This window comes from Symphalangus syndactylus, chromosome 18 (assembly GCF_028878055.3).
Source record: "Symphalangus syndactylus isolate Jambi chromosome 18, NHGRI_mSymSyn1-v2.1_pri, whole genome shotgun sequence".
Classification (NCBI taxonomy): domain Eukaryota; kingdom Metazoa; phylum Chordata; class Mammalia; order Primates; family Hylobatidae; genus Symphalangus; species Symphalangus syndactylus.
In genome coordinates this window covers 109,327,346-109,399,434 of record NC_072440.2, presented here as the reverse complement: position 1 = coordinate 109,399,434, position 72,089 = coordinate 109,327,346, and the positions used below count along the sequence as shown (strand labels likewise).

The following is a 72,089-nucleotide window of genomic DNA, read 5'->3' as shown; positions in this document are numbered from 1 at the left end:
TAGGAAACCCAGGACTTCTAAGGACTTCTGTCCATCCTAATTCATTTAGGGGCCCATCAGTAAATGTTCCACTGAGAACTTATTAAAACGTGCAGATGGTCTGTTCAAAGAGCATGACAGGTACTCCTCATGGAGCAATCTTTGTTACAGGAAGGGATTGGAATGAGAGGGGAGAGAATAATCGAAATGGAGATTGGAGGGCCCCGGAGTGGTGACTCTGAGGTCCGGGCTCTATCTTGCTGGCCGGTCCCCCCTCGCTATGGTCACTCAAGGCTCATAAATCACTCCTGGGAGCTCAGCGTCCCTCATGGCGACTCTCCTGGGACTGAACGGCCTTCATGTGCTCAAAGGCTACTTTTGTCAACTCCCAGCTGGCTTGTTGCACTTTCCACCTCCATTCCTAGTTCCACTCATCTGGGCTCCGCGGGAAAATGCTGTTCCTTCTTTGACCCAGCAGCACCGGGGATACGTGGAGACACCTCACACTTCGCCCTGTGAGCCAGTCTCACCCACCTCATTCTCAGGATGGGGCAGACCTAGTTCCGCTCTCCCCTTGGGGCTTGGTGCCGGGGACCTGCGGGAAGGTCTGGGTGCTTGGGACTGTTCTGCTCACCTCTCAGGCACAAGAGAGCCCGGAAAAGTGTTACTGGTGGCTGGACCCAGAGCTCGGATGAGTGTCCCCCACGCTGGAGGTGGCCTCCAGGGATAAAATGTAGGCGTTATTGAGGAAAAAGACAACCCCAGATGTGGGATGTTATGACAAGAGGAGATTCCTGATCTGCACACAGAGTATGGAGTCTTCTCATGGGGACCAACCTTGGGACATCTTTGCTTCCGTCTCAGCCAACTCAGGACTCATCCTGCGATGTTTCTGAGAAGGGACTAGTTAGTTGTGAGGCAGCATCTCCATGGGTGGCCATCTTTATTTTTAGAAGGTTATATTTAATATGCAGCTGAAATCTGCTTGAAATCTGAGCATTCCAGGGGAGCCTCTCCAGGCCTGGGGGCCACCCCAGCAAAGCCTCGCTTCAGTGGTTGCTGCTAATGTTAGGAGCTGCCCCAGGACCAGAGGCATCAGACCAGACCCATCTGCATGTCTGCAGGGTCCCATGGAGGCTCAGTGTATGGGAGCTGCAGTGTGTGGGAGCTGCAGTGTATGGGAGCAGGGACAGAGGACAACGCGGCACGTGTGCTGGGCGTCTCCTCATGCGCGGCCTGGGAGGCACTCTTTGCTGCTTATTTTACAGAAGATGTCATCTGTATTATCAGGCTGCCTCTGTGCCATGCAACAACCTGAGTCTGTAATAATCTGAAGACTGGAGCCTGGGTAGGGTTTTTTTTTTTTTTTTTACAACTCCATTTGCTTTTTAATTAGTGGAGATTCCTCCAAGGTTTTCGCATTAATTGCTCATCACTCTCAGTTTTCGGTGCTGTGGATGTCTGTCTCCGTGAATGTGAGAGTGGGGAGAGGGTGTGGGAGCTGTACATGCCCCCCACACAGGCCACCGTGGGCCAGGTACCATTTTACATCTTCCCATTGATCACCAGGTCCCCAGGACATAGGTTCGTCCGCTGATTTTGCATGTTAGGGACAGAAACTCACTGATTTCAAAGTCTGAACCTTCCCCACTACCTGGCATGCTAAGTCTCAGAACCATTCAGAAAAGAGTGGAACAACCACGAGTGGCATGAGATTGGTCTCCCTGGAGGTGGGGTCTGGGCCAGGGCCATGGCATGCCTGATAGTGCTTGGACTCAATGGCGCCCCAGCCCCACCCCTCAGGTGCCACTGCCTGTGTTCCTGGCAGGTGAATCCCAGGCTCTTCCACTTGTGTCTCCCCAGCTGCTCAGAGGCCAGAGGCGGAGCAGCAGGGCAAGGAGGCGGGCTGAACCGCTTCCTGCTTTCAGTCATTTTCAAGCCAATATTTATTTTAAGCAAAGAAACACAGACACATAGTTTAGAAAGTAAGCTGTATGCGTTGGGGGAAACAGTACTTCTCCACTTCTGTCACTACCTGTGGGGGCATCTGGGGCCTTTCCCAGGCTTGGGCCATGCTAGTCTGCTCCTCTCCGAAGGGAGGATAGATTATCTTAATGATGAGATGAGGCTGGGGTCGATGTGCCTCCGCCCTGCCCTCCTTTTCCCCCCTGGGAGCCAGTCTGCTACAGGAAGAACGCATTCTGGTTGGTGTCCCTGTGCCGTGAGTCCTGCAGGTGCTGGTGAGGGGAGGCCTGGGGGACTGCCTCGTGTCTGGGTCTGGGGCTCAGCCTCAGAGGCCCTTCGCTGCTGCTGCCCCGTCCTCTCCCCCAGCCTGCTGCGTGTCTGCCTGGCTCCCCGTTGGTTCTGGAGCTCCCGCAGAAGGAGAGGCGCTGATTTTCAGGATTCCTAAAGCGGCCTCTGCCCGTGCCAGGGGATTCCCATGCCCTGTGCCACGTGTCCCAGCCTCTGGTGCCATGCTTCACGATCAACCACTTGCAACTCTTTTAGGCTTTTTTCTTCGTATTTATCTTTATGTTTCTAATAATATGCTGTTGTAATTAGCCCTTATCAGTGAGATATGATCTCTGGACTCACCACACGCAGCTCAGGCTTCGCTCTTCACAGTCTTCCTTGCTCTCTTCGCCCTAGCGATGCAGCCATACGCAGTTAAGTGAAAACATTGCCAAGTGTCCGTGGCTGCCCCTGCCTCGTGGTGACTGCTGTTCCCTTGTGAGCAGCGGAGCTCTCGGGGCGCGGTCCCCTCCTGCACGGCGCCCTACGGGGCTGGGCTGCGGATGGGTTGACTTTACTGGAGGTGGGTCTGCTGGTGAGCTGGTGGTCTTGGGGGACACTTGAGAACATCTGAATTGTCCAGAATGGACCCCTCCTGCCCTCGGCTGGTGGAGTGGAGCCCCCATTTCTGGTTAGCCGTGGGAGGAGCCCGCAGGGGTTGCAGGACAGAAGGATGCTCAGCGTGCACTTGGACCCGTTCCTGTGTTTTCCCGCCCGAGCCTCACACCAGCCATCCACTCTGTGTTTCAGAGGCCAGACCTCCTCCACCCCAGTTTCTTCAGAGTCTGCTGAAGCCTGCCTCTGAGCGTGCGGTGCTGGCCGAGGGAGGTGTGAGGGGAGAAGCGGTTTTCAGGTTGAGCTGGAAGGACTGGAGGGGTCAAGGTTCCTGTTCTGTCCTCACTATTTCTACTTCCTTATCTCATGTTCTTCTCTCAATCCAACTCCTTAGGGCTTCTGGCTGCCGCTCTCCACCGAGGCTGATACTGTCACAGCCCTGTGTGCCTCCATGCTGTCAGTCTCAGTGCCCATCACTTCGCTCTGACCTGACAGTTCTACACCATCCCCATTCATAAAACACACACACTCACACGCATGGACACATGCACACGCACACACACACATGCACACACACATGCACACACGTACACAGGTGCACACAGGCAGACACACATGCACACAGATGCAGACACAGACATGCATGCAGATGCAGATACAGACATGCACTCCCATGCATACACACATGCATGCACACAAGGCACACACATACACAGACACACACACACTTTTAGTTGAACACTGTTATGGGCTGAATTGTATTTCCCCCAACTTCATATGTTGAGGTCATAACCGCAGTGTGACTGTATTTGAAGGAAGGTCTTTTAAGGAGGTGACTAAGGTTAAGTGAGGCCATAAGGGTGGGCCCTGATCCCATAGGACTGTTGTCCTCACAAGAAGAGGAGGAGATGCCAGGAGCGTGTGTTCAGGGAGGAAAGGCCATGTGAGGACACCGAAGAACCATCTGCAAGTCAGGAAAAGAGGCCTCGTCGCCAACCAGCTGACACCTCGATCTCAGACTCCCAGCCTGCAGAACTGTGAGGAAATTAATTTCTGCTGTGTAAGTTACCCAGTCTATGGTGTTTTGTTACAAGCAGCCTGGAAGACGAGCACAGATTTTGGCACTGCAAGTGGGGTGCTACTGTAGCAAACACCTAAAAATGTACAAGTGGCCTTGGGACTGCATATAGGCTGGAAGAGTTTCACCTGCAGCTGGAAGAAACTAGATTGCCTTAAGGGACTGTTGGTAGAAGTATGGATGTTAAAGGTAATTCTAGGGAAGCCTTTGAAAGGAGTCAGTAGAGCTGTAGAGAAATGTTCTGTTGTCTTAGAGGATATAGAAATACAAACAGGATGTTGACAGAAACATGAATGTGAAAGGAGCTTCTGGTAAGGTCTCAGAAGGAAATACGGAGCAGGTTATTGGACAAAGGCTATCCTTATTATAAAGTGCCAGAGAACTTGGCTGGATTGTGCTCTAGTGTCTTGTGGAAGGAAGAAATTGGGAGTTACAACCTTGGATATTTAGCAGAGAAGATTTCTAATCAAAATGTTGAAGATATGGCCTGATTTTTTACTGCTTATTGTTAAATGTGAGAGGAGAGAGATACATTGAAGGAATTGTTGAGCAAAAAAGAAACCATAGGCTGGATAAAGAAAATGTGGTCCATATACACCATGGGATACTATGCAGTCATGAAAAAGAATGAGATCATGTCTTTTGCAGGGACCTGGATGGAGCTGGAGGCCATTATCCTTAGCAAAACTAACACAAGAACAGAGAACCAAATACCACATATTCTCACTTAAAAGTGGGAGCTAAATATCAAGAACACATGGACCCAAAGAGGGGGACAACAGACACTGGGGGGCTACTTGAGGGTGGAGGGTGGGAGGAAGTAGAGGATGAGAAAAAATACCTGTTGGATACGATGTTCAGTGTTTGCATGATGAAATAATCTGTAAATTAAACCCCTGTGACATGAGTTTACCTGTGTAACAAACCTGTACATGTATCCCTGAACCTAAAACAAAAGTTAAAAGAAAAAAAACCCTAAAACTTAAAGATTTGGGAAAGTCTCAGCCTATCCATATTACAAAAAAAATGAGAAAACATGTTCTAAAGAGAACAATGAGTATGGCTGGACAGTCACTCTGTATCAAGATTACTCATGGGTTTAGTCAGCCATCTCAGCAGAATCCAGGAACAGAGATGGGGTTGTGCTAGCAGAAACACTGTTCATTTGAACTAAAGAGAACAGAGAAGGTGGGATAGGATGAAAGAAGGCTGTCTGACTTCTGGGATGAGACAGTAGAACTCTTTAGCTTCAATCAAGCCTTATCCTTCAAGAAAAGAGAAGAATGACCTCAAAGACAATTCAGAGATCATTGGGGTGCTCCTCCCATCATGAGTGTGGGGTTAAGGCTGTTTCCTCCTCAGCTTCCATGACCAGGATTTCATTTCCCTAAGGGTAAGGCTCCTGCAGAGCCATGGGGTGGGGCCCTCACAGATACAAGGGGGTGAGTCCACCATCTAGGGTGATGGGGTGATGCCTCCAAGGGGCCCAGAGAGCCAAAGAGGATTGTTCTGAGGCTTGAGAGCTGATGAAGTTTGCCTTGCAGGTTTTGGGCTTGCTTAAGATCCAGCACCAGTTTTTCCTTTCCTATTTCTCCCTTTTGGAATGAGCCTTTCTATCCTATGCCTTCCCATCATTGTATTTTGGAAGCACATCACTTACCTGGTTTCCCAGGTTCACAGCTGGAGAGGATTTTTGCCTCAGAATGAATTGTGTCTTGAGTCTCACTCATACATAATTTAAATGATCTTTATATACTTTTTAAAAATTTTCATTTTTTTATGATAAGAACACTTAACATGAAATATACCCACCTGACAATTTTTTAAGTGTACAGCAGATTATTGTTCACTGCAGGTACACTGTTTTATAGCAGACCTCAAGGGGAGACTCAGTTTGCTTGACTGAATCCTTGTGCCTGTTGATTTTTTACTCTCCATTTTCCCCTTCATTTTCTCCAGTCCCTGACAACCACCATTTCTCTCTTTGCGTCTATGAAATTGACTGTTTTAGATAGCCCATTTCAGTGGAACCATACAGTGTTTGTCTTTCTGTAACTGTCTTATTTCACTTAACATAATCTCCTCAAAGTTTATCCATGTTGTCACATATTGCAGAATTTCCTTCTTTTAAGACTGAATAGTATTCAATTGCATGTATTTACCATATTTCTTTATCCATTCATCTGTCAATTGACATTTTAGTTGCTTCTACATCTCAGCTTTTGTGAATAGTATTATAATGAATATAGAAGTGCTAATATATTTTTGAGATCCTGATTTCAATTCTTTTGGATGAATACTGAGAAATAGAATTGCTGAGTCATATACTAGTCCTATTTTTAGTTTTTTGAGGAATGTCCATGCTGATTTCCATAGTGGCTGCACCATTTTGCATTCCTCCCAATAGTGTGCAAGGGTTCTCTTTTCTCCATGTGCTTACTGACACTTGTTACTTTTTAAAAATAATAACCATCCAGATAGGTATAGGGTGATATCTGGTTGTGGTTTTGATTTGCATTTCCGTGATTATTAGTGATGTTGAGCACTTTTTCATATACTTGTTGGTTATTTGCATATCTTATTGGAGATATGTCTATTCACACCCTTAGCCAATTTTTATTTCAGGTTATTAGATTTAAAAAATTATTGAATTGTAGGAGTTACATAAATATTTTTGAGAATAACCTATTACCAAATGTATGGTTTGCAAACATGTTCTTTTCATAAGCTGACTTTTCACTCTATTAGTGATTTACTTTGTTGTGCAGAAGCTTTTTAATTTGAAGCTGTCCCGTGTATTTCTTTTTTTGTTGTGTTATATACATTTAATAATATGTAAGACCATTGTCATGAAGCCTTTCCCTATGTTTTCTCCTTGAAAACATATGTAAGACTTAAACAAATGGAGTTTTACAGTTTTAAGTCTCACATTTAAGTATTTAAACCATTTTGAGTTTACTACTGTGTACGGTGTAAGATAAGGGTCTAATTTTATTTCTTTGAACATAGATACTCATTTTTTTCCGAGACCATTTGTTGAAGAGACTGACCTTTCCCCATTGTATGCTCTTGATACTCTTGTCAAAGGTCTGTTGACCATATATGTGCACATTTATTTCTAAGCTCTCTATCCAGTTCGATTTCTGCATGTCTGTTTTTATGTCAACACCATACTGTTTTGACTAGTGTAGCTTTGTAGTAGATTCTAAAACCAGGAAGTATGATGTCTTCAACTTTGTTCTTTATCAAGATCGTTTTTACTGTGTGTGTTCTTTTTTTCTATTTTTGAAAAAAATTGCCATTGGGATTTTGATAGGGATTTCATTAACTCTGTAAATCACTTTCAGTAGTATGGAAATTTTGACAATATTAAGTTTTCTAATCATGAACACAGAAATTTTCCACTTATTTGTGTCCTGCTGGGTTTCCTTCATCAATGTTTTATAGTTTTCAGTAGACAAGTCTTTTGCCTCCTGAAGTTATGTTTTTATATAAGTATTTCATTTTTATGATGCTTTTGTAAATACAATATTTTCCTAATTTTCTACTCAGATATTTTGTTGTTAGTGTATAGTGATTTTTGTGTGTTGATTTTGTATCCTGCAACTTTATTGACTTGGTTTCTTAGTTCTAACAGAGTGTTTAGGTGTTTCTGTCTGTGGAATCACATTTTCTGCAAACAGGGACAATTTTATTTCATTCTGATTTGGATACCTTTTATTTATTTATTTATTTATTTATTTAATTTTTAATTATCTGGTAAAACTTTCATATTATGTTGAATTGAAGTGATGAAAGTGAATACTATTGCCTTGTTTCTCATCTTTGAGGAAAAACTTTCACTTTTTACTACTGAGGATGAGGTTAGCTGTGGGATTTTTATATATAGCCTTTATTATGTTGAGATAATTTTCTTCCATTTCTAGTTTGTTGAGAGTTTTTATCATAAAAGAGTATTGAATTTTTACTTTTCTGCATCTGTTGAGATGATTATGTAATTTTTATCCTTTAATTAATGTGATGTAGCTCAATAATTGATTTTCATATGGTTAACAATTTTTGCATCTCAAAGATCAATCCCACCTGCTCACCGTCTGTAGTCTTTAGTGTGCACTCAGATTCAGTTTGCTAGCATTTTCTGAGAATTTTTTTCATCTATCTTCATCAGGGATATTGGCTTGTAGTTGTTTCTTCTTCCTCTTCTTCTTCTTCCTCTTCTTCTTCTCCTTCCTCCTCCTTCCCTTCCCTTTCCTTCCCTTCCCTTCCCTTTCCTTTCCTTTCCTTTCCTTTCCTTTCCTTTCCTTTCCTTTCCTTTCCTTTCCTTTCTTTTCCTTTCCTTTCCTTTCCTTTCCTTTCCTTCCTTCCTTCCTTCCTTCCTTCCTTCCTTCCTTCCTCCATTCTTCTTCCTCCTTCCTTCTTCTTTCCTTTTTCTGTTTTTTTTTTAATTGAAACAGGGTCTCACTCCATCACCCAGTCTGGAATGAAATGGTGTGATCATAGCTCACTGCAATCTCAAACTCTTGGACTCAAGGAATCCACCTCTGGGTGCTATGTTGCCCAGACTGGTCTTGAACTTCTGGCCTCAAGTGATCCTCCTGCCTTGGCCTCCTGAAGTGTTGGGATTATAGGTGTTAGCCAGGGTACTGGGCCTGCAGTTTTCTCATCTGTGGTATCTTTGGCTTCATAAAATGGGTTTGGAAGTATTTCCTTCCTTGACTTTTTTTTTTGTAAGAGTTTGGGAAAGATTCGCTTTAATTCTGTAAATGTTTGGTGGAATTCACCAGAGAATCCATCTGGTCCTGGGTTTTTCTTGTTGGAAGGTTTTTGATTATTTATTCAGTCTCTATACTAGTTATAGATCTGATTTTCTATTTCTTCATGATTTAGTCTTCGTAAGTTGCATGTTTCTAGGAATTTATCAATTTCTTCTAGATTATCCAGTTTGTTGTTGTATAATTATTCATAGTAGTCTCATATGATACTTTTTAATTCTGTGGTATCAGTTGTAATGTCTCTTTCTGCTTTTATTTATCTGAGTCCTCCCTCTTTTTTCTGTAATCTAGCTAAAGGTTTGTTGATTTTATTTTTTTAAAAAACCTTTCTTAGTTTTATCTATTTTTTAATTGTTGTTTTACTATTTCAATTATTATTCTAATTTTTGTTATTTTTTTCCTTCTGTGAACTTTGGGGTCACTTTGTTCTTTTTCTGATGTTTTGAGGTGTAAAAGTGAATTATTTATTTGAGATCTTTGTTCTTTCTCAATGCAGTTACTTATCACTATTAACTTCTCTCTTAGTACTGCTTTTGCTGCATTCCTTAAGTTTTGATATGTTGTGTTTTCATTTTCATTTGTCTCAATATATTATGATTTGCCTTTGATTTTTTTAACTCAATGGTCATTCACAAATGTGTTGTTTAATTTCTACACATTTGTAAGTTTTCAAAGTTTTCTTCTGCTACTGATTTCTAGTTTCAGTCCATTGTAGATAAAAATATTTGGCATGGTTACAACCTTCTTAAATTTGTTAAGACTTGTTTTGTGACCTAACCTGTAATCTATCCTGGAGAAAGGTCCATGTACAGTTGAGAGGAATGTGCACTCTGCTGCTGTTGGATGGAAGGTTCTGCCAAAGTTTGATAGTTCCTTTTGGTCTATAGTGTTATTCAAGTCCTCTATTGCTTTATTGATCTTCTGTCTGAATGTTCAGTCCATTCTTGAAAGTAGGTCATAAAAGTCTCAGTATTATTGTATTTTTGTGCATTTCTCCCTTCAGTTTTGTTAAGTTTTGCTTTATATATCTAGGTGTTCTGATGTTGGGTGCATACATATTTGTGATTGTTCTATGTTTCTGGTGGATTGACCCTTTTATTATACAATGTCATTCTTTGTCTCTTGTGACAATTTTTGATGTAAAGTTGATTTTGTCTGATATACATATAGCCATCTGTGCTCTCTTTTGGTTAGCATTTGAATGAAACATATTTTTCCATTCCTTCACTTTCATTTTCTGTGTGTCCTTAAATCTAAAGTGAGTTTGTTGTAAATAGCATATAGTTGGTTCTTCTTTTTTAAAAAATTATTCAGCCACTCTTTTTTATTGTCTTTTAAAAATCCATTCAGCCATTGTATGTTTAATCCATTGTAATTTAAAGTAATTATTGATAGGAAAGGATTTATAATTGCCCCTCTGATATTTGTTTTCTGTTAGCCTTATAGTTATTTTGTCTGTCTTTTCTTCTTTTGGAGTCTTCCTATATATTTTGTTGATTTTTGTATTATGTGCTTTGATTTCTTTCTCTTTCTCTTTTGGGTATCTTCTATAGGTATTTTTTTTTTTTTTTTTGGTATGGTCAACTTGGAGCTTACATAAAATATCCTATAATTATAGAAGTCCATTTAAGCTGATAATAACTTAAGTTCAGTTGTACACAAAATCTCTCCATTTTAACTTCTTCCCACCTCCACACTTTCTGTTAGTATCATAATTTACATCTATTGTTTCTTTTAACATATTTTAAAGTTATAATTATTTTTAATACACTTGTCTTTTAACTTTTATATTAGAATTAACGGTGATTTACTCACCACCATTACAGAAGTATACTGCTGTGTGTGTGTGTGTGTACATGTATGTATACCTTTATTAATGAGTTTCATACTTTATTACGTTATCATGTTACTGTTTAGCATCCTTTTGTTCCAGTGAATAATTCCCTTTAAGTCAGATCTAATGGTGATTAATTCCCTCAGCTTTTGTTTGTCTGAGAAATCTATAGCACTAAATGCCCACAAGAGAAAGCAGGAAAGACCTAAAATTGACACCCTAACATCACAATTAAAAGAACTAGAGAAGCAAGAGCAAACACATTCAAAAGCTAGCAGAAGCCGGGAAATAGAACTAAGATCAGAGCAGAACTGAAGGAGATAGAGAAACAAAAAAACACTTCAAAAAATCAATGAATCCAGGAGCTGGTTTTTTGAAAAGATCAACAAAATTGATAGACTGCTAGCAAGACTAATAAAGAAAAGAGAGAAGAATCAAATAGACATAATAAAAAATTATAAAGGGGATATCACCACCGATTCCACAGAAATACGAGCTACCAGCAGAGAATGCTATAAACACCTCTACGCAAATAAACTAGAAAATCTAGAAGAAACTGATAAATTCCTGGACACATACACCCTCCCAAGACTAAACCAGGAAGAAGTTGAATCCCTGAATAGACCAATAACAGGCTCTGAAATTGAGGCAATAATTAGTAGCCTACCAACCAAAAAAAGTCCAGGACCAGACTGATTCACAGCTGAATTCTACCAGAGGTACAAGGAGGAGCCAGTACCATTCCTTCTGAAACTATTCCAATCAATAGAAAAAGATGGAATCCTCCCTAACTCATTTTATGAGGCCAGCATCATCCTGATACCAAAGCCTGGCAGAGACACAACAAAAAAAGAGAATTTTAGACCAATATCCCTGATGAACATCAATGCAGAAATCCTCAATAAAATACTGGCAAACCGAATCCAGCAGCACATCAAAAATCTTATCTACCATGATCAAGTGGACTTCATCTCTGGGGTGCAAGGCTGGTTCAACATATGCAAATCAATAAACGTAATCCATCATATAAACAGAACCAAAGACAAAAACCACATGATTATCTCAATAGATGCAGAAAGGCCTTTGACAAAATTCGACAGCCCTTCATGCTAAAAACTCTCAATAAATTAGGTATTGATGGGACGTATCTCAAAATAATAAGAGCTATCTATGACAAACCCACAGCCAATATCACACTGAGCATTCCCTTTGAAAACTGGCACAAGACAGGGATGCCCTCTCTCACCACTCCTATTCAACATAGTGCTGGAAGTTCTGGCCAGGGCAATCAGGCAGGAGAAAGAAATAAAGGGTATTCAATTAGGAAAAGAGGAAGTCAAATTGTCCCTGTTTGCAGATGACATGATTGTATATCTAGAAAACCCCATTGTCTCAGCCCCAAATCTCCTTAAGCTGATAAGTAACTTCAGCAAAGTCTCAGGATACAAAATCAATGTACAAAAATCACAAGCATTCTTGTACACCAATCACAGACAAACAGAGAACCAAATCATGAGTGAACTCCCATTCACAATTGCTTCAAAGAGAATAAAATACCTAGGAATCCAACTTACAAGGGATGTGAAGGACCTCTTCAAGGAGAACTACCAACCACTGCTCAATGAAATAAAAGAGGACACAAACAAATGGAAGAACATTCCATGCTCATGGGTTGGAAGAATCAATATTGTGAAAATGGCCATACTGCCCAAGGTAATTTATAGATTCAATGCCATCCCCATCAAGCTACCAATGACTTTCTTCACAGAATTGGAAAAAACTATGTTAAAGTTATATGGAAACAAAAAAGAGCCCACATAGCCAAGACAATCTTAAGCCAAAAGAACGAAGCTGGAGATATCACACCACCTGACTTCAAACTATACTACAAGGCTACAGTAACCAAAACAGCATGGTACTGGTACCACAACAGAGACATAGATCAATGGAACAGAACAGAGCCCTCAGAAATAATGCTACATATCTACAACTATCTGATCTTTGACAAACCTGACAAAAACAAGCAATGGGGAAAGGATTCCCTATTTAATAAATGGTGCTGGGAAAACTGGCTAGCCATATGTAGAAAGCTGAAACTGGATCCCTTCCTTATACCTTATACAAAAATTAATTCAAGATGGATTAAAGACTTAAATGTTAGATCTAAAACCATAAAAACCCTAGAAGAAAACCTAGGCAATACCATTCAGGACATAGGCATGGGCAAGGACTTCATGTCTAAAACACCAAAAGCAATAGCAACAAAAGCCAAAATTGACAAATGGGATCTAATTAAACTAAAGAGCTGCTGAACAGCAAAAGAAATTACCATCAGAGTGAACAGGCAACCTACAGAATGGGAGAAAATTTTTGCAATCTACTCATCTGACAAACGGCTAATCACCAGAATCTACAAAGAACTCAAATTTAGAAAAAAGAAAACAAACAACCCCATCAAAAAGTGGGCAAAGGATATGAACAGACATTTCTCAAAAGTAGACATTTATGCAGCCAACAAACACATGAAAAAATGCTCATCATAACTGGCCATCAGAGAAATGCAAATCAAAACCACAATGAGGTACCATCTCACACCAGTTAGAATGGCCATCATTAAAAAGTCAGGAAACAACAGGTGCTGGAGAGGATGTGGAGAAATAGGAACACTTTTACACTGTTGGTGGGACTATAAACTGGTTCAACCATTGTGGAAGACAGTGTGGTGATTCCTCAAGGATCTAGAACTAGAAATACCATTTGACCCAGCCATCCCATTACTGGATATATACCCAAAGGATTATAAGTCATGCTGCTATAAAGACACATGCACATGTATGTTTACTGCAGCACTATTCACAATAGCAAAGACTTGGAACCAACCCAAATGTCCATCAATGACAGCTGGATTAAGAAAATGTGGCACATATACACCATGGAATACTATGTAGCCATAAAAAATGATGAGTTCGTGTCCTTTGTAGGGACATGGATGAAGCTGGAAACCATCATTCTCAGCAAACTATCGCAAAGACAAAAAACCAAATACCGCATGTTCTCACTCATAGGTGGGAATTGAACAATGAGAACACATGGACACAGGAAGGGGAACATCACATGCCAGGGCCTGTCATGGGGTAGGGGGAAGGGGGAGGGATATTATTAGGAGATATACCTAATGTAAATGACGAGTTAATGGGTGCAGCACACCAACATGGCACATGTATACATATGTAACAAACCTGCATGTTGTGCACATGTACCCTAGAACTTAAAGTATAATAAAAAAAAAAAAGTCATTATCCTGCATTTTTAAAGAAGAGTTTTGCATATACAGTATTCTAGATTACCAGTTTTTTCTTTCAGCACTTTCCCTATGTCATCCCACCCCTTCTGGCCTATAAAATTTCTACTGAAAAATCCTCTGATGCTCTTGTGGAGCTTCCTTTGTATGTGACAAGGTGGTTTTCTTTTGCTGCTTTCAAATTTCTCTCTTTGTCTTTTGACATTTTGGTAATAGTATGTCTCAACGTGTATTTCATTGGATTTATCTAATTTGGTTTTTTTGGAGGGGGCTGGTGGGAGCTTCTTGGATCTGGATATCCATTTCCTTCTCCAGATTTGAAAAGTCATCAGTTATTATTTCTTTGAATAAGCTTTTTGGCTCTCCCCTCCTTGTGGAGCTTCCATAATGCACATACGGATCCCCTTCATGATATTCCGTACGTTCCTTAGGTTTTCTTCACTCTATTTTTTTTCTTTTTTACACTTCTGACAGACATGACCCCCCTCGTAGGACCCTGCCTCACCCCCCAGAGACTAAGAATGACAGTGACTCATGGCATCCCCCTGTGAAGGTAGAACAAGGGTCCCCTCAGTGAGAGGCATTGCTCTGTACCTCAGAGCAGGACCAAGGGTGAGGGAGAGGGACCCTTCCTGCTGTGGGTGGTGGGAGCCGCAAAGTGGAGTTCTAGAGGCACAGCCAGTCTGGTGTCCAGCTGATTGTGGCAGGAATTCTACTCAACCAGGCCTGGGCATGATTGGCAGTATCATTCTGGGTTTTGTTGCTTCTGAATCTTTATTTTTCTTTTTCAACACTTATTTTAAGTTCAGAGGGCACATACGCTTGAGGCCTCCAGGTAATAATTAGCTACCATTATCCTTTCAGTGAATACTTTGTCAGATTGCAGTAGCTGGAGTTGTCTGAGGTTGTTTGCCACGGGGAACCCTGAGTGATCCTGGTGCTTCTGTTTGCACTCTTAGCCCTAACACTCCATTCTTAGATGACAGTCAAAGGGATTTGTCCAGAACATACTGAGAATTCATCATCACCATTTTCCTCTCCCATTTAGAGTAAACTTTAGCCTACTTACTTTGGCTTACAGCCCTGCATGGCCTGGTCTCACCCACAGCACTGAAGCCACACTTGCCTCCTTGAACACTCTTGAAAGTTATTTCTGGCCGGCGTGGTGGCTCATGCCTGTAATCCCAGCACTTTGGGAGGCCGAGGTGGGTGGATCACGAGGTCAGGAGATTGAGACCATCCTGGCTAACATGGTGAAACCCCGTCTCTACTAAAAATACAAAAAATTAGCCGGGTGCAGTGGCGGGTGCCTGTAGTCCCAGCTAGTCGGGAGGCTGAGGCAGGAGAATGGCATGAATCCAGGAGGCGGAGCTTGCAGTGAGCCGAGAATGCACCACTGCACTCTAGCCTGGGGGACAGAGTGAGACTCTATCTCAAAAAAAAAGGAAAGTTATTTCTTCACTTTAACAAAAATATGTTGAGATCCTAGTGGGTGCTGGGCCCTGCATCAGGCCCCTCGAATACACTGAGCACATCCTCACTTTTGGGTCTTTGCTTTATAAGTACCAGCTCCCTGCATTGTTATTCTCCCTGACTTCCACACAGCTGGCTTCTTCCTTCCAGCAGATGCCAGCCTAAACATCACCTCTTCCAAGAAAGCTTTCTTTACCACTGACCTAACAAGCACTTCGAGCATCAAGGTGCTCTCATTAAGACCTGAGGCCCAGTCCTGCTCGGCCTCTAAACCTCTAGTTTCCACTCAAAGCCCAGTCTTTAAATTGTTTACTCAGCACTTTAGCACAATCTATGATTTTCCTAGTCTTAGTTCTGTATTTATTTCCTTGTTTGTTATCTAATTTTCCACCTTGGATATAAGTGTGGTGATCATAGGGAAGTTTCTGTGTTCGCCCTGGCATCATCGTCAGTTGAGAGAACATCTCCTGGAGGAGAGCAGATGTGGCTTCCGCAGCAATCCCTCCACTTTCAGCCTGTGCCTCATGCCTGCTGTGTTTGCACCTCGTGCCTCAAAGAGCTCAACCCCCGTGGCCTTCCTGGGGGCAGAGAGGCATGTGACTCACTTTGCATGTCTACCTGTCTAGAGATGCTCAATGTTCTATCTCCTAATCCTCCTCCACTTGTCTGTATCTTCCAGAAATTCCTTGAAATCTCTCATCCACTGATGTGTCTCTCTTCCTTCCTTACCTTTGTGTTATAGTTTTCTACTTTTTAAAAACTATCTTGATGGGTTCAGTGGGGGTATGAGAAAGAGAGGAGATAAAAGCTCATGGCCCTATTTCTTGTCGAACCAGAATCCTAACCATTTTGTTTCATGCAGCAGAAAACAGAAGTTTAGAGGCATAAAGTGAAGACCCCAAAGTCACATGGCCAGAGCAGGATGGGTCTCAGGTCCCTAATCCCAGACTTATCCCTGAGCACTGTGCTGTGCTCCAACTATACGGGCAGATCCTGTTCTAGAGACTCCTGTGCCACACACACTGCTGGAGGCTGTGGACATCATGGGATTCATTGCCAGTACAGCCAGTAATGCCTGCCTCCAAGGGAAGCTGTTATCCTCAGTGGCCGTGTAGCGATGTGGTGGACCCTAGGAGGGTGGGAGGGCAGCCCATGGGGCATCCAGCAGCAGCCCTTCCCATGCCCCTTCTCACACTCTCAAGTCATGGCTCTCCCACTCACTCACTTTGTGAAAGTGAGCACTGAGGTCAGATGTGCTTAGAAGATATTGAAGCATCATTGTTACAATTCAACTATAAACTGTGCATGCAGGCTTTAGGGAAGTATTGGAAGAGAGAGTTTTCACTCACAAAGACTCTGTTTTGGAAATCTAGTATCAGTCTGTGTATTACCCCGATTGTCCAGAAATGTAGTGGGGTGCACTGGCATTGGGGACATGGGCCAGCCGGCCAACCAATTGCTGGGTGACTCTTCCAATGCTCCCCAGTTGCCTTGCTTTAGAATCTGGAGTATTGGGAGGCTTTGCCCGGGACTCTTGAGGAGGATCTCTCTCCCATTCTCTACTCACTGATGCAGCTGGCTCTCAGTTCTGTCTTAGAGAGGGCCCACACCTTTGTTCTTCATGTTCTTTCCAAGCAGGCTGCTCACAGGAGGGAAGCAGCACAGCCAGCACGTTGCTTCCGAAGGCCCCCAGGAAGATCACAGGTGCAGCAGGAGCGAGGCCAGCCCGGTGAGAGTGCGGCATTGCTACTGCCCTCCACGGAGCTCTGTGCATGCTCGTCTCCCACCTTGACATAGGGTTGTGCTTGGACCAGGAATCTACATCAAATGGAACTTTGCTGACAGCTAACATGAAAAGGATCGAGAAGGCACTTTGCCACCATGTGGAACTCTGCGTGGTGAGTGATCTTGCTCCTATAGTGTGGGAAGGTGTCAATCCATTTAGGTCTCCTGAGTACCCCTCACTTGGCTTAGAACTTAGTTCTGAAGTTGGCTCAATTCTTACTTGGATGGAAAAGAGAAGGACATTTGTTTTCAAGGTTAATCATATGATCGTAGATGAAATATCAAGTCTCCTTAGGTATAAAATTCAATGCACAATTGAAATTGAATGTAACAAAAGGACATTTGAAGACCTGGGACAGGTAAATTTCACTATTCTGTGAAAGCAGCAGTATCCAAATCTTCCATTAGACCAAGATGGTTCAGTTAGTTGAGCTGAAGAATTAACTAAAACAGACTTCAGTTCTTCATTGGGGTGTGCAGCTCCATTTCTGATGTTTACATTAGTCAAAGCATTGGAAAGAAAGATGTTTCATGTGAAGATTAGACACACCCTGAGGTCCTGGATGTAGCCTTTCTCGAAGACCACCCGAGGAAGGGAGCACGGCTCTTTGGCATCTTCCAGGGGATGGCTGAGGCCAGTGGGGGTGCATGGGGAGGCTGGTGGCCCAGTAGGAAGGACAATTTAGCTTCCAGCGCTGCCGGCAGGAGTGGGCAGTCCCTGGGGTATGTGGCTGGGAGTTGAAGGCTGCCCTTCAAGCCACTGCAGAAGCAGCGAATTTCGGCAGGGACGTTTGGCCAGGCATTTTCCAGCATCCCTTGTAACCTTGAAATGTGTACAGACAGAACCCCTTGAGATTCTGCTCTAAATCAAATGCATGGTATCCCTAGTTCCCTTGGTTATCTCTGAGGGCAGGGTCAAGAGAATATAGTCTCTCCATCCGCATTTTTTCAAAGGTTAAGTAGTTAATAACATTGTTTAGGTCTCTCATCCTCAAATTTATCAAAACCATTGAAAACAAGTTTATCTTATTTTTTTTTAATTTTTGGGCCGTTTAATCTCCTGAGAGTGTTGCGTGCTGAAATGGGAATATGAGGTGAGCTGGGATTTATTGATCATTTCTAGGTCTTAGAGACCATGTAACATCTTTGTCATTCTGATCATTTTGAGATCTTGGAGGACAGAGATAGTGTATGTCTGTCTTTATATCCCCAACTTCGAATAGAGGATCTGTCATTAGGGGTTATCAGTAAATATTTCTTCAATATTAGCTGAAGCAATTATTACTATGACTGAGGTTCTGCATCTTACAGATGTTTTTAAAAGCTCAGAGAATTTGAATAAACACTTTTCACAGGGCCACAATGCCTGTGTATGAAAGAACTTGGATCTGAACCCAGAAATGTTTAATCCTAGGTTATATTTTCACTACATTGTGCTGTTCTAGGTATAATTGGAACCTGGTTTTGTTTGTCCTCAGTCTCTTTTGGGTTTCCAAGACACTTTGGCATTCCTGTGTCTCTATGGTCCTGGTGGTTTAGTCAACTTGAACACATTCCCTCTCACTCTATCTGCAGAGTCATCTTGAAACCCTCACGTAAGAAATGGATTCCATCTATTTAATTCTGTTCACTTTAGCAATTGAGCACTGTGTGGACAGGGACCCAGCACGGCCCAGCTGTGTTCTCTGGATCAGGGTCCCATGGGCTGCAGTCAGGGTACAGCCATCTCAGGGACCCTCTAGAGGAAGGATCCTCCCTCAGGCTCACCGTGGACGCTCAGCTGGCCCCAGGTCCCAGCTGGCTGCTGGTGGGAGTCCTGAGCCCCTCACCGTGTGACCCTCTCTGCAAGGTTGCTCTCAGGACCACAGTGGCTTCCCCAGAGCACAGGCTCTGAGAGACGTCAATGCACAGGAAATGCCAAAGTCCTTGCCTTTTTGTGGCTTAATCTCAGAAGTGCCATGCAGTCGCTTTTGTTGTGTTCCATGTGTTAGAGAGGAGTCCCGAGGCCCAGGCTGCAGTCCAGGCGAGGGGATTCCGCAGGATGTGAATGCCAGGAATGTGCAGCAGCCCCAAGCCCCTGCTCCATGCCAGACCCTGTGTTGGCAGCCACAGCTGCAAAGATGAGCAGAGCTTGTGTCCAGCCTCAAGGAATTTAGTGATATTTATTATGAGGAGCAGACAGAGGAACACATAAATTTGTGTACAGTATTTATTATAACTTCAATACTAAAGATATTTTAAAAGTCTCATATTAGCTAGGAGAAAGATTGACTCAACTCTGTTGCCAAAGAGTGGGAAAGAAAGCCGGGGAAGCTTGCTGGAGGAGGTGGAATGTGAACTGACATTTGAAAAATTAGTAACCTAGTCCCAGTCCTGGAAAGAGGCTGCTGGCATCAAACTGTGCACAGAATCAATGCGGCTGACAGCTCCAGAGTTTGTGGTCTCCTTTCCTTCCAGGAAATGTCTGCATTTCTCATCAAAACGCCCCAGAGAAATGGCTGGGGATCGGCTGGGGATGGATTGTCTGGGGATGGACATGCCGAGTGCCGCGGCTCTGCCCCAGTAGTGATATTCATGTGAAAAATAAACAAGAGCATCATGTCAGCACCACACCCCAGTCAGCCCGCGTTATCCTCCTGCCAAAATAGCCTGGAAATATCAAATTTTGAAAAAGCAAAGGAAATTATGTTAATCATATTCCTAAGAGCACTCAAGCAAAAGGGCTGTTTATTGAAAATATTGACATGAGGAAAGAAAAAAAGCCACTAGAGTGATCATTCCTCCGGGATTTTCTGGGGTGTCACTGAGGGAGTTTGAAGAGTCTCCCATTTGACATTGGGGTGTGTTGATAGATTGAGGACTCCTGCAGCATCTGGCGGGGACAGGAGGTGGAGGGCATGCAGTGAGGCCTTGATTCACAGCCTCTGGGAGGAAAACGTCCTCACAAGGCTGGTTAGCATCCCCGTGGGCTGGTGGGTGTTTCCCTGGACCCAGGGTGTGGGTGAGCAGTGGCACAAATTGTGAAGGAAGGGGCGACTCAGTTACCTGGTGGTGGGCTTCCAGGAGGGTGGGCTTCAAGGGTTCACAGGATAAGTTGGGGGGCACTTCAACCTCCACCCTTTGTCCCCTGGACTTCCCACCTCCAGCCCCCACTCCCAGCGCCTTACATGGCAAGTGCGTACAGCCATGGCCACCTCCCAGGCCTGCTCTCTGGGGCACAGTTTGCCCAATTTTATCTCTAATTATCTGAGTTTAGAAGGGTGCCTGGCACAGAGTTGTTCCTCTGAAACTTTTGGTTGGGCGGAGAATCTGCAACCTTTCCAACTCTAGAAAAGGGAGAACAATGGGAATAGTTCAGAATGAAGGCATCTTCCCATACCCTCCCTCTGTGGGATCACTGCTGTATCAGCAGTTGAGGGCACAGCTTTGAGGACTGGCTCTGGGATAAGATGGTTGGAGTTTGAATCCCAAACCAGACACTTTCCAGATTTTTGATCCTGGGCAAGTGTCTTCATTGAGCTTGAACTTGGGTTTCTCATGTGTGGAGAAATGGAGAAAACAGAACACTTACAACATTGCTGTCAGGGTTCCTGGTGCTGCACGCAGAGCTCAGATGAGTGGTGAGCAGAGAAGTTTTCAATGATGGTCAGCTGGCATCACAGAGCTGGACATACTGCCCAGGGCATAAATTAACCTTCCCTCGGCTCGGAATAATCTTAAGAAAAGCCAACTCTAGTTGATGTCAGTGTGAATGAGGTTCCCCGGGGGCAGCAAATACTGGGCTGGACCTGGAATGGCTCCAGGAGGCCTGGGCCTGGCCTCCCAGCTGCACTGCCCTCAAGTCCTGCCTCCTTTGGTGCCTGCCTGGTCCCTCCCGGGAGCCTAGCTCTCTCTGGTGCTCTGCGTGCATGGCAGGAGAAGGCTTCCCCCCACCCCGAAGGCTCTAGGACCCTGTAAAAGCCACGTTAGAGACAGAGAGTCTGATGTGGTCCCTCTTAGGTCAGTTGCATCCTGCTCAGGTCCAGAGAGCAGGGCTGGAGCCATGAGTCCCCAGAACAGAAATCCATGGAGAGGCGTCCCTCCACAAGGGGAAAAGCAGCTCTTGTGAACAGGTCACCTTGTGAGCCAGGTCCACACCCCACGCAAAGTGCGCTAATGACATTCACTGTGACTCCAACCACAGCCCTCATCACCTACACTATTCCCATGTTGAGTGAGGGAAACTGGGACTCAGAAAAGCGTATTCTTATTTTGAGATGTTGATGTCATGGGTGATTTGTGCTTTCTTCTTCATACTTTTTTCTTCATTTCCTGACTTTTCTGCCATGAGAAATGTGGCTTTTGTAAAAGTAGGACTTTATCAAGGCACTTCTGCGGATCTAGCTTCCTTCTGTGAAACTCCTTGAGGAGTTTCAGGAGCTGATGCTTCGGAGACACCAGCACCAGACCCGTAACCTTCACAGGTCCTGTGGGAGGTAGCGGGGGGCGGCCCGGCCGTGTGCGGAGGGGTGGGGGCCTGTTGCCACCATCAGGCTCCATCTCGGCTGCAGCACCCAGCTGAGGCATCTGTACGGGGAAGGCATTAGGACTTGTTTAAAAATACTCTATTCCAACCCATGAAATGACCGGCATTCACATTTGGTTAAAAATAGCTTCTTTATTAAAAAAGAACTTCAAAAGATCTCTGAAAGTTTTAAGAAATATGTGAAAGGAGGACACTTGCAGAAGCGGTTAATTATATGCTTCCGCAAAGCTGTCGGGACATGTTTTATTATTTTGTTTTTGGAATTAGATGTTAAATTATTGATTGAGAACCATGGCACTTAACAAAACCATCAGGAAAGAAGTCAGCGCAAATTGAGAGAGAAGAACTTTTTTAAAAGAGAGGATTGTGCAGAAGGGAGAGGCGACAATACCCCTGGGGTCCTGGGACTGGGTCTGGGCAAGTGTTGTTAGAGGGTTTCTGGGACAGGATGTAACTTGATCGTGGGATATCACTGTTGTCTGTGGCCTTGATGTGTCTGGCTCCAGCCTCATCTCTTGGATAGGAACTCTGTTCCATACAAAATTTTCCCTGTGCATTTTATTTTATTTTTATTTTTGGAGTTCCCAGGAGTGTCTCAGCTGAGATAAAAGGTCTTCCAGGAAACACATGTTGGCAACTCTCTCCTTCCCCACCTCCTCTGACCCTGCGTTGTCAGCCCTGCACTCAGGAGCACCCTCCAATTATCCTGGTTACTCCCAGACATCTGCATCTTTCCTGGCCACACCTGCTCCTTCTCCTTGATTCTACTGGACCCGCCAGGCACCTGCCTACTGAGTGCTGCCGCAGGGCTGGTTGGTGCCTGCTGATGCTAGGGGCTCTGTGCTACGAGAACTGGGGTGCTTAGGGGCAGGGGTTTTCATCTAGATCTTACAGAGATGTTAGCAGCATCACGTTTTGTAATTGTTGCTGATATTTTCTCTTCCCACCATAGGACTCTTATTCTGATATTTTGGTTGGTGAGCCTCTGTCCCTGGAGGTCAGTTTAAGCAACAGCATCATATAAGGTGTCTGCCTGAGCGCCCTCTTCCCTTAGCATGAATTTTCATTCTCCCCCAGGAGGCTGCTCACCCTTCATGCAGTTAGAGTTAGGCAGGCCCACCCTGCCTGGTCACTAAACATACCCAGGTGTGTCTAAATCCCAGGGGCCAAAGTGACTTCCACGCACCCTGGCACTGCATCGTCTGCCTGTGGTCTCTGACCATGGGGTCAACATGAGTCCGGGCGTGGCCTGCCCTCCTGCGAGCCACATGTCGCATTCAAACCCAAGGTCGACTAGAGCTTCATGGAGCAACGGCTCTGTGGTTTCCTCATGTTTATATCTTCTATCTCAACCTGATTCTCACGAGAGCGTCTATATTTTTTTATCTTGGGGGAAACAGGATTCTGAGTGATTAATAAGTCATCACATTTATAGACCGAGGAGCAAATCCCATGACATGGACAGATCATAAGTCTTGGAGGCCAACACGCCCGGTGCACCATTGGCACAGCATCATCTCAGCCAGAGGCCCTGCCGGATAACCAGCTTCCGCAACCGAAGGTGCGGCATCCCCCTTGGTTCCACGCCTACCCCATCAAGGCTTCAGCAGAGCCCACTGTGGCCCCACCTCCAGATTCCTTGAGTCCACCCAACTCCTTTCTGCTTCCAGTTTCAGCCTCATCCACTCTGGATCAGTCCTTGCCCCAGCCGCTGCTGTAGCCTTAGAAGTCTTTCTGCTTCTATGTGTCAGAGTGATCCTTTAATACCATAAAGGAGATCGTGTCCCTCCTGTCCCTAAAATTAAAAAATGATGAGATTAAAGAAAGGATGCAGGGCTGGCAGAGTCTGGATCCTACCCACCAGTGCCCTGCATATGTTCGCCAGGACACACAGTCATCTGTATCTTTCCCTTGTGTGTGTGTGGGACTCTCCGCTGCTCTGGACCACGAATGAGCTCTTACCCCTGCATTGTCTGCCCCCGCCCCCGACTCAAGACTGTTTCACCCCCACCAGCCTGTTTGCTTCACTTCCTCAAGGTGCCAAGCTGTTTCCCAAGTGTCCCCAGCTTTCTCTCAGCTTTCACCTTTGCCTCCTGTTTGCTCCTCCTCCTCAGGGTGCCAAGCTGTTTCCCAAGTGTCCCCAGCTTTCTCTCAGCTTTCACCTTTGCCTCTGTTGCTCCTTCCCGGGATTTTCTTCTACCAGTTAGTTGCAGAACTATTTCATTATTTATTATCTTTATGTGCCAGCATCCGTGTCACTCCCCAGAGATGTCACCTCCCCGAGCCCACATCACCCCCGTGGCCTTCCCTGACCATGTTATGCTCAACTATCTCAGCTGCCTGCCCTTCCCCTCTCCCCGTTCCCCTCTGTCTTGCAAATTACAAGCTCACAACTTGACGTAGCTTGAGAAAAACGGGGATTCACTTGCTGCCATGAGTGGGGAGTCAGAGTGGACTGTACCAAAGATGGCCGGGTACTGAGACTGAAGTGTGGCCCTAGGAAGCTCCCTTCCCCATGTCCCCTTGCACTGGCATATATTTCCTTCTCCTTGGGCTTCCCTAGTCCCTGAGACCCAGCAATATTGAACTCAGGTGCATTATAACCCTATAATGGCCTCTAGGTGTTCAAGTGTAAGGAAGAGTTTCACATTTCTCACTTTGAATCAGAAACTAGAAATGATCGAGCTTAGTGAGGAAGGTATGTCAAAAGCTGAGATAGGCTGAAAGCCAGGCCTCTTATACCGAAGAGTTAATCAGCTTGTGAATGCAAAGGAAAAGCTCTTGAAGGAATTAAAAGTGCTAGTCCAGTGAATACACAAATGATAAAACAGTGAAACAGCCTTATTGCTGTTATTGAGAAAGTTTGAGTGGTCTGGATAGAAGGTCAAAACAGCCACAATATTCCTTTAAGCTAAAACCTAACCCAGAGCAAGGCCTCTAATTCTTTTCAATTCTATGAAGGCTGAGAGAGGTGAGGAAGCTGCATAAGAAAAGTATGAAACTTAGCAGAGGTTTGTTCATGAGGTTTAAGGAAAGAAACCATCTCTATAACATAGAAGTTCAAGTTGAAGCAGCAAGTGGTGATAAGAAGCTGCAGCAACTTATCCAGAAGATCCACCTATGATAATTGATTAAGGTGGCTACACTAAACAACAGATTTTCCATGTGGATGAAACAGCCTTCTATTGGAAGAAGATGCCATCTAGGAATTTCAGAGCTAGAGAGAAAAGTCAATGCCTGGCTTCAAAGCATCAAAGGACAGGCTGACCCTCTTGTTAAAGGCTAAGGCAGCTGGTGACTTTAAGTCAAAACCAGTGCTCATTAACCATTAGGAAAATCATAGGAGCCTTAAGAATTATGCAAATTCTACTCTACCTGTTCACTATAAATAGAACAACAATTCCTGGATGTCAGCATGTCTGTTTACAGCATGGTTTAAGCCCACTGTTGAGACCTACTGCTCAGAAAACAAAAGATTCTCTTCAAAATATTACTGCTCATTGACAATACATCTAGTCACTCAAGAGCTCTGATGGGGATATACAAAGAGATGAATATTGCTTTCATGGATCAAGGAGTATTTTTGACTTTCAAGTCTTATTTAAGAAATATATTTCATAAGACATTAGTTGCCACAGATACTGATTCCTCTGATGGATCTGGGCAAAGTCAATTGAAAACCTTCTGAAAAAAAATGTATCATTTGTGATGGCATTAAGAACATTTGTGATTCATTGAAGGAAGGAAGGAGGGAAGGAAGAAGGAAGGAGGGAAGGAAGAAGGAAGGAAGGAAGGAAGGAAGGAAGGAAGGAAGGAAGGAAGGAAGGAGGTTAAAATATCAACATGAGCAAGAGTTTGGAAGAAGTTGATTCCAACCCTCCTGGATGACTTTGAAGAGTTCAGAATTTCAGTGGAGGAAATCACTGCAGTTGTGGTAGGGATACAAAGAGAACTAGATTAGAAGCAAAGCCTGAAGATGGGACTGAGTTGCTGCAGTCTCATGATAAAACCTGAATGGATGAGAATTTGCTTCTTATGAATGAGCAAAGCAAGTGGCTTCTTGAGATGGAAACTACTGCTGTTAAAGATGCTGTGAACATTGTTAAATTGCAACAAAGGATTTAGAATATTCCATAAACTTAGTTGATAAAACTGTGGCAGGGTTTGAGAGTATTGACTCCAATTTTGAAAGAAATTCTGTGGGTAAAATGCTATCAAACAGCATCACTGTTATAGATAAATCTCTTGTGAAAGGAAGACTCAGTCGATGTAACAAACTTAATTGTCTTATTTTCAGACATTGCTACAGCCACCCCATCCTTCAGCAGCCACCACCCTGATCCATCAGCAGTCATAAGCATTGAGGTAAAACCCTCCACCAGCGAAAAGATGATGACTTGTTGAAGGCTCAGATGATTGTTAGTATTTTTTTTAGCAATGACATATTTTCTACTTATGTACATTTTTTAGACATAATGCTATTGCACACTTAATAGACTCCAATGTAGTGTAAACATAACTTTTATATGCACTGGGAAATCAAAATCTTTGTGACTCACTTCATATTGATATGCGGGATTGACTGAACCTGCAGTGCCTCTGAGGTCTGCCTGTGCCGGCATTCACGTGCACTTGGGCTTGCTGTTGGGCTGCCAGCCAATGTCACCCAAGCTCTACTCCACTTCCAGTTGGTTCTCTCTGTCCTTATCATGTAGAATGGTGCTAAACACAAAAGATGCTAGTCCTTATTTAAATGAGTAAGGAAATGAATTAAATCTGGAGCTTTTCTTTTTTATTATTATTATTATTATACTTTAGGTTTTAGGGTACATGTGCAAAATGTGCAGATTTGTTACATATGTATCCATGTGCCGTGTTGGTTTGCTGTACCCATTAACTCGCCATTTAGCATTAGGTATATCTCCTAATGCTATCCCTCCCCGCTCCCCCCACCCCACAGCAGTCCCTGGAGTGTGATGTTCCCCTTCCTGTGTCCACGAGTTCTCATTGTTCAATTCCCACCTATGAGTGAGAACATGCGGTGTTTGGTTTTTTGTCCTTGCGATAGTTTACTGAGAATGATGTTTTCCAGTTTCATCCATGTCCCTACAAAGGACGTGAACTCATCATTTTTTATGGCTGCATAGTATTCCATGGTATATATGTGCCACATTTTCTTAATCCAGTCTATCATTGTTGGACATTTGGGTTGCTTCCAAGTCTTTGCTATTGTGAATAGTGCCGCAATAAACATACGTGTGCATATGTCTGTATAGCAGCATGATTTATAGTCCTTTGGGTATATACCCAGTAATGGGATGGCTGGGTCAAATGGTATTTCTAGTTCTAGATCCCTGAGGAATTGCCACACTGACTTCCACAATGGTTGAACTAGTTTACAGTCCCACCAACAGTGTAAAAGTGTTCCTATTTCTCCACATCCTCTCCAGCACCTGTTGTTTCCTAGCTTTTTAATGATGGCCATTCTAACTGGTGTGAGATGGTATCTCATTGTGGTTTTGATTTGCATTTCTCTGATGGCCAGTGATGATGAGCATTTTTCATGTGTTTTTTGGCTGCATAAATGTCTTCTTTTGAGAAGTGTCTGTTCATGTCCTTCGCCCACTTTTTGATGGGGTTGTTTGTTTTTTTCTTGTAAATTTGTTTGAATTCATTGTAGATTCTGGATATTAGCCCTTTGTCAGATGAGTAGATTGCAAAAATTTTCTCCCATTCTGTAGGTTGCCTGTTCACTCTGATGGTAGTTTCTTTTGCTGTGCAGTAGCTCCTTAGTTTAATTAGATCCCATTTGTCAATTTTGGCTTTTGTTGCCATTCCTTTTGGTGTTTTAGACACCAAAGGCATTTGCCCACGCCTATGTCCTGAATGGTATTGCCTAGGCTTTCTTCTAGGGTTTTTATGGTTTTAGGTCTAACATGTAAGTCTTTAATCCATCTTGAATTAATTTTTGTATAAGGTGTAAGGAAGGGACCCAGTTTCAGCTTTCTACATATGGCTAGCCAATTTTCCCAGCACCATTTATTAAATAGGGAATCCTTTCCCCATTGCTTGTTTTTGTCAGGTTTGTCAAAGATCAGATAGTTGTAGATATGCGGCATTATTTCTGAGGGCTCTGTTCTGTTCCACTGATCTATGTCTCTGTTGTGGTACCAGTACCATGCTGTTATGGTTACTGTAGCCTTGTAGTATAGTTTGAAGTCAGGTAGCATGATGCCTCCAGCTTTGTTCTTTTGGCTTAGGATTGACTTGGCGATGTGGGCTCTTTTTTGGTTCCATATGAACTTTAAAGTAGTTTTTTCCAATTCTGTGGAGAAAGTCATTGGTAGCTTGATGGGGATGGCATTGAATCTATAAATTACCTTGGGCAGTATGGCCATTTTCACGCTATTGATTCTTCCAACCCATGAGCATGGAATGTTCTTCCATTTGTTTGTATCCTCTTTTATTTCGTTGAGCAGTGGTTTGTAGTTCTCCTTGAAGAGGTCCTTCACATCCCTTGTAAGTTGGATTCCTAGGTATTTTATTCTCTTTGAAGCAATTGTGAATGGGAGTTCACTCATGATTTGGCTCTCTGTTTGTCTGTGATTGGTGTACAAGAATGCTTGTGATTTTTGTACATTGATTTTGTATCCTGAGACTTTGCTGAAGTTGCTAATCAGCTTAAGGAGATTTTGGGCTGAGACAGTGGGGTTTCCTAGATATACAATCATGTCATCTGCAAATAGGGACAATTTGACTTCCTCTTTTCCTAATTGAATACCCTTTATTTCCTTCTCCTGCCTGATTGCCCTGGCCAGAACTTCCAGCACTATGTTGAATAGGAGTGGTGAGAGAGGGCATCCCTGTCTTTTGCCAGTTTTCAAAGGGAATGCTTCCAGTTTTTGCCCATTCAGTATGATATTGGCTGTGGGTTTGTCATAGATAGCTCTTATTATTTTGAGATACGTCCCATCAATACCTAATTTATTGAGAGTTTTTAGCATGAAGGGTTGTTGAATTTTGTCAAAGGCCTTTCTGCATCTATTGAGATAATCATGTGGTTTTTGTCTTTGGTTCTGTTTATATGCTGGATTACAGTTATTGATTTGCGTATGTTGATCCAGCCTTGCATCCCAGGGATGAAGCCCACTTGATCATGCTGTGTAAGCTTTTTGATGTGCTGCTGGATTTGGTTTGCCGGTATTTTATTGAGGATTTTTGCATCAATGTTCTTCAAGGATATTGGTCTGAAATTCTCTTTTTTTGTTGTGTCTCTGCCAGGCTTTGGTATCAGGACGATGCTGGCCTCATAAAATGAGTTAGGGAGGATTCCCTTTTTCTATGGATTGGAATAGTTTCAGAAGGAATGGTACCAGTTCCTCCTTGTACCTCTGGCAGAATTTGGCTGTGAATCCATCAGGTCCTGGACTCTTTTTGGTTGGTAAGCTATTGATTATTGCCACAATTTCAGAACCTGTTATTGATCTACTCAGAGATTCAACTTCTTCCTGGTTTAGTCTTGGGAGGGTGCATTTGTCGAGGAATTTATCCATTTCTTCTAGATTTTCTAGTTTATTTGCGTAGAGGTGTTTGTAGTATTCTCTGATGGTAGATTGTATTTCTGTGGGATCAGTGGTGATATACCCTTTTTCATGTTTTATTGCATCTATTTGATTTTTCTCTCTTTTCTTCTTTATTAGTCTTGGTAGCAGTCTATCAATTTTGTTGATCTTTTCAAAAAAACAGCTCCTGGATTCATTAATTTTTTGAAGGGTTTTTTCTGTCTCTATTTCCTTCAGTTCTGTTCTGATTTTAGTTATTTCTAGCCTTCTGTTAGCTTTTGAATGTGTTTGCTCTTGCTTTTCTAGTTCTTTTAATTGTGATGTTAGGGCATCAATTTTGGATCTTTCCTGCTTTCTCTTGTGGGCATTTAGTGCTATAAATTTCCCTCTACACAATGCTTTGAATGTGTCCCAGAGATTCTGGTATGTTATGTCTTTGTTCTGGTTGCTTTCAAAGAACATCTTTATTTCTGCCTTCATTTCATTATGTACCCAGTAGTCATTCAGGAGCAGGTTGTTCAGTTTCCATATAGTTGAGCGGTTTTGAGTGAGTTTCTTAATCCTGAGTTCTAGTTTGATTGCACTGTGATCTGAGAGACAGTTTGTTACAATTTCTATTCTTTTACATTTGCTGAGGAGCGCTTTACTTCCAACTATGTGGTCAATTTTGGAATAGGTGTGGTGTGGTGCTGAAAAAAATGTATATTCTGTTGATTTGGGGTGGAGAGTTCTGTAGATGTCTATTAGGTCCACTTTGTGCAGAGCTGAGTTCAATTCCTGGATATGCTTGTTAACTTTCTGTCTCATTGATCTGTCTAATGTTGACAATGGGGTGTTAAAATCTCCCATTATTATTGTGTGGGAGTTTAAGTCCCTTTGCAGGTCACTCAGGACTTGCTTTATGAATCTGGGTGCTCCTGTGTTGGGTGCATATATATTAAGGATAGTTAGCTCTTCTTGTTGAATTGATCCCTTTACCATTATGTAATGGCCTTCTTTGTCTCTTTTGATCTTTGTTGGTTTAAAGTCTACTTTATCAGAGACTAGGATCGCAACCCCTGCCTTTTTTTTTTCCATTTGCTTGATAGATCTTCCTCCATCCCTTTATTTTGAGTCTATGTGTGTCTCTGCACGTGAGATGGGTTTCCTGAATACAGCACACTGAAGGGTCTTGACTCCTTATCCAATTTGCCAGTCTGTGTCTTTTAATTGGAGCATTTAGCCCATTTACATTTAAAGTTAATATTGTTATGTGTGAATCTGATCCTGTCATTATGATGTTAGTTGGTTATTTTGCTCATTAGTTGATGCAGTTTCTTCCTAGCCTCGATGGTCTTCACAATTTGGCATGTTTTTGCAGTGTCTGGTACCAGTTATTCCTTTCCATGTTTAGTCCTTCCTTCAGGAGCTCTTTTAGAGCAGGCCTGATGGTGACAAAATCACTCAGCATTTGCTTGTCTGTAAAGTATTTTATTTCTCCTTCACTTATGAAGCTTAGTTTGGCTGGATATGAAATTCTGGGTTGAAAATTCTTTTCTTTAAGAATGTTGAATATCGGCCCCCACTCTCTTCTGGCTTGTAGAGTTTCTGCCGAGAGATCAGCTGTTAGTCTGATGGGCTTCCCTTTGTGGGTAACCCGACCTTTCTCTCTGGCTGCCCTTAACATTTTTTCCTTCATTTCAACTTTGGTGAATCTGACAATTATGTGTCTTGGAGTTGCTCTTCTCGAGGAGTATCTTTGTGGCGTTCTCTGTATTTCCTGAATCTGAATGTTGGCCTGCCTTGCTAGATTGGGGAAGTTCTCCTGGATAATATCTTGCAGAGTGTTTTCCAACTTGGTTCCTTTCTCCCTGTCATTTTCAGGTACACCAGTCAGACGTAGGTTTGGTCTTTTCACATAGTCCCAAATTTCTTGGAGGCTTTGTTCATTTCTTTTTATTCTTTTTTCTCTAAACTTCCCTTCTCGCTTCATTTCATTCATTTCATCTTCCATCACTGATACCCTTTCTTCCAGTTGATCGCATTGGCTCCCGAGGCTTCTGCAATCTTCGCGTAGTTCTCAAAACTTGGCTTTCAGCTCCATCAGCTCCTTTAAGCCCTTCTCTCCATTGGTTATTCTAGTTATCCATTCGTCTAATTTTTTTTCAAAGTTTTTAACTTCTTTGCTATTGTTTTGAATTTCCTCCCATAGCTCGGAGTAGTTTGATCGTCTGAAGCCTTCTTCTCTCAACTCGTCAAAGTCATTCTCCATCCAGCTTTGTTCCATTGCTGGTGAGGAACTGCGTTCCTTTGGAGGAGGAGAGGTGCTCTGCTTTTTAGAGTTTCCAGTTTTTCTGCTCTGTTTTTTCCCCATCTTTGTGGTTTTATCTACTTTTGGTCTTTGATGATGGTAATGTACAGATGGGTTTTTGGTGTGGATGTCCTTTCTGTTTGTTAGTTTTCCTTCTACCAGACAGGACCCTCAGCTGCAGGTCTGTTGGAGTTTGCTAGAGGTCCACTCCAGACCTTGTTTGGCTAAGTGTCAGCAGCCGTGGCTGCAGAACAGTGGATTTTCGTGAGACCACAAATTCAGCTGTCTGATAGTTCCTCTGGAAGTTTTGTCTCAGAGGAGTACCTGGCCGAGTGAGGTGTCAGTCTGTCCCTACTGAGGGGTGCCTCCCAGTTAGGCTGCTCGGGGGTCAGGGACCCACTTTAGGAGGCAGTCTGTCTGTTCTCAGATCTCCAGCTGCATGCTGGGAGAACCACTACTCTCTTCAAAGCTGTCAGACAGGGACATTTAAGTCTGCAGAGGTTCCTGCTGAATTTTTGTTTGTCTGTGCCCTGCCCCCAGAGGTGGAGCCTACAGAGGCAGGCAGGCTTCCTTGAGCTGTGGTGGACTCCACCCAGTTCGAGCTTCCTGGCTGCTTTGTTTACCTAAGCAAGCCTGGGCAATGGCGGGCGCCCCTCCCCCAGCCTTGCTGCCGCCTTGCAGTTTGATCTCAGACTGCTGTGCTAGCAATCAGTGAGATTCTGTGGACATACGACCCTCCGAGCCGGGTGCGGGACACAATCTCCCGGTGTGCCGTTTTCCAAGCCCGTTGGAAAAGCGTAGTATTAGGGTGGGACTGACCCGATTTTCCAGGTGCCGTCTGTTACCCCTTTCTTTGACTAGGAAAGGGAACTCCCTGACCCCTTGCGCTTCCCGAGTGAGGCAAGGCCTCGCCCTGCTTCGGCTCGCGCACAGTGCGCTCCACCGACTGTCCTGCACCCACTGTTTGGCACTCCCTAGTGAGATGAACCCGGTACCTCAAACAGAAATGCAGAAATCACCCGTCTTCTGTGCCGCTCACGCTGGGAGCTGTAGACCGGAGCTGTTCCTATTCGGCCATCTTGGCTCCACCCCCCACAAAAATTCAAATCTGGAGCTTTTCATCTCACTGCTTTCTGTAGCAGTGCCACCATGTGTTGTAGAGGTCCCACAGTTATTTATTGAAAGTCTCCATTTTACCACTGGCAAAATACTAGTATCAATTTACCTGTCCATAAAGCTGTTTGAATGTTCATTAATTTTTTTCTCTACATCATGAAAATATTTCATTTGCCACTCGTATTAATCTGTTCTCACACTGCAAATAAAGACATACCTGAGACTGGATAATTTATAAAGAAAAAGAGGTTTGATGCACTCACAGTTCCACATGGCTGGGGAGGCCTCACAATCATGGTGGAAGGCAAAGGAGGAGAAAGGCACATCTTACATGGCGGCATGCTAGACAGGGTTTGTGCAGGGAAACTCCCCATTATAAAACCATCAGATCCCATGAGACTTATTCACTATCATGAGAACAGCATGGGAAAGACCTTCCCTCATGATTCAGTTACCTCTCACTGGGTCCCCCTCACGACATGTGGGAATTATGAGAGCTATAATTTGAGATTTTGGTGGGGACACAGCAAAACCATATCACCACCTGTGATTAAAGGAGGACTTCTCTCTCTCCTGTTGGGCTGAGCAACAGGCAGAGATTTCTGGCTGTTCACTCCAGTTCATGATTTCTTCTTCTGGGACACACAACTAAACAGCGTTCCAGCCTCCTATGCAATGAGGTGGGACTGTGTGGCTTCATGCTGGCTCATGGAAAATGCACACATGCACCATGGGCCACATCTGGGAATGTCCCATCCTGTCCCCCACCCTCCCACTGACCTGAGACAGTCCCCTGGACCACGTCCGAAGCCCCCTGTTGAAGGTAGATTTTCCTCAGCCTGAGTTCTGGAGGGGCTGTGCCCTATTGGCCTGTTGAGCCTCCAGGTTCTGTTACATGGGTGAGGAAAATCCTTCCACTGTGCTTCAGTGATTTATTTGTTAAAACACCTAGCATGTCTTCCCTACATCATACAGTAAATACGCCAAGTATTTGTTCTTATCCCTGTATTATGCTGTAGTCATTTTTACTTGATTTTTATATAATGTCTATAAGAACCTGACTGGCTGAATTTACTGTTTCCTTGTATCTTTCCTTTGTACAGTATAGCTCTTCCTCTTGGTGCGGAATAGATAAAGTGGCTTTTCCCTGATCACAGTGACCCTTCCTGCCACATCACAGTGAGGGGAGCCACACAAGGACTCAGCTGGACCTCAGAGGAGTCACTCTCTGTCAGCATAGAAAACCAAATCATTCATCACTCTCTTCCTTCTCCCCTCCCTCCCTCCCTCCCTCCTTCTCTCCTTCCTTTCCTCCCTCTTTTCCTTCCTTCCTTCCTCCCTCCCTCCTTCCCTCCCTCCTTCCTTCCCTTCTCTTCCCTTCCCTTCCTTCTTCCCTTCCCTTCCTCCTTCCCTTCCTCCTTCCTTCCCCCTTCCATCCTTCTGCCATTCCTACCTTTCTCTCTTTCCTTTCTTCTCTCCCTCATTCTCTCCCCCCTGCCTTCCCTCCCTCCCTCCTTTCCTTCCAACTTCACTGAGTGCCTAATGGATGTGAGATAGGGCATCAGACCTTGAAGAAGCAGAGATAAAGCACTGGATTGGAGCATAGGAAAATACCACATTCATAGGTTTAAAGAATGGTCACATACTGACAGTTTAATATCATTCATCTTCAAATGAGTTTGTGTATTGATATTACCTCTGGCTTTTAATTTTCTTACCTTTTTTTCTTCACTTAAATTTACTCAGAGAATTCTCAGCTGTGTGGAGACCTGCAAGTCACCTTAAATAATTGTGGGATGAGGAGGATGTGTATAATTAATACAATGCATAGCTGTTGTCCTCAGGTAACTCATAGTGCTCTGGGGGGAGAAATAGCAAGTGAGACTAAGAACCTCCACAGCAGGCAGTAAGGCAGGTGGAGAGGGCACCGTGAACACAGAGGAAGGACTTCTAGCCCAGGATTTGAGGTTTGCAGGTGGGTTTTTGAGATTTGGATCTGGGGTTTCTCCTCCATGGGGAAACCTACTTGGGCTTTGCTCATCTCCTGTTGGGATGGCCACTCACTAGGCCCGCTTTGTCCCTGTTGCCGAGGCAATGACCAGTAGCCACCTGCCCTGTCACATGTGTGACTGGCGTAATAACTGACTGAGGTGCCTACCTGGGGCCCGGCCTCAGCCTCAGTCTAACCGCACTTCTCCCCTGTGCAGAACCCTCTGTCCTGCAGCCCGGCCTGGCCAGTGCTGGGCGCTGGAGATGGGCACAAACAATCCTCCTGTCCACCACCTCCGTGTTCACAGTGATGGCCATGACTGCCAGCCATTTGCAATAAAAGAGGGCTTGATGCGAACACGAATGTCACAACCATGATGTGAAAGCAGCTACCTTGTCCAGTTAGGTAGTTCCTGTCTTCATGCCGTGATGCCAAGAGGTTGCTGAAGGAGACCCCACGGAAACCCCAACCTTATGATTTCTGGTAAAGATAAATGACAAAATGGTCACACTCTCATGTATATTTGTCAATAGTGCTTAGAGGCCAACTGAATGAACAGAAATGTAGAAACATGCGTCAATGGCTATTTCTAGATGCTAACTGGGAATCTGACGATACCATGTAGGATGTCTCTCCATTTGCTCGTGTGTATAGATCTATACTGCTGGCATGCATAGATGTAAAACATTACACAATGTTCCAGCCCATTTCCAGATGCTGAAGTCTCTGTGATGATTCCATTATCAAACAGCATCATACTTCAAAAACTAGCACCTTATTCTTTGAAGCTCAGGCTCCGTGTTTTCCAACACAATTAATTGGAATAACAGCATAAAGATGATGACATTTTTTTAAGTGGTAAGTGTTAATGTGATAATTAAACTCACTCATTAAGAATGTTCAGGGACTGGAGTTTCAGTTCCTAGTCCCTGGGAAAGATGGAAAAGGGGATGTGAGGGGCCTGGTGTCCTTGTTATTCAGTCACATGGGGACGGCCAGGAGCCTGCTCCCATGGTACATGGTGCAAAGATCTGTGTGGGTTCCTGCCCTGCGGTTGGGATGGCCAGGTGTCTCCTTAGGCTGCTTGTGTACTAGCAGACCTAAAAGAGACAAGCTCATGGCTACATCCAGATATCCTGAATTATTCCTGTGAATGGAAATGAACGGTCTGGTAAACTTAGACAGAGTCAGCTTTTCCAGTAAGGGGCTAGACCGTAAATATTCTAGGCTTGTGCAGCACGTGGTCCATTTTAGTTGCTCAAGTCTTCATGAAAACTGCAATTGACAAGTAAAAGAATGAGAAAACTGTCTTCCAATGAAACTTTATTTACATGAATAGATGGGGTTGCAGTTTCCTGACTCCTGATCTAAAGGAATGGCTGATATTAATTGAGAACTTAGACTGTGTTCTAAATACGGCCCATGCATACATTTACTTAATGCTTTCACAATCCTCTGAGAAAATTCAGGCACAGGCATAGTTAAGTAAACTAACCCAGGGTTTTCAGCTAGTTAGTGGTAGAACTAGTGCTGGAACCTGTGCATGATGCTTCTGTCATCTGCACTCACCAAGATGTGCCAGTGCCTCTGAGCTGCTCGTTCTCACACAGGTGGTTTGGGGGAATCTCTGTCCAGTGCAGGACCTGATGCCCTGGTTGTGGACTGCTGGAAAGCTCAGGTTGCTGTCAGTATGCAGAAGACCTGTTTCTTCTGTGGGGCTCTAAAGCAATGGATATAGTCACTTTATTTCTGTAAGGATTGCTCCGCATTTGGCATGGGGAAGAGTATTGATAATTACTGTGTGAGCCAGAATGTGCCAGTCACAGCTACCCTACCTTTACTGAATCCTTAGCACTCACCCACCTCTCCAGATGTCCCTAACCCCATTTTTTCAGGCAGGAAGCAGGCTCAGAGTCGTCAAGTGATACTTCCCAAGTCATGTTCTTCCTGAGAGATGCAGGTAGATGGCCAGCCTGAAGCTCGGCTTCTCTGGGATGAGAATTTTCTCTGGGCTGCCTCTCTGCAGAGCATGCCTGCTTGTTAAAACTGATCAGAGCTGGAGCGGAGTTTTAATTGTACATCATTGAAGACTATTTGGTGTTTACGTTGACAATAGCTACTCACGTCTTTAATCAATGACCTTGCTCATCTTTATGACGTTTCTTTTCGCCAATATCATTCAGAAGTTGGTTACTTCTAGTGGAGTTATCCACTGTGACATCAGAAAGCATTGCCACGAATGCCACAGCTTGAAGATCAGTCACACCCCCATTTTGGATCTCATTCATTGACAGAGGAAAAATTTTTAAAAATTGGATAGGATGCTCTTCAGATTTTTTTTTTTTGAAACCTACTTAGCCTTAGAGATAATGCATTGAGCAAATGCAAAAAAGAAAAAAAATATCTCTGACATTTGATCTCCTCAAAAGTGTCAAAGGGCAGGATGCTAAAAAATAACTCTCAACATAATTGTTCTTCTGATCACATGTGATTTGAGCCACTTCTGTGAATGACAGATGCTGGTCACCATGTAAAAATGTGATTGCATCCTCCACAGTGGATGGAGAATGTGGCAGAAAAGCAAGCCCTGTGCATGGTTCAGGTGGGGTGAACCCGCAGGGTACAGCAAGGATCCCGGGGGGACAGGCTCTGCCGGCAGGCAGCATGGTTCCACATTTCCTGGCACCATTAATGAGTGGAGATCTGCCCAGAGCTCTACGGTGCAACGCAGGAGCTCATCTTGCCTCACAGCCAGCCCCACATCAGTGTGTCTGACAGAGAGGGAAACTGAGGTACAGAGAAAAATTGAGTCACATACATTCAAGTAGCCCTTAGGCTCAAATCCTGGGCTGAGAACTTAAGTGTTGGAACAGCAAATTTCTCACTTTTAACCCTGTCAGACCTGGCTACCGTCCATGTAAAATTGTCATCAATGTCAACAGAAGGTTGAAGCCCGTGGACTGCAGTAAGCAGGAAGGTGAATCAGGAGCTGTGCGTGGGATTCCAGCTGTGGTTGTACTGTTTGTGTTCTCTGTGCAAGGGGGTCTCTGCCAGGGGTGGGTGAGGCTGGTGCCCTGCCAGGCTCCCCTCAACCACAGGCAGCAGGTGCCATGGGAGCCCTGCTGGCACCCCCCTCCCTCCGCCAGGGTCCTGGTTCATCTGATGGCGCAGCTCCCCTCTAAGGTGTGCACCGGTGCAGACACTGTGCAGGAAGCTGGGCTGATACAGACGGTTCTCAAGTCGGGAAACCACTCAGGTCCCTTGTGGGGCCCTCAAAATTGGAAAGGCCTCCAGGAACTTAGCAATCTCTTCTCCAGCGAGTCCCTGAAGCCCCATCCGTCCCTGCACCTCCCCACTGTGGGGACACTCACCACCACTCCAGAAACACAGCTGCATGGGGACAGCTGGAATTGTGGAAGAGCTTTGCCGTTTTTAATGAGCTATTGAACATAAATCTGCTTCCTTGACGTTCTCACTTAACTGCTATCTCACTTTCCTTGAAGCTTTCACAACTCGCTGATTCTAGATATTTTCTCCAGAGTGATACAAAATGCCAGCTCTCTCTCTGCTAGGGCTCCAAGGCAAGACAGATCAGCAGAGGAAGGAGGGTGCAGGCGCCGCCTGAGGCCAGGGCACTCCCAGACCCGCCTCGTGGGAGGCTGCCCACGCGCACTCCCTGCCGACCCCACGCCAGGGTCCTCCTTAATGCGCTGAGTCTTTGGCTACTTTTGCGTGCACACTGATCAGTTTTAAATGTCTTCTGGTGCAGAGCCCACAGAAACAGAGCTTCCCTGAGCCCCTCTCCTTCGGACCCTAGCAACTGTGGAGGAGCCAAGTGCTCCTGGGAGGCCACCGTGCTGCCCGGCTCCCCCTGCTCCCCCAAGCAGGCCTCTGCTTTCGCTGTAGCCATTAAGTCCTTGAGAGGAAGAGAGCTAGTGCAGGAGCTGCCCACACCATCCCCGGGTGTCAGGAGCCGCCCGCACCATCCCGGGGTGTCAGGCGTTTCTGTGGGAGGACGTTAGGGTATCCTCCACGCACAGCTGCACCACGGACTGTGTCTCCATTGCCCGTGGAAGAGGCTGTGATTCCACAGCTGGAGCCTTTGCCCGCCCTAGTGGGAGCTCTTATCGGATGGCTCCCATGTCAAATGGCATCTGGCATCTCCTCTGTGCCAGGAATGCAGCTAGCCCTGTGCCAAAGGAACCAAATCTGCCAATTGCGGGGATGGCTGTGTATGAGGTGTGCTTTGGTGAGCGGCCAGGAGGTGGTCCTAGTGACAAGAACTGAGGCCTTCAAGCCGGGGAGAGGCACAAAGCCAGGGGGCTTCCACGGTGAGCCTGGCTGGGAGTCTGCCATTTTTATGAAAGGAAATGGGAAGTTACTGAAGAGTTTTTAAAGTGAGCAGTGATCAGATTTGCACTCTGGATGAGTGGCAGTGACACCACGGGACTGAGGGAGGAGATGCTAGAGCCAGGAGCTGTCCAAGGGCTGTCGTGGGGCTGCAGGCAGGAGGTGGTGCCGTTCTAAGCACGGCAGCCATGGGAGGATGCATAGAGGTCGCGGGTGCTACGGGTGCCAGGAGGGCAGCAGGAACATGGCTGAGCGAGGACAGGGAGGAGGAAAGGTTTCTGTGTGCCTTCCAGGTTTTCGAGTGCATTCCCTGAAACAAGCTCTGTCTTCCACCTTCCAACCATTGTTCCCCATGCCCGAGGCAACAGCCACGTTTCCCTCCTCCTCCCAGACTTCTCTGGGCACCCCCTGATCCCTGATGCTCCCCCCTGTGAAGGGTGGCCTGCGTCCTCCTGCCTGAGTGGCTGCTGATGCCTAGGCTCTCCCCCATGGAGGGTGGCCTGCGTCCTCCTGCCTGAGTGGCTGCTGATCCCTAGGCTCTCCCCCATGGACGGTGGCCTGCGTCCTCCTGCCTGAGTGGCTGCTGATCCCTAGGCTCTCCCCCATGGAGGGTGGCCTGCGTCCTCCTGTTGAGTGGCTGCAGGTTTCCCTCCTCTGCCTCCATCAGTTCCACTGTCCGTGTCCACCCAGGCCCTTTCCTTCTAGCCACTGTGCTCTTCCTCTCAGGCCAGCCACTCCTGCATTAGTAACTTAGATTCCTCTGCACAGAATATGAGGATGCTCAGCCCCGTTTCTGCCCCAGCTCCTCAGGCAGGGGCAGGGAGGACGGAGGTACCGGGAGAAGCCTCCCTTCCAGGGACTTGGCACGAGCAGAGGTCTCCAGGGGCATCCTGGCAACTGCGTCCTGACCCGCTGCTCCCCTCTGGGTCCTGGACCCTGCGATGTCTCAGAATGAATAACACCCAAGAGGGTGAGTGGCATGGGAGGCTGTGCCCACCCCTGCTTCCTTTTTGTCATTGTCAGGCAGCACCCAGGGCGACGCCACCTTCACTACATTGGGTTCGGCTTGGAGTCTGCAGGCTTTTAGGATCCTGAGCCTGGCAGAGCCCCAGCCATGCTGGATACTGTAAGTAATGAATTATCCATGATTAATTGCAATTAACCAGGTCTCTTTCTTCCCCAGGCACTCAATGTAAATATTTACAAGGAATTCTGATCATATGCTCACTGTCCAAATTAATATTATTTCATTTAAAAATACAGGGGTGTTTCCATTCCAAATCGGCTGTTGTTTGGAGTCCAATCAGCCCATGGTGTGACAAAGCGTAACAGGGAAAGATGCTGCGTGGTGACGTCTAACGTGGCTGGCCAGCCGCAGCGAGGCTGGAGTCACACCCTGGCCTCACGGGGTGTATCTGAGAGTCCGAGGCTGCTGGCCTCTGGCGCCCCCTCCCACACCACCTGTCCCCTCCTGGGGATGGCCTCGGGAGCCCCCTGAGTGTGAGCCTGATGCTGAGGGCATGCCTGCTCCCGCTGTGTTCCTCAGCTGGAGGGGGAGTGCTCCGCAAAGTGCAGCAGGATGACTAGGTCCTGCTGCTCACAGCTCTTGCAGGAGAAGGGAAGAGAAGAGAGGGGCAGACAGACTCAGCCACCTACACGGGGGCCTGAAAATGGCGTCTCTGACTGCACCGTCTTCTGGAAGCATGAAGGGGCCAGTTGGTCTTATGGTCAGAGACAGGGTTCTCAGATGAATAGATCCTGGTCTTTGAGATGAGTTACTTATCTTGGATGCCGTTTGGTAAAACACACGAACTTAATCGTCAGCATTCACTCTTGCTGTTGCAAAGATGGTTGCTTGCACCTAGGTCTGCAGTGTCCAGACAGCTGCGCTTCTGGGAGATTCCGCAGCCAGGGGCATTACTGAGAGTCAGTGAGTCACAGCATGCCTGCCCCCAGATGTGACGCCTTATGTCTGCTCTGCAGGCCTCCTCCGGATTCACTGCTCAATCCCAAACATTAGCTCTCCCTGTGCCCTGCTCCATCGTAGCAACGCTCACACTTGGGAACTGCCCAACACGGATCTAGCACCATTTGGGGTTTATGCAGGTTCTGGCACCTCTGCTCTGGACTGGGGTCAGCTCTGGACTGGGGTCACCGTGACTCCAACAAACCACATGATGACGACTCGATCTCATTTGGGTTTATGAAACACCAGGTTTGTGGGACGGGCTCGGCTCACGGTTGTGTGTTTCTTACAGAAGCCCTGCGGGAGGCATGGCTCTTCCCTCACAGGCCTGAGCTGCAGGTACTTCCCGCTCATGGATCCTGCTGTGAACCTCAGATGGTGCATTTCTGTCCCCCGGAACACACAGGGCTTCTAACTAAGTTGTGTGGATCGTGATTTGCTTCTTCTCAAATGCAAAGCCTCTTCCGTCTGCATGGGGGCGTTAACATTTACTGAGCATCTACTGTGTATCCGGCACCTGCTGGGCCACAGGGCAGCCCCCAGAGAGCAGGACAAGCTCCCTGTGCTCCAGGAGATGCATACATGTGGGTCACGTTATGTTGTGACTCGTGATGTGAGATGCAACATAGGAGAGCCGAGCTGCAGAATCCAGGAAGGGGGAAGGATGGGGCGCTGTGCTGCAGGGTAGGGGCTGGGAGTCTTATCAGGAGATGATGTTTCAGCTGGTCTGGAAGCCTGAATCGGACAGGAAGCATAGAACATCTCTCAATGGCATGAGGCAGAGGCGGCTGCATCTGCAGGTTCAGCCAGAAAGGCAGGGCTTGAGTGCTCCAGGTTCTGGGCTGCTTTTGCCAGCAAAGTCTTTAGGAGCAGGCGAATCTGGCTAGAAATTCATGGTCGGGTCTTGCTTGGTCACAGTGAGAAGAGAGAGGAAAGACAGAACTCTTCGAGGGAGCCCCAGGGGTGGTGGCCGGGCACCCACAGCGTGAAGAGGCGGCCTGCTACGAGCATGTGGAGGAGAGGAGTTGGGGCTGAGAAGATGGTTCCTCTAGCCTCTTTGCACCCAAACCCGGGAAAGGGAAAGGCTCCTGCCAGTTGTGCTCTGGGTGGAAATGGTCCATGTCCTTCCCCGGGTGCACAAATGCCACAAAAAAACAAATGCTTCCTCCTCTGGAAGCATGAGGAGCCAGTGAGCCTCCTGAAAATCAGCTCTTCCACACTGCACCTCTCTGGGTCATTTTAATTCCTCCCAAGTCGCTCTCAGGATACTTGTCCCAGTGCAGAGCCCTTTCCCACCTGTGAGCACCAGCAGGAACCTGGCGTAGTCTCGGTAACCCAGGCGCAAGGTCGTTACGTTCAGACCAGAAGATCATTTTTATTCTTTGCTTCCGTGGGGGTGCGCTAGTCCAAGAACCTGGAGCACTCAAGCCCTGCCTTTCTGGCTGTGCCTGCAGGTGCAGCCACCTCTGCCTCATGCCATTGAGAGATGTTCCATGCTTCCTGTCTGATTCAGGCTTTCAGACCAGCTGGAACATTATCTCCTGATAAGACTCCCAGCCCCTACCCTGCAGCACAGCTCCCCATCGGGGTGAGCTAGTCCAAGAGCGTGACAATGTGGTGGCAGCCCAGAAACAAGTTGTTTGGTGAAAAGAGCATTTGTTTCCTATGGGGACCGCCAACAAGAGGCCTCGTGCGTTTTCATGAGATTTGGGTTTCCGACGCGAGTTGTTTCCCGAGCACATTTTCTTTAGACATCTGCAAACGTAAGGGCATGTTCCTCATTAACTGGCCGGGGATCCACACACTCTTCCAGAGGTGAGACTTCCAGCGAAATTCAGTTGGGTTCATGTGATTCCGGAGGTCAGCTGTCACAAGGCTGTGAGTGCCTGCTGCGGGCCTGTCCTGATTCTCTGGTCAGGAATGAGATTTCCCATCCTCCTCTCAGTTCAGGGTTGCGCTGGGCCTCTCTCCAGACCCTGGGAGTGCCCCGCCCCGCACCGTGTTGGTTCTGCCCTGAGTTCTCCTTTTCCTGTCGAGCACGAGCTGCTCCACACTCAGATGGCACTCAGAAGTCGCTGTGCCTCCCGCGGAGTAGACGCTCAGTCAACACTTACGGGAATATCTTGCAAGATCTTCCACTTTTCCATTTATTTCTGATCTAAAAAAAAATGGGTAGAAAACTGGTTCATGGTGTAGTTGACAGAAAATATGCTATCTGTCACGTTCAGATAGGCCATCCTCCAGTTATTTAAGTTATAAGATTCTATCACCTAAATAAGGTCACTCCTGTTGGGAGATTACGTGGGCAGTTCAGGTCAGCAGCAGGAGGCCGCTGCGTAACCCTGAAGCTATCACAGGAGGATGAGAGGCTGATAAGTTACCCCCACAGGAAAGAGAGTCACTCACTGGAACTCCCACAAATGGAATTTGGAAAACAGATTAAGGCCCAGGTCATCATTTGGGGCCTCAGTGGGGACCTGTGAGCCACCTCCCTGCGGCTTCCTGCTTCACACGGAGACTCAGAAATCTGCCTGAGGATGGCAGCCTAGATGCTGATGCTGGCCTGCAAGTCCGGGTATTCTAGAGGCTCAGAGGCTGGGGCAATTGCCTTTCCTCTCAGGTTACAAACTTTGTCTTTCTAATTTAAAGGGTTAGGGTGGCGGCAGGAGGGCCTGGGCAGGTCTGTTCTCATTGCCGCCTGCAGTGTGTCCCCGGGGCTCCCAATTGGGGAATTAAGTGCTCATGGAGTTTTTCTTTTCACCCCTTGACAACTGCTCTTAAGAGTCCTGAGAGGAGAGATCTCACATTCACCCTGAGTGGACTTTTGATCCATTTTGTTTTCAGCTTGGTCCTAGAGTCAGGCACACACCTTGGAGGTCTGTGTTCGTGTGTTCTGCACCTGAGGAAGCTGAGGAAGGCATATGGTTTCAAGGGCCCTTTGCATGCACTATTCAATTTGCTAAAGACTCTCAGGTTTTCAAAAACATCCTCTTAGAAAGGAAGGCTTCCCAGAACCTCGCTATTCTGTTTGAATTCTTTCTGCTGAGCATTCCCTGACTGTCAATTAACACTTCTCAAACGTCCGGATGGCGCTGGCCTGGCCGAGCTGCCTGTCTCTTGCTGGAAGCCGGGCTCTGTGAGGGTGCTGCCACCTTGTCTGGCACTGTGCCTGCCAGAGTGAGTTCCACAGATGGATGAAAGCTGAATGTGTCACACCGAAGGGAACTCCTTGCAGAGCCTGGCCGACCTCACCGACTCAAGCCTCAGCTCTGCCACATCCTGAATTCCAGCTTTGCACAGGTCACCTAATTTAATCTCAGCTTCCTCATCTGCAAAGCAGAGATCATGGGCTGTGATGGGGATCAGCTTTGTGGTCTCTGTAAATCCCGGTGCATGGGGCCAGCCAGGGGCCATCGTCAAGGCTGGCTCTTGTCACTCCTGTGACCAAGCTGTGCATATTGGGACATCCTCTGTGTTCATGCTGAGCCGGGATTGGAACTCAGAGCTCATGTCTGCTGTGTGCACCCACCATTCAGGCCCCCAAAGCACCCTCCTCATGAGGGCGCCTGCTTCTGGGGGATCCTGAAGTGAAACTGGGGTGCACAGAAGAAGTTTGGTTGACTGCAATTCAATGAACGTTCTGAGAAGCAGAATGTTTTGAAGGCCTAAGGGTTGCCAGTAAAATAAAAAATGCATTTTTTGCTATTGAAAATTGTTATAAAATACACATGAATACAGTAAACTGGCTCACATAAAGTGGTACTTGTCATCTGCTAGGCTGGATGCGATGGACACACTGTTGAATTTAGTCTTCATGGAATTTCTTATTTTTACAGGAAAACCAAGACCTGAAGGAGGTTAAGTAACTTGTCTAACATCATGTATGGTGGGTCCTAGAATTGACCCTAAATTTTTCTGATCCCTGAACTCTACCCTCTTACCTCACTCTCTATCTTATAGGCTGTTCAGGAAACACACGGAAACTACTGGCATTTTTATTTATTTATTTCGAGATGGAGTCTTGCTCTGTTGCCCAGGCTGGAGGGCAGCAGCGTGAACTCGGCTCACTGCAGCCTCCTCCTCAGGTGTTCAAGCAAGTCTCCTGCCTCAGCCTCTCAAGTAACTGGAACTACAGGTGCATGCCATCATGCCCGGCTGATTTTAATATTTTTAGTAGAGATGGGGTTTCGCCATGTTGGCCAGGCTGGTCTCGAACTGCTGACCTCAAGTGATCTGCCCTTCTCGGCCTCCCAAAGTGCTGGGATTACAGGCATGAGCCACTGTGCCCAGCCGTATTTTGTTTCTATATTTTTCTATTTAATTTATTGGAATTTAATTTTTGGTATGAAGTACAACTGTAATTTGGCTTTTTCCCATTTAGATGATTCTCTCCACGCCATTTGCTAAATCAGTCCGTCTCCTTATGGTTTCATGGCTCTTTCCTCCCTGTCTCCTTAGCTGTTGAGTTCATCCGTCTCCTCATGTTTCATGGCTCTTTCCTCCCTGTCTCCTTAGCTGTTGAGTTCATCCGTCTCCTCATGGTTTCATGGCTCTTTCCTCCCTGTCTCCTTAGCTGTTGAGTTCCACTGCAATCTGTGCTTTCTTCCCCTTCCTGATGCCTCATTGCTTCTCACAGGAAGCTTCTCCTTAGTGGAGCCATGTCCTCCTCATCCCAAGCAAAGGTCTCTAGTGCAAGTCTTTGTGTAAAACATGATGAATCTAACCCACTTACGAAGCTTTAGCTCTGCCTCAGTGTCTCCACTCTATACTGCACTCGACTATTGAACTGTGATGTTTCAGGCACCGATGGTGATCTCATGGAAGAGGAGTGTCATCTCTGTGTGGGATGCACCACCCAGACAGGGCCACCAAGTGAAGAGGAGTGTCATTTCTGCATGGGATGCACCACCCAGACAGGACCACCGAACACACACATTGGGTGGTTGCTCAGGGTCACCCACTGAGCGGCAGAGTGGAGACTGGAGCCGCTGTTTGCTCCCAGCCACAGACACTGGGCCATGCCGCCTCTCACGCTGTCCTGAAAGTGGATGGGTGGCTGTCAGCCTTCAGTGGATCTATGCTCCCACTCCCCGGCATAAGCAAAACTTCCTCTCCTCCATGCAGTGAAAACTGCTTGTCACCCCAGGTTAAAATGCATCCGCCATTACTGTGACACCTGCCCCCAGTATTCTAGGTCATTGTCTCGTCTTTATCCGTCTCCACAGCCACCTTTTGCCTAAACCACCGTTGCCACTGTCTGACTGAGCCCTCCAGGGACTGCCCTTCACTGTCCGGCCAAGCCTGCCCCCAGAGACTTCCCCCCTTTCTTCCTTCTCACTGTGTCTCACCACAGCCCCTGTCCCATAGTGCGTGGAAGCTGCTCAAAAGCACAAACTAGACCATGTTGCTTTTCTGCTTAAAGCACTTGAAGGTTTTAATTTTACCTTAAATTAGACCTAAAGTTCTCTTCCTAACTTACAGAGCCCCAAGTCGTTTTCTTGTTTCAATTTTTATTTATGTATTTATTATTTATTTATTTCATTATACTTTAGTTCTAGGGTACATGTGCACAATATGCAGGTTAGTTACATATGTATACATGTGCCATGTTGGTGTGCTGCACCCGTTAACTCGTCATTTACATTAGGTGTATCTCCTAATGCTATCCCTCCCCCCTCCCCACAACAGTCCCCAGTGTGTGATGTTCCCCTTCCTGTGTCCAAGTGTTCTCATTGTTCAATTCCCACCTATGAGTAAGAATATGCAGTGTTTGGTTTTTTCTCCTTGCAATAGTTTGCTGAGAATGATGGTTTCCAGCTTCCTCCATGTCCCTACAAAGGACATGAACTCATCATTTTTTATGGCTGCATAGTATTCCATGGTGTATATGTGCCACATTTTCTTAATCTAGTCTATCACTGATGGACATTTGGGTTGGTTCCAAGTCTTTGCTATTGTGAATAGTTCTGCAGTAAACATATGTGTGCATGTGTCTTTATAGCAGCATGATTTATAATCCTTTGGGTATATACCCAGTAATGGGGTGGCTGGGTCAAATGGTATTTCTAGTTCTAGATCCCTGAGGAATCGCCACACTGACTTCCACAATGGTTGAACTAGTTTACAGTTCCACCAACAGTATAAAAGTGCTCCTGTTTCTCCATATCCTCTCCAGCACCTATTGTTTCCTGACTTTTTAATGATGGCCATTCTAACTGGTGTGAAATGGTATCTCATTGTGGTTTTGATTTGCATTTCTCTGATGGCCAGTGATGATGAGCATTTTTTCATGTGTTTTTTGGCTGCATAAATGTCTTCTTTTGAGAAGTGTCTGTTCATATCCTTTGCCCACTTTTTGATGGGGTTGTTTTTTCTTGTAAACTTGTTTGAGTTCATTGTAGATTCTGGATATTAGCCCTTTGTCAGATGAGTAGATTGTAAAAATTTTCTCCCATTCTGTAGGTTGCCTGTTCACTCTGATGGTAGTTTTTTTTGCTGTGCAGAAGCTCCTTAGTTTAATTAGATCCCATTTGTCAATTTTGGCTTTTGTTGCCATTGTTTTTGGTGTTTTAGATATGAAGTCCTTGCCCACGACTATGTCCTGAATGGTATTGCCTAGGTTTACTTCTAGGGTTTTTATGGTTTTAGATCTAACATTTAAGTCTTTAATCCATCTTGAATTAATTTTTGTATAAGGTATAAGGAAGGGATCCAGTTTCAGCTTTCTAACAAAGCAGATACTCCCCCTAGGTACCCCCACTGCTGTCACCTATGTAGCTGCTTTTCTCCCGGACCTGGCCCCGGATCTCTGTGATTCAGGTGTTAGCTCAAGAGTGAGGCTTCTCTGCACGTCTGCCAGCTGCGTATCCCATCCTCAAAACATCCACCAACAGAGATTTTGAGTTTGCAGATTTGTTTGTTTCCTTCACTCCTGGCCTGGCCTACTTTCTCCTGTCCTCACTGTCCCATTTACCTCTGTGCTCCTGGGGCCTGGTGCCTGATGTCGGCCTCACATGTTGGGTGGAAACATGAATACACATTGGGTTTTGCGCCTGATCTTGCCCCACTATGAGTTCTTTTAATGCCACCGAAGAGGTGTCTCCATAAAGGTCCAGGCAGCCTCAGAACACATGCGGGGCTTCCTGTTTTCATCCCCTTCGTTGGCTTGTGTTCTTGCATGTCTTCCCCTAAAGCCGGGTCGCACCGAGGGGCGGGGAGGGAGGAGGCATCCAGAGTCCCACGGATCAGGTCAGAGGAGCTAAGCAGGTTCAGCTTCGTCCCCTCCCTGTCACTCAGGTCTGCAGATAACTCACTAGGGCTGTTCTTGTGACTGGGAAATTTCCCCCGGCTTCTTTTGGGAAGTGCTCTTGTGGGCAGGGATTTGGTTTTTGCTTTTCTCCTGTCTAGAACAGAATCATGGATTATTGTGTCTGTAAAACAAAAATAACAATGTGGACTCAAGAATGCCACCTCCCCCTCACAGCCTGCATTGTCCTGACATATTCTGGTCATGTTCTGTGGGTTTCTGAGAAAGGATAATGAAATTAAATGGGTTCATATTGGCTCCCAAGCAACTCCAAGGTCCCCAGCTGAGCAACTGAATCTGTTCTTCTGATGACCACAGAGCTGTGGGAATGTAGTTATGTTGGAGCTTGAGTCTCACAGACTGGCAAAGTGTCACTAAGACAGGTCCCTTGCTTGGGTCCCCATCTGTGGTTCCACGAGGATGGAGGAAGCTCTTCATTGGATGCAACGTGATTGTCCCCACCCCTATACAACCATCCCTGCAAATATACGCCACATCTAGTTATTGGATGCAGTGTGATCATCCTCACCCCATACAACCATCCCTGAAATAAGCCATGTGCAGCCACAGACCCCTTCTGCCTGCTCTTGCCCCATTCCTGAGTCTGGGATGGGTGAGGTACCTTGGTGGAAGGCACGGAGGGTTTAGAGAGATGAGCACAACAATTGCATCCAAATATGATTTGTGACGTGAGAGAGGGTCAGACTGTGCTGACCTGGAAGGGGAACAGATGAGTTTTAGTTGGGAAGGGCTGAGTGTGGGAAGGAGGCTGTATAGGGAGAGGGCACAGAAATAATTCAAAATTGAGGACAGAAAGAGTATGGCATGAGGGCAGGGCTGTCAGCACACCCAGGATTTGTCCAGGAAGCCATGAGCTGTCCAGTTGGGAAAGTCCATTGTGTATGGGGAGGGGATGGGGGCGGAGGAGCCGAAGGTGACAGCAGAAAGCCTCAGAGGCTGCCTGTGAGAGCTGCTCTGTGTTTCTTTTTGGATGAGGGGAGGTGATGGTCGTGCTGGTGTCTGCTGAGTATCTGCTCTTCTGAGTTCTTTCCAGGAGTCACTCACTGAATGCTTCCTTCACAGGTGAGAGAACAGAAGCAGACACTAAGGCCCTTGCTCGAGGTCACATGGGGAATAAGGACGTGCAATCGGTTGGTAGTCTGTCTTCAGGCACTGCTCCCAATGCAAAGCGGCTCTGTTGCCTCTCCCATTAGGGAGCTATGGGAGGCATTCACCACAGGTGCAACACGATGGACTTGTCTATCCATTCCATCATCATTCATTCATTCATTCCCTCAAAACCCTGGTCACTCACTTACTCTATGCCAGATGCTGTGCTAAGGCCAACTTGAAGATTGACTGGGGTGAGAAGATGAACCGAGTTTCTGAGCACAGCAGCTGAGACAGGCAGGGCAGGGTGAAGGCACCCACCACGGTACATGTCCCCCAGCTGCTACTGGGGCTGCAGGTCATTCTCAGAGGCCTTCTGGGGCTCCTGGGCCTGCTGCTTCTCTAGTGCAGAGCCGAGAACGCTTGGGAGCCTGCACCTCATGCCCTGGGAACACTGTGTTTCTCACCCTAAGAGCACTGGTCCTCCAAGTGCCTGTAGTTTAAACTTTCCTTCTGGCTTCTGCCTTTCAGACCTTCCTACAGAGGTACAGGAGCCCATCCCAGTCCTCAGAGGAACCGCATATGCCTGGCCTGCTAGGGCCTGGCTGGTTCAGCTGGAGCCACCCTCCACAGGGCTCTGCCTCAGTCACCCTGCATTTGGCTTTCTCCACCTCCAACTGCATCCTCTGCTGTCTCACAGACTTCCTCAGGAAGCACTTGCCTGATGCACGCTTGCACACAGACCTCTGCTTCAGAGAGCCTCCAGAGAAGCCAGCCTAAAACATCTCCCACAGGCACATAGAAGTGGCTCAGGAAGTACCAGGTGGACAAATGAATGAATGAGATACTTCTTTTTGCTGAAAGGACCCTCCATGGTGGAGGAGGATGCACCATCATTGCTTATGTGTTGTGTCTCCCTCTGAACGTGAGTGGAGAGAGTTCAGTGCCAGGTCCCGAGAGATGCCCAGAGCCAGTCCCACCAGCTGTCCTAAGGCAAAGGGGGAGGGACTTCCGGAGACAGGCAGGTTTGCTCAGAACTGCACCTTGTACTCCCCTCTCAGGAAGTCCCAAATATTGAGACTTTGCATAGTAAATCTTTGATAAGCATTGCCCTAAATATATATATTTCGTTTTAAAATTGAATCTCTCTCCAACCTACTTGGGCATGGAGTCCTTTCTGCACATAGCTCGTTTAATGTCCATCGTAAGTGACTTTCCACATAAAATGCTCCACCAGCACTTGTTCAGGGATAGACTCCCCTGGTGGAGGAAGAAACTGGGTGTGGTGAACGATGCGAGGCTGGATCCTCTGCAGCTGGGAGCCGTGGGAGCCTCAGGGCCACTGCAGGGACTGCAGGAACGCGATGCATTCTCTGGAGGTGAAGCCATTTTTTGCAAAAGAATTATGACAAATCTACTTTCCGTTAAACAACTGAACTGTGTAATTGTTACAGATTATAATTTTTTTCTAACAGGACAGGGCATAGCTAGAAATTAAGCAGACTCTATGAACAACCAAACCTAATGAATCCTGCAAAGATTGAGCCGTAAGTAGCAACGTCTGGAGGTGCAGCAGATTGGGTGTCAGTGAGTGAACTGTGTCGGATATTAATTATGTAATCATGGGTGGAATGCAGTGCAGAGAAGTTACCAGGCCTCCATGTCAAACGTGGCTGTCACTCCTGAGTTGTGAGCATGGCACCTGCCGGGCTGTGATGGAGTCAGGGTGGGTTGAAGGTGGCAGCAATTAGAACCCTGAGGTCGCCGCTCGGGAAATGCCGGTGCCTGATCCAAGTCATCCGGGAGGGAGGTGGCATGAATGTCAATCCTGCTAATGGACCCAGGGCAGCTCCCACACCAAGTGTCACTGATGACGGAAGTGATTCCTCCTCTTGTCTGCATGAAGATGCAAAGAGAAAGGGCAACTTTGGGATGCACCAATCATTGTGGCTCTGACTCTGTGAGCATATACGTGCGGGTGCTCTAGGCCAGGCACAGGGCAGGGGCCTGGAGGTGCAGAGATGCGTAAGGCAGGTGTTGATCCCAGAGTTTCTAGTCTGGGGAGGCAGGTATGTGATAACAGCCCCCAGAACAGGCAGTGGTTTGTAGCAGCTATGTGGTGGAGTATAGCAGGCTCTGAATCAATGTCGCAAAGTTAGTGGCTGTCCTGTGGTGGGCTGTGCTGATTGAGATTTGGCAACAGCTCTAGCTCTTGACCTTCTTTGAGTTGTTTACCCCAGGCTGAGTTCAGCAAACCTTTGTGGGACGTTCATCATTTGTTCTTCGGTGTGCCAGGCACTGAAGATAAACAGATGGGTGTGGGTTTTGATGCAGCCTCTCCTAAGAGAGCACAGTCCTCAAAGAGAGCCCTGTGTTTCCTAAGGCGACAGGCGAGTTAGGTAGGTTCTACCTTAGAGATGGGCACAGATGTATGAGAGCTTGGCAGGGCACCAGGCCCCCTGGCCCATTCAGGAAAAACTTCCTGGGGCCAGGGAGGGTGCAGAGTGTGAAGCCTGGGAGAGTGCAGGGTGTGGAAGCCTGGAAGGGTACAGGTGTGACACCTGAGATGGTGCCAGGTATGAAGCCTGGGAGAGTGCAGGGGGTAAAGTCTGGGAGGGTGCAGGGTATGAAGCCTGGGGAGGTGCTGGGTGTGAAGGCTGGGAGAGTGCATGTGTGACACATGGGAGGGTGTCGGGTGTGAGGCCTGGGGTACTGCAGGGTGTGAAGGTTGGGGAGGGTGCAGGGTGTGAAGCCTGGGAGGGTGTAGGGTGTGAAGCCTGGGAGGGTGTAGGACATGAATCCTGGGAGAGTGTAGAGTGTGAAGCCTGGGAGGGTGCAGGGTGTGAATCCTGGGGAGGTGTTGGGTGTGAACTCTGGGAAGGTACAGGGTGTGAAGCCTGGGAGGGTGTAGAGTGTGAATCCTGTGAGGTTGCAGGGAGTGAAACCTGGGAGCGTGTAGGGTGTGAATCCTGGGAGGGTGTAGAGTGTGAAGCCTGTGAGGGTGTCAGGTGTGAACTCTAGGAGGATGCAGGGTGTGAAGCCTGAGGAGGTGGTGGGTGTGAACTCTGGGAAGGTGCAGGGTGTGAAGCTGGGGAGGTGTAGCGTGTGAATCCTGCGAGGGTGCAGGGTGTGAAACCTGGGAGGGTGTAGGGCATGAATCCTGGGAATAGAGTGTGAAGCCTTGGAGGGTGCAGGGTGTGAACTCTGGGAGAGTGTGGGGTGTGAAGCTCGGAAGGGTACAGGGTGTTAAGTCTCTGAGAGTGCAGGGTGTGAAGCCTGGGGAGGTGTTGGGTGTGAACTCTGGGAAGATGCAGGGTGTGAAGCCTGGGAGGGTGAAGGGTGTGAAGCCTGGGAGGGTGAAGAGTGTGAATCCTGCAAGGTTGCAGGGTGTGAACTCTGGGAGGGTACGGGGTGTGAAGTTCGGGAAGGTGCAGGGCGTGAAACCTGGGAGGGTGCAGGGTGTGAAGGTAGGGGAGGATTCAGGGTGTGAATTCTGGGAGGATGCAGGGTGTGAAGCCTGGGGAAGTGCAGGGTGTGAAGTCTTGGAGGGTGCAGAGTGTGATGCCTGAGAAGGTGCAGTGTGTGAAAGTCGGGGATGAGCCAGTGTGGGAAGGGAGTCAGGGGTGGTGAGCAAGGGAGAGGAGCTTGTGCAAGCAGGAGGCAGGGGTCCTGAAGCTCCTGGTGACCAGGGAATGAGCACCAGGGTGGGCATGGCAGGAATGGAGGCTCAAGTGGAGGGAAAGCAGTCCACTCCAGGGTTCTTCTGTGATCCAAGGAAGGAAATTTATGGTTCACCCAATGCATGATGTGAATGGAGCTGGTGCTTTGTCAACAAGAGATCTGGAGAGACAATGGTGTCAGCAGCCCACCCTGGCTGCTGTGTGCAGAGTGGACCTAAGCAGGTGGGACTCGGTGTGGAAGATCATGTGGCTCTCGAGGCAGTCTGCCTGGGTGTGATGGGCTTCTAAACCAGGCCATTGGTGGTCGGCTTAGGAAGACAAAGGAGGCAAGACATACATGGGGGTTAAAATCAGCTGGACGTGGGACTTAAGGAACATGTGAGGGATGGAGGGGACAAGAGGATGTGAAGGGAGGACACAGAGCTTGTGCTGGCTCCAGGCTTGGGCTCAGGCAACTGGAAGGTAACAAGAGAAGCCGATTTGGAGGAAGGTAATGAGTTTGGTTTTGGATGTAAATTTAAAGTCCTGCAGGACACCCAGCTGACTAACAAGGAATGAACAGGCTGCTTTAAATGTTAGGGCAGTTTGGGGCTGATCTCTAGGTCTGGAAGCCATAAGCCAGAAGGAAAGTTTAAACTACAAGCACTTATAGGACCAGTGCTCTTAGGGTGAGAAATGCAGTGTTCCAGGATAAAGTAAGGAGGCCGTGGAAGAGAAGAACCCATGACCAGGACTAAGACATGGAGGCCAGAGGGGTGAGGTGGGCAGGGAGGGGTTGCACCATGGAGCCCACAGAGCACAGAGCTTGTGGCAGAGAGCACAGAGAGAGTTGTAGCAATCGTGTTTAACTCTGTTTCTTAAAAATATTAAGAATGTCCTCTAGCTTATAATGTACTATTAACAACCATGATTGTAACACAGGAAAGCACATATTGGCATTCCACAAATAAAAATAAACAAAATCTGTCTTATTTTCTCTTTTATTCCCAATGTCTGACTCCTGTGAGGTGATGCAAGGTGATCAACCAGTATGTGTTGAATGAAGATGTCATCAAGCAAACGACAAAATCAAGCACTGAAGTAACCGCCAAGTCTGGAGAGTTTGTATCCTGTGTATTTTAGGGTTCATGCCTTCCCACCCCAAGCTGTAGCCTCAGCATCCCCTCATAGATGCTGTTGCACCAGCCACACCACCTCACCCCACAGTGCTCCCAGCAGCGTCCCTCACGTCCCCGTGACACATTGCTCACAGTTCCTCTGAAGCATACATCTAAATGGCAGAGGCAAGGTGCTTGTCATTGTGCCATTTTTCAAACTCCTGTAAGTTCTCACTAAAACAGAGCAACTTGCATAGCAAAACTAGAAACCCTCAGACGGCATCTTCAACAAAAGTAGTAACAAGGTACCCATATGGACCCCAACATGATAACCAAGCATGCTGAGCCATGGGCCGGCCCTTCCCCACCCATCTGGTGTTGGGAGGTGGTGGCCAGGAAACAGAGGCCACATGGGGACTCACGAAGGACAGTGGCCCACACTGGCCCGGGTGCCACGCCAGGCACATGAGGGCATCCAGTGGTGGGTGCCTGGCCTCGTCAGCTCCGGCAGCGACCCAGCACCACCAAGCGACCTGGGAGCTGAGTCTCCTACCAGATGGGAAGACCCTGGGACAGAGAAGGAAGGTCCAGATCAAACCGGAGAAGAATCAAAGCAGGTGTTTGCACCTCTTTTGTACCTGATCCAAACAAACCAATTGTGACACAGGTAAGTTTGCAGCTTGAGCTAGACAGACAATGATGAGAAATTATTGTTACTCATGTAAGGTGTCACCATGGTAGTGTGTGTTTTTTTTTTTTTTTTACGCCAGTATCCTTACCTGATCGAGAGTTGTTCTAAAACGGGCAAGGATGGGTTTGCTGCAGAATGACCTGTGGGGAGGGAGGTAGGAAGGGGCTAAACATAGTGGGGTCAGCCGTGTGTTAGTGATTGTTGAAGCCGGCTGTGGGACCCTGGGGGTTCAATTTACTATTCTTTTGTATGTGTTTGAAATTTTCTAAACAAAAGGTTAAAAAAAAACCTCACAGCTTTGGCCACGTCATTTATCCACTAAAATATTTTATGAACCCCCCGAAACCCTAAAACTTGTTTAGACACTGTGTAAAGTCAATCCCTGTCCCCAGCCCCACAGGCCACTTCCAGCCTCGTGCTGAGCCTCCAGAGCCACACACGGTGCAGCATTTGACACCGCACCTTTGCCCACACTGTTCCCGCCGCCTAGAACACCCTCCAAGCATAAGCTCTTCCTCCAAAGCCCAGCTGAAGCCTCCTGTCTGCCAAGCCCCTCGCTGGCCCTCCCCGTGCCCCATGGGATGCAGGGCACACCATTCTACATGAGTCTCCCACCACGCTGGGCAAGGCAAGGACACAGACCTCCTCCTGCCCATTTTCAGGTCCTCTGCACTTAGCAGCATTCTCAGCAAATAGCAGCTGCTCACCTACCGCTGGCTGGACTGAAATGAGTTTGTGTTGACGAATTTTAATCAGCACTTCCACCCATTCTACTCTCTAAAATTTCACAACTTGGAGAAGATGCAAGTTGGTAAAAATGAAGATGAGGCCGGGCGCAGTGGCTCACGCCTGTAATCCCAGCACTATGGGAGGCCGAGGCGGGCGGATCACGAGGTCAGGAGATTGAGACCATCCTGGCCAACACGGTGAAACCCCAAATCTACTAAAAATACAAAAAGTTAGCCAGGTGTGGTGGTGGGCACCTGTAGTCCCAGCTACTGGGGAGGCTGACGCAGGAGAATGGTGTGAACCCAGGAGGCGGAGTTTGCAGTGAGCCAAGATCACACCACTGCATTGCAGCCTGGGTGACAGAGTGAGACTCCATCTCAAAAAAAAAAAAAAAAAAAAATGAAGGCGAAACTGCACCATGCATCATGCATCAAAAGCCTTAAAATGTTGATCCCTTTTGATCCAGTCATTCCACTTTAATAATAAAATAATAAACACTTATTAAAGGAAATCATTGAAAACCTACAGAAGGACTTATATAGAAGAATGTTAATGATAAAAGCATTCTAAACTTCAATCCATAAAAATCATTCATATAACAGAATATTAGGTAGCCATTAATAACCATGTCTTAATAGAATAGTGACATGGCAGAATACTTAACATTTATTATAAGATTTATTGGAAAGCAATACATTAGATTACGAGTCAACATATCCAATACTAAGTCCAACTGAATCATTAAAATTCTACGACCAGGCACGGTGGCTCACACATGTGATCCCAGCACTTTGGGAGGCCGAGGCGGGCGGATCACAAAGTCAGGAGTTTGAGACCAGCCTGGCCAATATGGTGAAACCCTGTATCTACTAAAAATACAAAAGTTAGCCAGGCATAGTGGTGGGTACCTGTACTCCCAACTGCTCAGGAGACCAAGGAGAAATCGCTTGAACCTGGGAGGTGAAGGTTGCAGTGAGCCAAGATCGCATCACTGCACTCCAGCCTGGGCGACAGGGCAAGACTCTGTCTCAAAAAAAAAGAAAAAAAAAATTCACCTAGAAAAATACTTGAAGAAAACATACCTAAATACGTAGAGTTTTATTCTTGGGTTGCAGAACTAGAGAGGTTTTTATTTAAGTTAATAAACTGTATTTATTTAGAGCAGTTTTGGGCAACAGAATTGAGCTGAAAGTACTGATTGTTTCCTTATGTGCTGTCTCCCCACACCACTGCCCACTCCCATATTGTTGGCATCTACCATTAGTGAGGTAAGTTCCTTACAATTGATAAGCCAGTATTGATACATGATACTAATCACAGCCAGAGCTTGCATTAGGGCTCACTCCTTGTTGTGTATGGATTTTTTTTGTTGTGTATGTATTAGGACAAACTCCTTGTTTGTCTATGGATTTTGACAAATATACAATGTCATGTATCCACCACTACAGAATCATACAGAATAGTTCTGCTGCCCTAAGAATTGCCTTCCACACACCACCCCTACACACTGAACCCCTGAGCTTTTCACCATCTCCACAGTCGTGCCTTTTCCGGAATGCTGTACCATTGGAATCCTACGGCATCTAGCCCTTTCACGCTGGCTGCCTTTACTTAGTGATGATGTCAGATGCCCCTCCTTGTCTTTTCATGGCGGCGGGCTCACTTCTTTTCATTGCTCAGTCATATTACATTGTACTGAGGGGCTACAGTTTATCAATTCACCTATCAAAGGACATGTCTTCTCTCCATTTTTGCTTTTAATTTTTGGTAAGTATAAGCAAAGCTGCTCTGAACGCCTGTGTATAGGATTTTGTGAGGCTGTAAGTTTTCAATGCATTTGGTAAATAGCAACCATCTAGTAAGAGAATGTTTGGTTTGGTAAGAAACTGCCCAGCTGTCTTCCAAAGTGGCCGTACCATTTGGCATTCCCACCAGCAAAGAAGGAGAGTCTCCACTGCTCCATACCCTTGTCAGCACTTGGGGCTGTCAGCGTTTTGGATTTTAGCCATTCTAAATAGGTGTATAATGGTGTCATATTGTTTTAAAATTTACAATTCCCTAATGGCATATGATGTTCAGTATCTTTCATATGCATATTTGCCATCTGTAAATCTTTGATCAGGTGCATGTTCAGATTTTTTGCCAAATTTTTAATTAGGTTGTTTGTTTTCTTATTGCTGAGGGGGTTTTTTTGTATATTTTGAATACAAGTCCAAAAAGACATTAGAAATATGACTTCTGCCAATATTGTCTCCTTGTCTGTGGTTCGTCTTTTCATTCTCTTAACAATGTCTTTCATAGAGCAGAAGTTTTAATTTTAACAAAGTCTAACATCAATTTTTCTTTAATGGATGATGGTTTAGGTATTATATCTAAAACTCATCATGAAACCTAATTTCACCTAGATTTTCTTCTATTTTATTTTCTCGAAATTATTTTAGTTTTGCTTTTTACATGTAGGTCTGTGATCCCTCATGACTTAATTGTTGTGAGGGCTCCAAGGTCTCCGTCTAGATTTATTTATTTTTTTGTCTTCTTGCATGGAGATGTCCATTTTTTCCAGCACCATTTGTTGACAAAACTGTAATTTCACCATTGAATTGCCTTTTCTGCTTTGTTGACTCTACATGTGTGTGGGTCTATTTCTGGGCTGTCTGTTCTGTTCCATTGATATATTTGTCCATTCATTTGCAACACTGCATGTACTGAATTGCTTAGCTTAATAGTAAGTTTAAAGTCAGGTAGTGTCAGTCTTCTACCTTTATACTTCTTTAATATGGTATTGGCTATTCTGGATCTTTTGCCTTGCCATACACATTTTAAAACCAGGACAAGTTTTTAAAATCTGTATGGAAGGTTTTTACAGTGGCTTATGCCTATAATTCCCAGCATTTTGGGCAGCCAAGGCAGGGAGATTGCTTGAGGCCAGGAGTTCCAGACTAGCCTGGGCAGCATAGCAAGATCCTATCTCTACAAACAAAAGATAATAATTATCTGGGCATGGTGGCATGTGCCTGTAGTCCTAGCTACTGGAGAGGCTGAGGCAGGAGGATTGCTTGGGCCCAGGAGTTCAAGGTTACAATGAGCTACAATCATGCCACTGCACTCCAGCCTGGGCAACAGAGCAAGACCCTCTCTCTAAAGAAATAAACAAAATTTAAAACCAATTTGTTGGTTTCAACAAAGTGATTGGGATTGCGTCGAATCTATGGACCATGCTGGAGAAACTGACATTTTAACAACGTTTAGTCGTTTTGTACATTAATATCAATTTTATTTAGCTATTCTTTGATCTCTTTCATCAGAGCAGTCGTAGTTGGTTTTGTCAGTTGGTTTTTATAGATGTTCTTTTGTTCTTTTAGGTCGAGGAAGTTTCCTTCTGTTATGGACTGAATTATGTCATCTCTTAAGATTCATATGTTGAAGTCCTAATATCCAGTACTTTAGAATGTGACTATATTTGGTGATAGGCTCTTTTAAAAGGTAATTAAGTTAAAGAGAGTTCACTATGGTGGGCCCTAATCCAATATAAGAGTAAATTTGGACACAGACATGTACAGAAGGAAGCCCGTGTGAGGACAGAGGAAGAAGATGGCCCAGTCTGTGGTACTGTTAGAGCATCCCTAGAAAATGAGTGCATCCTCTATTCCTAGTTTGGTCAAATGATGTTTTTGCATCTGTTGATATGATCAAATGATTTTTCCTCTTTAGCCTGTTGATGTGATGTATTACATTCATTAATTTTTGAATGTTGAATCAGCCTTGCATACCTGAAACAAATCCCACTTGGTCATGATATATAATTTTGTATACATTGTTAGACTAAATATGCTAATATTTTGTTGGGAATTTTTTGCATCTGTGTTCATGAGAGATATGAGTTAGTTTTCCTTTCTTGTAATGACTGTATCTGGTTTAGATACTAGAGTAATGCTTGACTCATATAATGGGTTATGAAATGTTCTCTCTGCTTCAATATTGTAGAGAATTGGTATTTCTTCCTCAAATATTTGGTAGAACTCACAAGTGAACCCATCTGGACCTAGTGTTTTCTGTTTTGAAAGATTATTAATTATTGATTCAATTTATTTAGTAGACCTATTTAGATTGCCTATTTCTTCTGGTGTGAGTTTGGCAGATTGTGCCATTTAAGTAGTTGAACCATTTCATCTAGGTTATCAAATTTGTGGCATAAAGTTGCTTGTAATAGTCCTCTGTTACCCTTATAATGTCCATGGGATCAGCAGTGATAGCTTCGCCTTCATTTCTGATATTAGTAATTTGTATCCTCTCTCTCTCTCTCTAAGTTAGCCTGACTATAGCTTTACCAATTGTATTAGCTTTTCAAAGAACTAGCATTTGGTTTTGTTGATTTTGTCTATTATTCTGTTTTCAGTTTCTTTTATAGGAAGTTCTCATTTTATGTCATTGGTTAGTTCTCAGAAACTGCAACTTTCAGCAAAGTCACGTACCTCGCATCCTGGACTGATACCATTTCATTCAACATCATTTTGTTACAAAGTTGATGAGGAAAAAAAAAGTGTTTTCATCATATGTTGTTTCACTTGAAGTCGCAATGGTATTTGTGAGGACTTATGTATTTCTGCTCTAATTTTTATTATGCCTGTTTCGTCTGCTTACTTTAGATTTAGTTTGCTTTTTTCTAATTTCATAAGGTGAAAGCTTAGATTATTGAGTTTAGATCTTTATTTTTTAAATATGTATGTTCAATGGTATAAATTTTCCTCTACACACTGTTTACACTGCATTCCACTCATTTTGATAAATTGTATTCTCATTTTCATCTATTTCAAAATATTTTTAAATTTCTTTTGTGACTTCTTTGCCTCATATGCTATTTAGAAGTGCATTTTTAAATTTCAATATTTGGGGGATGTTACAGCTATCTAGCTGTTATTGATTTTGTTTTGTTTAATTTTACTGTAGTCTGAAAGCACACTTATATAATTTCTATTTTTTTTTTAATTTGTGAAGATATGTCTTATGGCCCAGAATGTGGTCTATCTCAGTGAACCTTCCACGTGAACCTGAAAAGAACTTGTACTCTGCTGTTGTTGGATGAAATATTCTATAAATATCAATTTCATTCTATCAATATCAATTGATGGAGCTGTTTCAGTTCAACTATCTCCTTTCTGATTTTCTGCCTGTTGGATCTGTCCATTTCTAATAGAAGGGTGTTGAAGTCTCCAACTATGATAATGGATTTACTTATTTCTCCTTGCAGTTCTGCAAGTTTTTCCCTCGTGTATTTTGATGCTCTGTCTTTAGGTGCATACACATTAAAGATTGTTATGTCTTCTTGGAGAATTGCCTCTTTATCATTATACAATGCCTCTCTTCAACTCTGATAGTGTTCCTTGCTCTGTGGTCTACTTTAGTTGGAATTAAAGTAGTTACTCCAGCTTTCTTTTGATTAGTGTTGGCATGATATATCTTTCTCCACGCCTTTACTTTTAATCTATCTTTGTTATATTTAAAGTAAGTTTCTTGTATTGAATGTATAGTTCAGTCAGTATCTTTTAATTGGTATATTTAAACCATTCACATTTAAGGTGGTTATTGATAAAGTTTGATTAGTATCTACTGTATTTGAAACAGTTTGTTACACTGTTCTTTGTTGTTTTTCATCTTCTCTGTTTTGAGTATTTTATGATTTCACTTTTCCATTAATTATACTTCTTTTTAAATTTTTTTCAGAGATTGCCCTAAAGTTTACAGTGTACACTTACAACTAATATAACCCTGCTTTCAAATAACTCTATGCTACCTGATGAGTAGTGTAGGTGCCTTATAACAGAGCACTCCTGATTCTTCCCCTCTTGGTTTATTATTTTGCTGATACTCAATTCACTGTCTATAAGTTATAATCAATATATTATTAATATTATTTTGACAAAACTGTTATCAGTTAATTAAGAATTTTTACAAAACAAATGATTTATTTTTACCTGTATTTATTCCCTCCTTAAGACTCCTCCTTTCTTATTATATCTGAGTTTCTGGCCTATATCATTTACCTCCTCTCTGAAGAACTTCTTTTAACATTTCTTACAAAGTAGGTCAACTGGAGACAAATTCCCTCAATTTCTGTTTGTCTGAGAAGCTCTTTCTACTTCACTTTTGAAGGATAATTTCACTGCACACAGAATTGAGGTTGGTATGTTTTTCTTTCAGCTCTTTAAATATATTATCCACACTCTTCTTGCTTGCATTTAGAAACTATGTTTCTAAAGAGAAGTCTGATATAGTGTTTATCCTGGCTTCTCTGTAGGCTTCTTAGATTGGTGGTTTGATGTCTACCATTAATTCTGGAAAATTCTTAGCCAATATTACTTCAAATATTTCTCCTGTTTCTGTTTTTCCCCTGCTGATATCCCCAGTTTGCACATGTAACACTGATATGATTTGGCTGTGTCCCCACTCAAATCTCATCTTGAATTTTAGTTCCCATAATCTCCACATGTCATGGGAGAAACCCAATGGGAAGTAGTAGAATCATGGGGGCAGTTACCCCCATGCTGCTGTTCTCATGATAGCAATTGAGTTCTCATGAGATCTGATGGTTTTATAAGGTGCTTTCCCCCCATTCACTCTGCACTTCTCCTTGCTGTCACCATGTGAAGAAGGATGTTTGCTTCTCCTTCCACCATGATTGTAAGTTTTCTGAGGCCTCCCCAGCCCTGCGGAACTGTGAGTCAATTAAACTTGCTTTCCTTTATAAACTGCCCAATCCTGGGTATATCCTTATAGCAGCATGATAATGGACTAAACCACACACCTTTCGTAATTGTCCCATAATTATTTGATTTTTTTTTCATGTTTTTTTCTTTTTGCTTTTCATTTTAGGAAGGTTCTAGCGACATATCTTCAAAGTCACTGATTCTTTCCTCAACTGAGTCTAGTCTACTGATGAGCCCATAAAGACATTCTTCATTTCTGTTACAAAGTATTTGATTTCTAGTAATCCCTTTTGCTTCTTTCTTAGAGCTTCCATCGCTGCTTACATTACCCAACTGTTGTTGCATGCTGTCTACTTTATCCATTAGAATCGTTCAAATATTTATCATAGATGTTTTAAATTCCAAGTCTGATAATTCCCAAATCTCTGCCATATCTGAGTCTGGTTCTGGTGGTTAGTTTTTCTCTTGAAACTGTGATTTTTGCCTTTTAGCATGCCTTGTATTTTTTTTCTTAAAAGTGGACATGATGCATCACATAAATAAACCTGACATAAATAGTTTCTTACCTTCAGTGTGAAGTTTTATGTTTATCTGTCGAGGAGTTGGGCTGTGTTGACTCTAATATAGCTGCAATTTCAGAGGCTAAATTTTTCTTTAGTGTCCTTGTTTTTGCCTTTGCTGTTGTCTGTAGGTTTCCCTAAAGCCTCCTACTTAGATAACATCTGAGGCACACAGTTCTTTTCAATGTAATCTCCTGTTATTACACAGAAGCCTAGTTGATATCATCATAAGGTATCAGGAAGAGAAGCCTTCCGTGACCCTAAGATGAGGTCTCAGTCTTTTAGTGAGTCCATGTTCCTGGACTGTGACCTTCACAAGTGCTTCTTAGCCTTTCTTTTTTCCTTTTTTCACTACTTAGGTGTGACAGAACGGCTGTTGCCAGAGAGGGCTGGAGTTTTCAATGGGCTCAGATAGTTCTTTGAGTTCTGAAAGCAGCCTTCTCATCATTAAAATGCTTTCTTACATCATTAAACCCAATCCCTCAAAGAATTCTTCTCTCCTTCTATCCTCCCTCACACCCACAACTGCAAAAGATGCCATAGGCATTAAAGTCTAAGTGTGCCCCATCAGTCAAGCTCTGACATGGCACTAAGTGACAAATTTCCTTGGGTCTTCTCATCATTCTGAGGGAAGACATGGGTTTCTGATGTGAGCCAGGATAGCTGGTCCAGTACAAACACCAGACTGTCAGCAAACTGAAGTTTACTGAGCACCTTCCCTCTCTCGCCATGGGGTTGTTGTTTTTCTCAGTATAGGGGATGCAGATTTGCTTCTAATGCTCCCCACCTGAACTCAGGGTAAAGCCACAAAGTGCAGGCCCAGGAGGGAACACAATTTCCCTTTCGATTATACTGTTAGCTTGCCTACCATTTAGTTGTGTGCAGACCTATTCCAATCGTCTTTCATTCCTATATTTCTGTGAACCAGCCTGGTATTCAAAGGTCCAGACAAGTTACCTACTAAGTGGCTACTAAATTATCATCTCATGATAACATCAGACACACTCTATTCTTTACAAAGCAGATGCTTGTGTGTTATCTCATAGGTCACTTTTACTTCTGATAAGATCCACTGCAGTATCAGAGCCATGAACATCATACATTTTACAGATTCCTAAGACACCAGGGCCAGGGGGTGAACGGCTTGCCAAAGCCCTTCAAATGTCACTAGCCCATGTCACCAGCCCATGACAAATGACCTAGGCTTCCCAGCGCTTGGATCCAGACATCTGCTGCACACACAGAGTGAGAAACCACACACAAGTCTTCTTCCAAAGAAACTTCTCACTGAAAACAACAGGTGAGCCTCCGGTAAGCACTTCTGGGAATTCAGTGGATAATCAGGGCAGTCTGTTTCTCTCACTAGGATACATGTTGGGGTCAGGAAAATAGAGAAGCCATTCAATGTGAGATGGCATCATACAGCTCACCAACAACCATTTCTATTTTAAACTTGGGAAAAACATCCTGGCAAAGCACCATAAGTCCTACTGGCAGACAAGGTAATTTATTCCTTGATATATCAACATTACTCTTTTGTTATGGACATTGTTATTTTTATTATGGGAAATGGGTAAGTTATTAAAAGCCACTTGTCCATTTCTCATTTATTCAGACTGTTTCCCCAGGATCTGGACCAGTCAGGGCTGACTCATCATCCAGCACAGGAGGTCCAGGGCTTAGGGTCACAGTATTTGTTAACTCAGAAGACTAAAAAAGATTATTAGTTTGGAGAAAGTATTTTAATGTATCATATGAATGTTTCTCTTTATACCACTGAAGTCATAAATACAATTTTGGCTATTTTTATTTTTATTGCAAGTCATATTGCATCCAGCATCTCCCTGGTCTCTGGTGCTTTCCTAGGATAACCAGGGGGCTCCCCGAATGAAGCATTTTTGTTTGCCCAGCAGTGACAGGAGTGGCGCGCCCCTCCTCACCCCAGAACTTAGGAGGCCCAGTTTCCTGGTCAGTGGCATTCCTGCCCTCAGCATCGCTGTGGGAACAGTAACCAGCAGCATTTCACTGTGTGTCTCATGGACCACCCGGGAGGTCCTGTCCTGTTCCTACCACTCAGCACAGGTGGGTGGGTTAGAGGTGGGAGGGGAGAAGGAATGAGAAAGAGGGGCTTGAATGGCTGTTTGGGCAGGAAAATCCTGCTGTAAGAGGACGATGACTTCCAAGTTTCTATGCAGCTGTCTACAGAGACCTTTGAAGTCAGAACTGAGAGTGTCCATGGCACCAGTCTCACAAAATTATGCAGCAGGTGAAGGCCGGAACTCGAGTTTTACCTTCACTGCTATCATTCCAGGGGCACAAAACTCAGGCAATTACACATCTGATCATCCCAAAGAAAGAGTGACTGACAGAATGTGGTTGCGGAACAGAAGCACCAATCCTTCAAGCCCCTGAAGTTCCACCCTGGCTGCCAGGAGAGAGGCCCCAATTCCCTGACTTTGATTTCCCACCTGCACACGGGTGTCAAAATTCCCACCCACAGAGCTGCTTCACAAAGCAAGGCCCAAGTCCCGAAGCTACGAATTGCACAACATTTATCCAGAAATCCCCCACATTTTCCAAAACACCCAGAAAATTGGTGGAACAAGTCATGCCAATGGGAGGAAAGTGGTTTGCACCGTAGAGAACTCCAGGGAGGAAATAGGCAACTGCACACCAGGGCTTTATTTTTTTATCTTGGCAAAGCCACAGACGATTCCTAGGAATCAGGCAATCCTGTGGGGGCTCCGTTTGCTAGAGACAGATCCGCCCCAGCATCACCCCCATTGGCAGAAACCAACCCAGCCAGAGTCCGCAGGCCTTGAGAGGATGTCTCTTCTGAGACCCCCACCATTCAACGTGCTCCCAAGCCACCCTCCCGTTATGGACAGCTCTGTGCAAACTCCTGTCAGAGGCAGCCTCATCAAAGTACTAAAGGCGAGGTGGAACCACAGCTTCACCCCGAGCTTCACATGTCCACATATCCCAGGAGCTTGTGCGTGTGTGTGTGTGTGCATGTGCACACATGTACGTGTGCACACATGTATATGTGTGCATGTACATGTGTGTGCCTGTGTGTGTCTGTATTCAACTAATTTCCACAACAACGGTAAGAGGTCAGTGTTGTGGCTGTGCTAGACCACACGTGCACCATCGTACCGTGGACAGCGTCCTGATGGGACCTGAACCCAGACCCCTGCCTCTGACCCATGCCCCTTGCCCTGCAGTGTGGCTGCCATGTCTCTCACCAGCAAATGCCAGGGCTGGCTCAACTACCAAGGCCTCTTCCTGCATAAAAGGATTAAAACTATATTTTATGATTTCATTGTTCTTAATATATATTATTAAATATATTTCTATTATAGGTGTCAATATGTTCTTCAACTTAAAACTTTTTTTTGAACTTCTGCACCTGGAAATAAGTATGTTAAAGAAAGCAAATCATCAATTTAAAAAAAAAAAAAAGAATGAAAAAACCTTATATAACAGAGCCTGAAACTAAACCACCATCCAGATTAGAAAAAACAAAAGTTCCAGAAATGATGCTGCCCAGGCCCTTGCATACATCTGGCCCAGCCAGCACCCCCGAGGCCTGAGCCGTGAGCACCTGCGTGCTGGGACCACCATCCCCACCGAGCCGCTGGTGTCTGCCTCCTCTGCAGCCTGTCTGCACTGCGATGGCCTCTCACCCAGATGCTGAGCTGCTCCCCTCAGGGACAAGGGGATCTTGCTTCACGCCTGTCTGACCAAGTTCCACGGGGTCATGATTGATGAGGCCTAGGGTGAGTCCGCCCACCGTCGGCAACGCTGGCCTGAAGCAGGCCGTGCAGGCCTGTCCTGAGACCCACCATCCCTGGCTGGGGCACCAGTGTCTATCACACACGCTTCAAATTCAGCCACCTGATTTTCTCTGTTCGAGGCTAATGAGCTAAACAGGCCTGGAGCATTGTTTTGTACTGTTGATCACATCGTGAACCACACGTTCCTGGGCTGGCACAGGCTTCTGCAGCCTCCTGTGCAGGATTTGGCAGACACCAACGAGGGAATTTCGAATCAGCGCCTCTGCTCACTGAGGGTCTCTCTCGCAACAGTCACACCTTCCCACTTGCTCCTCGCTGAGACCCCACGGTGGGAAAGCCAGTGATCTCCACTCCCGGCCTCCTCCTTTTGGCCTGGATTCTGCCTTTGAAATATTTCCAGCAGTCAAACCTCCACTTTGATGACTGGCTCCCTGGACGACCAGTTTCTAGAAACTCGAGGCCACCCCTCCCACAACACCCAAAAGGCACAGTCCCACTTAGCTTTCTGACCTCTCTCCTTTTAGAAGCTGCTTTGTCTCATCCCCTGGTCTCCATCAGACCCTTCCTCACCCCCTCCCATCCCTCCCCTTTCTCCCCTCTTATGACTGTCTTGAGACCCTGTAAGTCCCTGCCACTCTCCCCGCATCCCTCTGGGACTGGATGGAGAGCCGAGGACCTGTCATCTGCATGAGAGAAGCTCCTGGGCCACCGGACCTGATGGAATCATCCATCGCTGGGGCTGCCCTGCTCCTGCTCAGGCCTCTCTCAGTGGCATTCTGCGGGGAGGGAGGTAGCACGTCGGGCAGCCTGGTGCTGGCTCTCCTCCTGTGCTGTGCCAGGAGATTGCTGCTCAATTTCAGCCCTGTGGATGTAATGGCAGTGCCCTTCTCTAAGCTTCATTCCTGAAGTCACGGGTAGATTTGTAGACCCTGCACTGCGGAACCACTCTTCATTCTCATGACACATATGTGAAATTACCTCAGTTTTGCCAGCAGCTCCCTGCACATAGTAGGTGCCCAGCACGCAGCTGCAGAATGAGGGGTGCACCATCCTTTGGTGCGCACACAAAGACAACACAATGCTCATCATTTGTCACCAGTTTTGAAAAGGACCTCATGACCCCAGCACTGCAGCCACCTGACTCATAGCTTTGCTTTGAAATGTCCTTTCCAAGTACTTTCTGAAGTACTCCCATTCTTCAAGAAGACTTGAGACTATTTAATACTACAGTGACCCTTAAACAATGCAAGACACAGGGGCACCGACCCCATGTAGAGTGGAAAGGAAATCCATGTATAACTTTTGACTTCCCCAAACCTTTACTCATAGCCTACTGTTCACCAGAAGCCTTGCAGATAACAGAAACAGTCAATTAACACATATTTTGCATGCTATACAAATATATATACTATGTATTATAGATGTATTCTTACAATAAAGCTAAAAAAATATTTTTAAGACAATCAAAAGAAAGAGAAAATATATTTACTATTCATTAAGTGGCAGTGGATCATCATAAAGGTCTTCATCCTCATTGAGTAGGCTGAGGAGGAGGCAGAGGAGGGGTTGGCCTTGCTGTCTCTGGGGTAGCAGGGGAGGAAAATAATCCACGTACAAATGGACCTGCCCAATTCAAATCTGTGTTGCCTAAGGGTCAACTGTATTTCTAGCATTTAACTCACACCCATTCACTGACCGTTTCCCTGCCCTGTTAAACTGAGAACTGTGAGCCAAAGGAGCCAAAGGTAACTGAAAAATTCTTACCCAAGCAGGTCGGTTTAGGAGTGAGAAAACTGAGGTCCTGAGACATGAGGTGGCCTCAAGGGTACCCCAAAGAGGGAGTGAAGGCCTGGCCCCATCCAAGGCCTCTGCACACAGGGCTCCACAGAAGGTGTGGCCAACAGGGCCTGCTGATCCAGGGCACACCACCGCCGAGGTTAGGATGCCTGTGCACCTCACAGTTGTCTCCTGCATACCTGGCTTAGGTGGTCTTTCAGAAAAGTTCGCTCAATAAATTACATCTCCTCTTCCTCATGACGCTGTCATGCTTGAAGACCATGACGGTCAAAAATAAAACCTTTTCCTGGCCCCGTCCCATCCCACCTCACTAAGCATCTGCACCGGTTTAGCTGCTCCCAAACTCCGGGCAAGGGAGAGGCAGGGCTTCCGGGACATCTGGGCTAGTGTGAGGAGGCGAAGGCTCTGCTCCTCCCTGATGGGGACCATCCGCAGGACTGGTCCTTCTCCGGCCGCACGAGAGGTTTTCTGAGCTGCTCCTGCTGCCACTCGACTTGCTCCCAGAGGAGTAGAACCAAATGTGCATCTTGTGAAGGAGAGAGAGGAGTAAGTTCCTGGACAGGGAGCTGATTCTCAACTCACAGCAGATGTAAACCCCTACTCACACCAGGACAAGGCGCTAATGTCACGGAACTCCCACCTGGGGACTGGGAAAGCGAAAACACTTCTTTCACGCTAACCTAGCACAGGCCCCGGGGTTCCAGGCTGTGATGGGGCCATGCAGACAGACACTAGTCTTTCCTTCGTAGGCACTTCTGAACATGCCCTGAGGAAACGAATCTACATGGGGATCACTGTAGGACTCAGACTCAGGCAGGTCAGTTAGGCAGCACTGGCTTCCTAAGACTCCAGGCTTCAAAGCCTCGAACCTGCTCCCGTGCTGAGCTGGTTCCCCAAAGGGTCCTGCCTCTCACGTTCCCTTCCTCCCTTGTCCCCGAAATTGTAAGGCAATGACGGGTTCAGGGGATACACACTAAAGGTGATGACGGGTTCAGGGGGTACACACTCAAGGTGATGATTGGTTCAGAGGTACACACTCAAGGTGATGACAGGTTCAAGGGGTACACACTCAAGGTGATGACAGGTTCAGGGGTACACACTCAAGGTGATGACGGGTTCAGGGGTACACACTCAAGGTGATAATGGCTTCAGATGTACACACTCAAGGTGATGACAGGTTCAGGGGTACACATTCAATGTGATGACAGCTTCAGATGTACACGCTCAAGTTGATGACGGGTTCAGGGGTACATGGTCAACGTGATGGGTTCACGGGGATACATGCTCAAGGTGATGAAGTGTTCAGGGGTACACACTCAAGGTGATGACGGGTTCATGGGGGCACACACTCAAGGTGATGGTGGGTTCAGGGGGCACACGCTCAAGGTGATGACGGGTTCAGGGGGCACACGCTCAAGGTGACGATGGGTTCAGGGGTTACACGCTCAAGGTGATGACGGGTTCAGGGGTACATGCTCAAGGTGATGACGGGTTCAGGGGTACATGCTCAAGGTGATGACGGGTTCGGGGGTACACACTCAGTGATGATGGGTTCATGGGGGCACACACTCAAGGTGATGACGGGTTCAGAGGGCACACGCTCAAGGTGATGACGGGTTCAGGGAGCACACGCTCAAGGTGATGACGGGTTCGGGGTACACGCTCAAGGTGATGACGGGTTCAGGGGTACACGCTCAAGGTGATGACGGGTTCAGGGGTTACACGCTCAAGGTGATGACGGGTTCAGGGGTACACGCTCAAGGTGATGACGGGTTCAGGGGTACACGCTCAAGGTGATGACGGGTTCAGGGATACACACTCAACGTGATGACGGCTTCAGATGTACACACTCAAGGTGATGATGGGTTCAGGGGTACACACTCAAGGTGATGATGGGTTCAGGGGTACACGCTCAAGGTGATGACGGGTTCAGGGGTACACGCTCAAGGTGATGACGGGTTCAGGGGTACACGCTCAAGGTGATGACGGGTTCAGGGGTACACTAGGTGAGGACGTGTTCATGGGGGTACATGGCCAAGGTGATGAAGCATTCAGGGGTACACACTGATGGGTTCAGGGGGACACGCTCAAGGTGATGACAGGTTCAGGGGTAGACACTCAAGGTGATGACGGGTTCATGGGTACACACTCAACGTGATGACGGCTTCAGATGTACATGCTCAAGGTGATGATGGGTTCAGGGGTTACACATTCAAGGTGATGACGGGTTCAGGGGTACACACTCAAGGTGATGATGGGTTCAGGGGGTACACACTCTAGGTGATGATGGGTTCACGGGGGTACATGCTCAAGGTGATGAAGCGTTCAGGGGTACACGCTGACAGGTTCAGGGGTACACGCTCAAGGTGATAACGGGTTCAGGGGGTACACACTCAAGGTGATGATGGGTTCAGGGGTACATGCTCAAGGTGATGACGGGTTCAGGGGGTACACACTCTAGGTGATGGGTTCACGGGGATACACACTCAAGGTGATGATGTGTTCAGGGGGTACACACTCAAGGTGATGACGGGTTAAAGGGGGCACACGCTCAAGGTGATAACGGGTTCGGGGGGTACATGCTGAAGGTGATGACGGGTTCAGAGGTGCACACTCATCACTCGTCTTGCAGATGGACAGTGTTTCCCCACAGCCTGTGCAGTCACGGGCTTTGAGATTTACATACCAGGAGGAATGATCTCTGAGGCATCAGGACTGGGCCAAGGTCTCATGGAAGTACCAGCACCTTGGAAACATTTTTATGAAAAAATAAAACAAAAAGCTATGGCCAGGAGAGTGTGGTAAGAATAGGCATCTGAACACCTGGACCCAACACAGCCATGCAGAATGATGGCACCCAAACTGGCCTTCTCAGAGTCCATTCCCCTCACAAGCTCCAGGGCAGGTGCCACCACCTAGAGCCACCTCCCTTTTTTTGAAACAGAATCTCACTCTGTCGCCCAGGCTGGAGTGCAGTAGCGTGACCTTGGCTCACTGTAACTTCCGCATCCTGGGTTCAAGTGATTCTTGTGCCTCAGCCTCCTGAGTAGCTGGGACTACAGGCATGTACCACCACACCCAGCTAATTTTTATATTTTTAGTAAAGACGGGGTTTCATCATGTTAGCTGGGCTGGTCTTGAACTCCTGACCTCAGGTGATCCACCCACCTCGGCCTCCCAAAGTGCTGGGATTACAAGTGTGAGCCACCACACCCAGCCCCTTTTGTGTCTGATGCCCATGACTGAATTCATTTCTCTTTCTCTTGCATGTTCACGTCACAAACTGTCTCATCCCTGGTGAGTTACCTCCTGGGATGCATCCTCACTCACTTTCCCATCTCCATGAGACCCTGTCAGTCCGATGGTCTCTAGTCCCTCCCCACCTCCCAGGACCACCTTCCTTGCTGTATTCTAAATGTCCCGACTCCATCTGATGTAGGTGGGAATTTAGCATCTGCCCTCCTGCCCCAGGCCTCTCTCAGTAACCATGGACTTCTTAAGGTCCTCTCAGCTCCACCTCTCACCTTTGCAGAAGGCCCTGCCTCCCCCACCCACCTCCCGGGGCCTCCTCTGATCCATCGACATGCAAATCACAGCCCCTCACTCGGCCCTTTTAGCACCCTGGATGGCTGGTGCTGCGGGAAGAGCCGGGGATTCCACCGCCGCCTGCCGCAAGCAAGCCCAGGCACCAGCAACGGGAAACCTGATGGCTTGCAGCTTAAATGAGGAAGCAGTGGCTTTCTCCGTCAG

At 45.9% G+C, this 72,089-nt stretch overlaps 1 long non-coding RNA gene across 5 annotated transcripts; it reads left to right on the top strand.

The window, feature by feature from the left end:
* Nucleotides 1–50,350: 50,350 nt before the first annotated feature.
* Nucleotides 50,351–67,993, top strand: LOC129467722 (uncharacterized). 5 transcript variants are annotated; one of them, XR_010116979.1, is made up of 3 exons: nucleotides 50,351–50,663; nucleotides 50,760–54,728; nucleotides 58,844–67,993. It is a non-coding gene; the product is annotated as an uncharacterized lncRNA (long non-coding RNA). The 5 variants fall into 5 exon arrangements; XR_010116982.1 differs by having other exon boundaries at nucleotides 50,351–50,831; nucleotides 53,972–54,728; XR_010116980.1 differs by having other exon boundaries at nucleotides 50,351–54,728; nucleotides 63,856–67,993.
* Nucleotides 67,994–72,089: the final 4,096 nt, after the last annotated feature.